This window comes from Ceratotherium simum, chromosome 33 (genome assembly GCF_057802395.1).
Source record: "Ceratotherium simum simum isolate JZ-2026a chromosome 33, ASM5780239v1, whole genome shotgun sequence".
NCBI lineage: Eukaryota > Metazoa > Chordata > Mammalia > Perissodactyla > Rhinocerotidae > Ceratotherium > Ceratotherium simum.
The window spans coordinates 719,099-790,083 of record NC_141932.1 but is presented as its reverse complement, the minus strand read 5'-3'; the positions used below and the strand labels follow the sequence as shown (position 1 = coordinate 790,083).

At 44.0% G+C, this 70,985-nt stretch overlaps 3 protein-coding genes across 5 annotated transcripts; all 3 read left to right on the top strand.

The window, feature by feature from the left end:
* Nucleotides 1–5,539: 5,539 nt before the first annotated feature.
* LOC147912679 (uncharacterized) lies at nt 5,540–15,063 on the top strand. 2 transcript variants are annotated; one of them, XM_014794371.2, is made up of 3 exons: nt 5,540–5,793; nt 8,989–9,115; nt 10,879–15,063. In XM_014794371.2, exons 1-3 carry the CDS (start codon nt 5,761–5,763, stop codon nt 12,864–12,866), a joined length of 2,148 nt encoding a protein of 715 aa, XP_014649857.1. In that variant the 5' UTR covers nt 5,540–5,760; the 3' UTR covers nt 12,867–15,063. The 2 variants fall into 2 exon arrangements, with proteins under 2 accessions (XP_014649857.1, XP_087278103.1); XM_087421977.1 differs by having other exon boundaries at nt 8,986–9,115.
* Nucleotides 15,064–35,721: 20,658 nt separating this feature from the next.
* On the top strand, nt 35,722–48,740 carry LOC101405280 (uncharacterized). Of its 2 annotated transcripts, none has more exons than XM_087421966.1 (3): nt 35,722–35,978; nt 39,327–39,453; nt 44,169–48,740. In XM_087421966.1, the coding sequence occupies exons 1-3, from the start codon at nt 35,946–35,948 to the stop codon at nt 46,472–46,474; spliced, it is 2,466 nt and encodes an 821-aa protein (XP_087278092.1). In that variant the 5' UTR covers nt 35,722–35,945; the 3' UTR covers nt 46,475–48,740. The 2 variants fall into 2 exon arrangements, with proteins under 2 accessions (XP_087278092.1, XP_087278093.1); XM_087421967.1 differs by having other exon boundaries at nt 44,152–48,740.
* A 13,297-nt stretch (nt 48,741–62,037) lies between these two features.
* LOC101394759 (zinc finger protein 587B-like) lies at nt 62,038–70,695 on the top strand. The gene is made up of 3 exons (XM_087422020.1): nt 62,038–62,290; nt 65,788–65,914; nt 67,269–70,695. Exons 1-3 carry the CDS (start codon nt 62,258–62,260, stop codon nt 68,489–68,491), a joined length of 1,383 nt encoding a protein of 460 aa, XP_087278146.1. The 5' UTR covers nt 62,038–62,257; the 3' UTR covers nt 68,492–70,695.
* Nucleotides 70,696–70,985: the final 290 nt, after the last annotated feature.

The window sequence follows — 70,985 nt, the reverse complement described above, 5'->3', positions numbered from 1 at the left end:
GCATTGATGCGCTCCTGGGATCCGACCCCGACCGCCAGTTGCAGAGCGCATACACTTAACTGCTAAGCCACAGGGCCGACCCTACATTTCTTATCTCTAGTAAACTCAATAGCAACATGATTTCCCATAGTGAGAGCTGTTTCTTTTCAACATTAGTCTATATTCCAATAGTAAATGGAGAATCTGCATGTTTTCCTTAAAGATTTAATGTGAAGGTTTAATAGTTTTCACAGGCTACAAGCTTAGTAAGTGCTCAGTGGCTTACCTGGATGGCCTCTGAATGGGATGCCATTACTTTGTTTTTTTGTTTTTTTTTTAATAATTTTATTTATTTACTTATTTTCCCCCAAAGCCCCCGTAGATAGTTGTATGTCATAGTTGCACATCCTTCTAGTTGCTGTATGTGGGACGCGGCCTCAGCATGCCCGGAGAAGCGGTGCTTCGGTGCGCGCCCGGGATCCGAACCCGGGCCACCAGCAGCGGAGCTCGCGCACTTAACCGCTAAGCCACGGGGCCGGCCCAGGATGCTATTACTTTGAAATGTTGAATCGTTTCATTGTTTTCACAAATATTGACTTTGAAATCTGGCCTAACTCAAGATCCTCAAAATTATTGGTTGTTCATTTATTGCGTTTTTCAAAAGCACATATATGATATGAGGATTTATTGTGCCTGTGACGGTGCCACATGTCTGTTAGAACCCAAGCCTTAACTCTAATTTGTCTAAGTTTGAACAAAGCTCCACTTTGAGAATTGGTTTTTGAAACTCTCAGAATCATTTTTCTTTTCTTCAAATATGTTGTAGGTTCTGGCTTTCATAGAGTAACAGGAGTAACATAGAGTCACACCCTGCATAGTGGAGAGCAGATTATGTACGGGGTTAAGGAGGAGGCAGGGAGCCCAGGAGGAGGCCATTGCAATAGTCCAGGTGAGTGTTGATGGATCAGAGTGGTAGCTGTGGAGATGGGAGAAGCGTTTGGATTCTGGGTCCATTTTTTCAGACAGGTCAAGTGGGTTCTTAGATGTTTCAGGGGAGGGAGACAAAGGGAGGAGTCAGGGATGACCCCAGGGTTTTTGGTCCCAGCAGCTGAAGGGATAGAAGCTCTATCAACTCGATGGGGAAGTTGGTTGTAGACAATGTTCACTGGGAACATCAGGAGTTCTGTTTTGGCCCTGTGAAGCATCTGAGATGTTTTAGAGAACTATCAGTGAAGTCATGAAGTGGGCAGCTGGACACACAGGTCTGGAAATCTGGGGAGGGGTTCAGGCTGGAGACATCCACAAGTGGTGACTATTGGGTAGGCCAGGGTGGAGCTCTGGGTGAGTGGGGAGGATGGTCTGGCAAGTGACCAATGCTTTCATGGGGTGAGTGGACATGAGATGGATGCAGAGGCATAGGAGAAATTAAGACAAGATGACACTGAGTCTGGGCTACTGTTATTCACTACTGTATGGAATCAACAGAATTGTGTGGTGAGCTTTGTTGGGGTCTGAGGTGTCTCAGTCTTGTTGGTGGATAAGGTCAGGGGCAAAGGTCATCATCTGTGAGAGTCACTATGCCTGTCATGGGGACCAGTGGGGCTGGGATTTAAATGAAAGTTTGGTGGAGAGTGGTGGGTTGTGGCTGCTGAGCGGACAGCAAGTACAGCACAGAAGTGGAAGAAGGTCATGGGTGTCTCAAACTCACATGTAGTTCTGGGTGGCTAATACTGGAGAAAGGATCAGAGGCAGGCACTGGGGCCTTCAAAGCAGCATTTGGGCTTTCCCTGGCATTAGGATCCATCAGAGGTCTGGGGTTGTGCTGGATCGTGTTTGAATTTGTCAAGCACCCTCTGGAGGCCATGTGCCGTGTCCGTGGCTGAGTCCAGGGAGATGCCTATGTTGTGGGATGGGGAGGTGGTGGTGGCTGTTGGAGGGTGACTCTGGAGTCTGGACACGTGAGAGAGATATGGTCTACCAAATGATGTGCACATCAAGAGGAAGTGTGACCTGATAGCCGCAGGGCCTTGCTACTGGGACCTGAGGTGGAATTGTGAAGTCAGGTTGCCTGTTGTCTGGGAGTCATGATCTTGAGGGCTCCAGAGTTACTGCCTCGTAGGAGGGATTGGGCCCTGCAGTCCAGGTCCACTGCTTAGATGGCATCCATCTGCCCACCTGCCTGTTGTTGCTGAGCACTGAGCAGGGTGTTAATGGGACCACGAGGAGATCCTGGGCATCAGTGGCACCAAGGACTGGCATCTCCTCTGAGATGTGGAGCTCTGGAGGAAGGTGAGTATGGATGTGGTTCCTCAGAGAGGTTGCTCCTCATCTCATCTGTCCCCATGATGACAGGGTGCTATGACATGTGAGGACACGCTTGCGTATTTCTGGGAGGAGTGGGGCTCCTTGATGAGGCTCAGAGACACCTGTACTACGAGGTGATTCTGAAGAACTTGTCACCTATATCCTCACCAGGCAAGGCACTCACACCCGCCCCAGTGACCTGGTCTAGGCTTTGCATTCCTCCTTTCCCCGCCATGCTTTCCCCAGGGGGTGCTCTGTCCTGCTCACATCAGGACCATGGGCACTGCTTCCTTTCCCATTTCCCTGGGTAGGTGCTGTGGTTGACAGGGCTGGTTGTTTGCACCGGCCTCTTCCCTCCCCTGAAGCCCAACCTCTGCTTCCCAGAAGCCCCATAGGGAAAGATTCAGGATCAGAAGTTTACAGTGAGCCTAATGGAGCCAACCTTGCTTGCCTCTCCCTGGCGAGGGACTGTGTCCAGATCCGTGCACCTCTGGACCCCTGGTGTTCTCCCTTCCTTTAGCTGACGTTTCCTCATGCTGGTTTGTGGAAGAAATTACACACATTCTCATGGTCACTACTTGCCTGGACCCTGAGCTGTTTTTCAAGACCTCCTGCATGGTTCTCTTTGCAGCATTTAGACCTCTTTCTTGTCATCTGTTGTGTGCTGAGTTGCTCTGGGCCAGTGCTGGCCACTCACCTGTTTGGTTTTTCCTTCAGTACCTGTGTCCACCATGTCCCATGTAGTTGCTCAAGTAGACCTTAGGGGGAAGAGTCCTTCATGCTTCACAGGATGGACGTGATTCCAGCCATGGCAGGGTGGGCTCAAGGGGGCCTGGCCCTGGTGAGTGGCACCTGGGGTGTGTGTGATGTCAGGGCCATGTTCAGATCATACCAGGAGCCTGTCTTGTTCAACCAGTGTTGTGGCGACACTGCCAGTGGGCACACCCCATTTCTACCTTTCTTCCCCATATTGACACTTTGTCAAGTTGTCAATTCTACTACTTCTCATTTTCTCTGTGACTTCCAGCCCAGGGATAATCTCCACCTCCCCAGACTCCACATCTGACCCGCTTGTCTCACCGCTCCTTCTGCAGGGCTCTCCACCATTGGCCTACCATGTTGTGCCGTGTGGTGTACACATATCCTTAAATTGGCCTTGATCTCCTGCTACTTTGTTGCAATTGGATTTTCCTGGGTTTGACACGTCTCTGGACAGCCGTACATGTCACCAGCACACAAGTTCCTGTGAAAGCCTTTGGTGGAGGAAGGAGTTGTAGACCTGTCTTGTCTCCCTGTGTGACACCCTGTCCTTGTGCCCTTCCCCTGGTGAAGCCTCTACAATTCCTTGACCTTATGGGCCCAGTAACGCACAACCAGACCCCCACTCCCACTTCTTGAAAAGCATCCCATAGACTCACTCCTGGATACAATTCAATGGAGTATTTCACCTGGATATAATTCAATGAGTCAGTGTAGACTCATTCTTTCCAACAACATCAACACATACTTCACGTCACTTCTTTGCTTTCAGGTTGCTGGTACAGAGCAGAGAACAAAGAGGTATCTTCTGAACAGTGTTTCTATAGAAGGACTGGCACAGGTCAGGACTCCCAAGGCATGGCCCTTCATCCAAAAGTCCACCCCTGTGAGATGTACATCCCCATCTTGAAACACATTTTACACTTGGCTGAGCACCATGGAAAACATGGTGGGCAGAAAGTGTTTACAAGAGAGCAGCCTGTACCAAACAATTTTATTTCAGTGCAGACCTTCAGTGTCACCAGGAGCAGCATGTTGGTGAAACACTTCAGAAGCAACATGGACAGGGCCTAATTTGTGAAGAGCTTCAAATTCCATGTGTCCAGGAAGCCCTTTACCTGTGTGGAGGCTGGGAAGGACTTCCTGGCCACCTTGGGATATCTCCATGAGCATGTCACTCATACCACGGAGAGGCCAAACAAAATCACCAAATATGGGGTTGGAAGACAATGTTATTACAACTGGGAGAATGCCAGAAAGCCATCAGCTGCAAACATACACTTTTTCAGGACCAGGGTGTCCATAATGGAGAAAGGTCTTATGAATGTAGTGAATATGGGAAATCTTTTAGCTGTAGCTCCACCCTCAATTATCATTGGAGACTTCACAATGAAGAAAGACCTTAGTTGTGCAGGGAATGTGCAATTTCTTTTTCAATATAGGAAAAGTGGAGCAAAGCCTCTATGAGTAGCTGCCTTCCTGATTTGAATCTCATACATCCAAACATCCAGGGGAGATTCCCTGCAAGTCTACTTTATGTGGGAAGCATGTGTGGCTGTGTTGCACTTTCTACCCTGCCCAGGGCCCTTCCCAGATTTATGTCATTACCAGTTTCTGTTGTTGAAGCCATTTCACCTCTACCACCTGGCAGGTCCACACACTGTGCATCAGTCACCACCCCAATGTGCCTGGGGAAGCTGACCTCCGTTCTCTCAGGTATTGGAGCAAGTTAGGAATAGCCTGAGTCCTTAGGGGATCCACATTCCCTTCTCTCTGACTAGTTGGGGTTGGACCTCCCCCAGTTTTTTCCTAGAGGAAACCTAATGAATTCTACCGGCACCTTGCCAAGAAGGACTACCTTTTCAGGGACATGTTGGTCTCACGTGATACTTTTGATGAGTTTTTTTAGCTCCCAAGTCACTAACCCGAGAACTACCTGCCACACTCTTTTTTGGGTTGTACGATAAGACAAGCTTTACTGTTTAAGTCCACTTTCTCTGGGGGGCTCTGTTCACTTCGTGGGGTGGATTATAAACAGATTGGGGGCTCTGCAAGTATTACAACTTTTGTGGAGTCCCAAACTTTGTGTGCCTCTGAGGGAACAGTATTAGGGTGGAAAATGGCACGTGAGTTTTGGGCAAATCTGCATTGTTGCCCATGGCCTCTTGGGAAAGATCTGTCATCCTAATTCATGGCCTGAATGCCTGGGTGATCAGTTGCAGAAAGCCGTCCCCAGAAATCCGCACACGGCGCCTTTAACAAGAGGTGAGCCCTGGAAAGAGAGCGTCCTTGCCCAGGGAACCTCGCAATGGCTCTTGGACTTTTCTCCTGGAATCCTGTGGGGAACTTTCTTATGTCCGCCCTGGACTGTGGGCACTACATTACCCAGAGTGCTCTGCGACGACAGACGGATTCCTCAACCAATGAAGCTTCAGGAAAAAGGCATCCTGTTTGGGCACAAGGGTGGGGGCGGGACTTCCGACGTCCTCCTCGAGGCGGTCGCTTCGGTACCTGGTTGTTCTGTTCAGGATCCGGGGCGCTGGGTTGGGTCTGACGTGCTGGGACCGAGAAGGCGCGAGAGGAGGCGCTGTCCCCGCGGCGCAGGGCGGGTCTGAGGCTCGGCGACGCCGGGGGAACCCGCGCCAGGGCCGGGACAGGGACCGCCGTGGCCAGGACCCCTGCTCTCCCGCCGCTCGCCCCGCTCCTCCCCAGAGTCCGATGGCGGCGGCCGCGCGGAGGGAGCCGGCTCAGGTCAGTGCTCGTGCTCCGCGCCCTCCCCGCCCTCAGCCCAGCCCAGCCCTAGAGCCCCGAGTGCGGGCGCCGCTCACGGGCCTGCTGCCCAGGCCCCGGTGTCCGGCACGGGGAGGCGCTCGTGGGGCCTGTTTCTGAGAGCTGGGGTGACGGGTGTGGGAGAGGGTCCCAGGCGGAGGGCCCGGCGGGGCAGAGGCGTGGAGGGCGTCTGAGCCGGGAGGAGTCGGGGACCTGGGGTCAGTGTTCTGTCTGTGGGGAACAGAGTGTGAGGCGGAGTTAAACCTGGAATAGCAGGCTGAGGGTTTTACCTCATTGTGAGGACTCTAAAAGCCATGGAGAGTTTTGAGCAGAAAGAGACACGATCTCCATTAGGGTTTTAACACTTTGCCCAAGCCTGTTCAACGGAAGGGCAGAGTGCAGAGGGACGATGTTGATGTTCAGGCGCTGGGAGGTGGAATCTTTATTCAGGGTCACACACCTGTTAAGAGGTGACATTGAGCACTGAGGCCCAGAGGTTAGACAGCCGGCCTGAGGTCGCGGGGCTCCAGGGCCAGGGAAGGGTACGGGGAGGCATGAGCCGTTGAACGTCGCCATGGGCCCATTCCTCCAAGGCCTGCCTCTTCGCGCTAGTTCTCCTAGGTGGAGAAGTACTTACGGAACCCAGACAGGGAAGTGGAGCGTGTTCCAGTACCTCACTGGCCCCGCTCCCCACTCCCATGTTCTCTGGATTGCAGTGTCCTGACACTCATCATGCCATTTCCCCCATCCTTGAGTCTGTGGACTCGGAAGAAACCGCACGCCTAGGGTCCTAAGTCCATGGCAGCGGTTATATGGAGGTGTTCCCACTTCTAGCAACCATTGTAAATAGATGTGGAAGGTTAGGTTCCTAAGAGCTGGTAACAGGATGTGCTAATGCCTAGAGATACAGCTGTGCTCAGGAATGTTCAGGAACCACAGGTCTCCTTTCTTTCAGATACGAATAAATAGCAGGTGGATAGGACTCAGGAGAGGAATGACTGCCGGAGGTGTTGGGTGTGTATTCGGGGGGTAGCTAGAGGTTTGGAGCACAGGAGGGAGGTGTTGCTACCCAGGTTTTAATGGGCTTCATCTGGCTCCAGAGTGGAACTCAGACTCGGCTTCTGAGAGGAAGAAGGATGATCAATATGGAGGTGACTACCATAGTCTAGGTGCAGGTTAATGGACAGGGTCGTGGCTCAGGAAATGTGGTTGTCTTCTGGCTGCATGTGTTTAAAGGGGCACCTAGATTTTCTAATGTGGTTGGTGAGGGAGTGAAACAGGAATTGGTGATGATCCCAGGGCTTTTGGTCTTAGAAGCTCTAGGGATGGAAGCTGCATCAATTGAGATGAGAGAGTTGGCACTTGGCGTAACATTCACTGGGGATATCAGGAGCTTTGTTTTGACTGTGTTATGAGTCTGAGATGTTTCAAACATCACTGCGTGGAGGCATCAAATGAGCAGCTAACGTTACAGGTTGGGGGGTCTGAGGAGAAAGTCAGGTTAGAGACATCCAAAATGTGGTATCTACAGTATGGACCAAGATGAGAAGATGAGTGAGCTGGGGGTCACATTTAGGAAGAGTCAAATTTCAGGTTGTGGTGGCAAAGCTATTAGGGGATGAGGTGTAGAGGATGGGAGGTGAGGGCTGGGTTTCTTTCATGGGACCTGGGTGATGGTATTGGGCTTCATAAATGTAGGTAAGTGGCTGTTGGTTTGGTGTATCAGACCGGATGGTCTGGCAGCTGGCCAAGGCTTCCAAAGGAGGAGTGGACATGAGATGGTTACAGAGACAAGGGATAACAAGGCAAGATGACATTCAGGCCAGAGCTCGTGCTGATTCACTGCTCGATGGACTCACCAAGATTTTGGGAGGACTTTGATGGGGCCTGGGGTGTTTCATTCAGCCTGGTTGATATAGTCTGGGGTAAATTTGGCCATCTCTGAGAATCACTAGCCCTGGGATGGGCGATTACTGGGGCTGGGGTTTGAGTTACGGTTAAGGGGACAGAAAAATTTGGTTGTGCTGAGGCAACAGCAGGTGCATCACAGAAGTAGCAGGGGACTATGGGTATCTGAGATCCACAGGTGGTTCTGTGTGTCTAAGTCTGAGGCAGGAACAGAGCCACTCAGTGAGACCTTCATGGGATGATTTGAGGTGACACTGCTGTTGGGAACCTTAGGATGTCTGTGGGCATACTGGATCCTGTTTGAATTTGCCAAGCATGCTGTGGGTGCTGTCTGCCAAGTTGTGCTATAAGGCCTAAACCTGGTACGATGTGCTTCCTTTACATTTGCTGAAAATGAGACGTCCTGAAGTGGCCTGAGTGCAAGTTACCTCCCCACACTGCTCCCATGCATGATGTCTCCTTGCCTCACAACCCTTTTGACCAAGGGAACCAGGAGCAGTTCCTGTGTATCCCTTTGTAGCAGGTGTCAGTTCCCTACCAGCCTGTGAAGTTATGCAGACAAGCCAATCACATCCTCCTGTGGGAACCAGGGGCATCCCACCCTCTTGATTCTACAAAGCTTGCATCCCACAGCCCCTGTTGTTCACTCTTTTCTGGAGGGCAGCTGCCATGTGGGCCTTTGTGGTGAGTGGTGTCCTGTTCTCAGAGGTGTGAATTTACGTGATTCATAAACTGCTGTTGGTCTCGAGAGTCCATTGTCAGGTGTCATGTGTTTGGCGACCACCGTAACCAAGGGTGGGGTAGGAGGAAGTGATTGGAATACAGTCCAAGTAGCATATGGGGAGGGTAGGGAGATGCCTATGGTGTGGGGCAGTGAGGTGGTGGTGACCATGGGACACGGAGATTGAGGGATGTACAGTCTGAAAAATGATGTGTACTTGGAGAGGGGCATGTCTGAGGGTCCCAGGGCCCTGCACTGATAATTACATGACAGTGACCATACCAGGGGAATTGTTGGTCTGGAGGGGGTGGATCCCCGTATGCTAGGCCACAGCTTAGATACATATTTGTCCACCTGCCTCCTGTTGCTGGTGGTTGTACCCAGAAGTCAGTGGGACCATGCGGGGACGATGACACCAATGGTGCCAGGGCCTTATTTCCCCTCTGACGCTTGGGAGATGAATGGTCATAAGGGTTGATTTGTGGGGGAATGGATTTTGGCTCTCAGAAGCGGACTCTTTGTGGTTTTATCTGTTACCATCATAGCAGGGCAGTGTGACATTTGAAGATGTGGCCATATACTTTTCCTTGAGAGAATGGAGTCTCCTTGATGAGGCTCAGAGACATCTGTACCGTGATGTGATGCTGGAGAACTTGGCACTTACAACCTCTCTGGGTAAGTCCCTCACACCTTTCCCCCTGCCCTGAGGTGGTCTCTGCCCTTTCCTTTTCCCCAGAGATAGGTCTGTCCTCCTCACTCAGGACCATGAGCACTGCTTCCTTCCTCAATTCCCTAGGTAGGTGCTGTGGTTGGTAGGAGTGAGGTGTGTGCAGTGCCCTCTCCTCTCCTTGAGCAGGGCTAACACCTACTTCCCTGCAGCCTCCCATGGAAGGATCCAGGGTCAGGAGTCTTGCATTCAGCCTAATGTATCCCCCATCACTTGCTGTCTTACTGGCTGGGTGACATTGTCCAGATCCATGGCATCTGTGTGCCCCAGGTCTACTTCCTTCCTCTAGCTGACATTTCCTCATGACTGCTGGTTGTAGGTAGTAATTCTCTGATGTGGACCATGGGCTATTCTTGCAAGACCCCCCTCCAGAGTTCTCTGTATAATATTTAGTTCCTTCTGGGCTATGATGTGCTGAGCTGTTTTGGATCAGCACCAGCTGCTCACATGTTGTGTCTCTGCCTTGGTATTTGCATTCTGCAGGTCCCATATTCTTGCTCGTCTTGGGAGTGGGGCAGAGAGTCCTTGGTTGTCCACAGGATGGATATGAATCCAGACTCAGCAAAATGTGCCCAGAGGGAACTGGACACCCCATGCTGGGGGAGGGCATTATATCAGTTCTGTGCTCAAATGATACGAGAAACCTATTCTGTTTGGCTGGTACTTTGGTGCTAATGCTGGTGGCCACATTCTATTTCTGCTTTTTCTCCCCCAGTCTTGACATTGTTGCTTGTCAGTTCTACACTGTGTTACTTCTACTCTTAATCCATCCTGTGGCTCATCCTCACATCTCTGGAACTCCATATCTCATGTATTTTTCTCACTGTTCATCTGCAGCAGTCTCTAGCATTGGTCTGTATATTTTGCATTATGAAATGTGTACCTAGCTGGGCCAGCCCCGTGGCTTAGCGGTTAAGTGCTCGCGCTCCGCTGCTGGCGGCCCGGGTTCGGATCCCGGGCGCACACCGACGCACCGCTTCTCCGGCCATGCTGAGGCCGCGTCCCACATACAGCAACTAGAAGGATGTGCAGCTATGACATACAACTATCTACTCGGGCTTTGGGGGAAAAAATAAATAAATAAATGAAATTATAAAAAAAAAAAAAGAAATGTGTACCTAGCCTTTGTTTTTTTTGGTGAAGAAGATTGGCCATGAGCTAGCATCCATGCCCATCTTCCTCCATTTTATATGTGGGACACCTGCCACAGGACGGCTTGATGAGCAGTGCATAGGTCCATGCCTAGGAACCAAACCTCTGAACCCTGTGCTGCCAAAGTGGAGCACGCGAACTTAACCACTACGCCACTGGGCCGGCCCCTATGTACCCCATTCTTAAATCGTCCCTGACCAACAGCTGCTCTGTTGCAGTTTTATTTTCTTGGGCTTGGAGATAGCTGTCTACATTGCCCTCACATCACCAGTAGACAAGGTCCTGCTGACAGTTCTCTGCAGAGGAATGAATTGTACACCCTATCTCTCCTTGTGACACACCACATGGTTGTGTCCTTCACCTCATGTGGTCTCCCCAATCCTGTGATCTTTATATCCCAGTACTGCTAAACAGCCCTGTGTTCAACCTGAACCCAACTCCCTGTTCCTGTAAATAATCCCATGCACTAGTTCCTGGGCTTGTGAGACACATACTTGTATATGGGCTGCCTCCTGCCACCAAGGTCAACATGCTCTTTACCAACATTTCTTGCTTTCAGGTTGTTGTCATGAAGCAAAGAATGAGGAGACTCGTTTTGAGCAGAGCATTTCTGTACAAAGAGTATCACAGGTCAGGACTCCCAGTGAACATCTGTTTCCCAAGAAGGCACACCCCTGTGAAATGTGTGGCCTGATATTGAGAGATATTTTACACTTGGTTGAGCACCACGAAACACATGACAAGCAGAAACTGCACAGATGTGGTGCATATGGAGAACAATTGTATGTCAGCACAAACCTTCGGCAGCATCAGAAGCAGTGCACTGGGGAGAAACCCCTCAGAAGCCATGTGGACAGAGCCTCATTTGTGAAGAACTGCAAATGCCGTGTGTCAGGGAAGCCATTTATCTTTAGGGTGGTTGGGAAGAACTTCTTGGCTAGCTCTGAATTTCTCCAGCAACAGACCACTGCTGCCAGGGAGCTGTCAAACAGTGGAACCCAGAGCAGAGCAGCCTTTCAGAGAGGAAAAACTCATTGTAACTGGGGAGAATGCATGAACACCTTCAGCTGCAAACACACACTTATTCAGTACCAGAGAGTCCTTACTAGAGAAAGATGTTTTATGTGGAATGAATGTGGGAAATTTTTTAGCAGAAGCTATAGCCTCAATCAACATCAGAGAGTGCGTACTGGAGAAAGAACTTTTGACTCTGAAGAATGTGGAATATTACTTAAAAAGTCTCACCTTGTTGAACACCAGAAAAGTAACAGCAGAGATAGGCCTTATGAGTGTACAGAGTGTGGGAAATCATTTACCCGAAGCTCCAACCTCATTACACATTGGAGAGTTCACACTGGAGAAAGGCCTTATGATTGTGGGGAATGTGGGAAATCTTTTAGCCGAAAGTCCAACCTTATTGTACACCATAGAGTTCACACCAGAGAAAGACCATATGAATGTACAGAATGTGGGAAATCATTTGTCCAAAGCTCTACACTCCTTCAACATCGGAGAATACACACTGGAGAAAGGCCTTATGATTGCAGTGAATGTGGGAAAACTTTTACCCGATTCTTTGCACTCCATCAACATCAGAGAGTTCACACTGGATCAAGGCCTTATGGGTGCATTGAATGTGGAAAATCCTTTGCTGAAAACTCCCGACTTATTAAACACAGGAGAGTTCACACTGGAGAAAGGCCTTATGAATGCAGCGAATGTGACAAAGCATTTTGCCAAAGTTCCTCACTTCTTCGACATCAGAGAGTTCACACTGGAGAAAGGCCTTATGAGTGTGGGGAATGTGGGAAATCCTTTGGGCAGAAGACAACCCTCATTCAGCATTGGAGTGTTCACAGTACAGAAAGACCTTACAAATGTGGGGAATGTGGGAAATCCTTTAGGCGAAAGTCTGAGCTCATTCAACACTGGAGAGTTCACAGTGGAGAAAGGCCATATGAGTGTGGGGATTGTAGGAAATCATTTAGCCAAAAGTCCAATCTCACTATGCACCGGATAGTTCACACCAGAGAAAGGCCATATAAATGTAATCAGTGTGGGAAATCATTTAGCCAAAACTCGACGTTCCAAAAACATCAGAGAATTCACACTGGAGAAAGGCCTTATGAGTGCAGTGAATGTGGGAAAACTTTTAGCCAAAGCTCTGCGCTCTGTCAACATCAAAGACTTCACACTGGATCAAAGCCTTTTGAGTGTATCGAATGTGGGAAATCCTTTGTTGAAAATTCCAGACTCATTAAACACAAGAGAGTTCACACTGGAGAAAGGCCTTACGTGTGCAGTGAATGTGGGAAGTCCTTTGCGGACAACTCCAACTTCATTGTACACAGGCGAATTCACACTGGAGAAAGGCCTTATGAATGCAGCCAGTGTGGGAAAGCATTTAGCCAAAGTTCTTCACTCCTTCAGCATGAGAGAGTTCACTCTGGAGAAAGGCCATATAAGTGCAGCGAGTGTGGGAAATGCTTTGCCAAAAACTCCAGTGTCATTAAACACGAGCATTCACACTTCAGAAAGTCATTATAATGTAGCAAATATTGAAAATCCTTTATGTACAATGCCAGTCTCATGAAACACCATAATGTTCACAGTGGATAATGGCCTTATGAGTATGATGAATGTGGAAAATCCTTTAGCCGAAACTCTAGCCTCATTACATACACACTGGAGAGTTCACACTGGGGAAAGGCCTTATGAGTGCATTGAATGTGAGAAAGCATTCAGTCTGATCTCATTGGATACCACAAAGTTCACATCAGGAAAACGATAATGTGCAGGGAATGTGTCATTTCTTGTTCAGTATAACGACACTGGGGAGATTATGGCACCTTATGAGGGTGCCATCTACCTCTATTAAACTTTGTATACCTGATAAATCACATAAATTCCAGGTATATGGGAGCTGCATTGCACCTTTGATTTGCCCAGGGCCCTTACCAGATTTATGTCACTGCCAGTTCCATAGCAAAAGCCATCTAACATCTATCACTTTTCAGGTGCTCATGGTGTGCCTCATTGACCTTCCCTAATTGTCCAGGGAAGCAAACCCTGATGGTCTCCCATTTGCAGGAGGGATTTGTAAGAAGGCTGAATCCTTATTCCTTTCTGTGATTACTTTCTCTGATGAGTTACGTGACTGGCCTGACCAATTTTTGGCTCAGAGGACTCTGCTAGTGACTTGAAAACATAGTCTGCCCTTTTCAGGAATATTGTTGGTCCCACATGACTCTGTGATGGAATTTCCTGCCCCTCAAGTCTGCAGCCCAGGAGCAGCCTGCCTCCTATTGCTCTGCTTTGTGAAAATGAAGGCCTTATTAAGTCGCCTTTCATCTGGGGGTTCTGTTCACTGTGTGTGGTTGTTTGAAAACAGCTGGGTTCTGCTAAAGGAAGGGGTGAAAAGCTTTGGTTGGGATCCCAATCTTTGTGTGTGTCAGAGGGAACAGTATGATGGCAGAATATGCCTCTCTCCAGTTCTGCCTGAGTTTGCATTGCTGCCCCAGACCTCCAAGAAAAGAGTGTTGGGATTTGTAGACCTATTTGTAGCCTGGATGCTGTGGTATTTTGTGGTTCAGAGGTCAGTCTGTGGAGAGGCAGCGGTGATAACCTTTGGTGCTTCTGAGAGCAACATGAAATTGTTCTCCTGTTCACAGGGGATGTTGTATTGTGCTCAGTGCTGCTGAGGGAAGTCTGTTCCCAGGTCCTGCAGTGGAGCCATATGCCCTGATGTCTAGGATTCTGCAGAGTGGCATCACAGGTTATGGGGTTGTATGGACAGGGGAATCATACTTGTTATAGAAACACTGGATTTAAAGGGAGGGGAAGAGACTGCCCCAAATTGATTGGGATGTGCCACTTTTAAAGGGGCATCAAGAAGGTTCCAGTCACTGTGGCTGTGAAGGATGAGCAGGCTTAAAAATTCTCATGGCCTCCAGAACTATGTTTCTTGTGTAGCTGAGGTCACTGTGAAAGGAAAACATGTAAATGTTTTGTGGATTCCTGTAGCCTGTCTGGGCTGTTCACCTGAAGGCTATTGCTGTGCAGGAACATGAGGCTACAGAGGCCAGCTCTGTGGCCTTTGTGCCCCAGCCTGCATTCCTCTTGAATCCTGTGGGAAGTGGCTCATAGCTCTCCAGTATTTGCTACCACTGAGGCAGGGCATCCCTCCAGGGCATGAGGAAAGAGTTGGTGGAGTCAGTATTGGTTTATCAGCCTGACATTCCAAAATTCTAGGAAATCCAGATTTTTATGTTGAACCATATTTTTAGTCCTCTAATAAGGTGTAAACGACATGCAGTAAGCTGCTTATGTTTAACCTGTGCAATGTGATAAGTTTTGACATTCACGTAAACCCATAAAACCACCAATAATCATGATGATGAAGCTTTCTAGCTCTTTTACCTTGGGCCTTTTGATAATGTCTGTCTTTCTCCTCTAGCTGCCCTCCAGGTAACCATTGATTTACATTCCTTTACAGTTGGCTTGTGTTTTCTAGAAATTTATATGATTCTTTTCATAAAGTATTGTTTTTTTTCCCCTGGGTAGCCCCGTGTGGTTTCTTCATTTTGAGATTCATCAGTGGTGCTCATATGAGTAGTTCTTCCTTTTTATATTGTGGGAAGTTTGATGTTTTGTGGATGTACCACTGTTTACTGTTTATTCTTCTGTTTGCATATTTGAGTTGTTTTCAGTGTTGCAAATAAAACCACTGAGATGTTTGAAACCAGTTCTTCATATACATGTTTTATTGATCTTTTGTTAATTTCTTGGGGTGCAATGCCTGAGTCACAGGGTAGGTGAGTAGGTAACTTTTTAAGAAATGCCAGACTGTGACCTAACATGGTTGCCCCCTTTTGTCTTCCTGCCAACAGTAAATGAGACTTCCATTTCTTTGCCAATAGTGGGTATGGTTGATTTAAAAAATTGTGAGCTTTTTAATCAATGTGTAACCATATCACAGTGTGGTTTTAGTTGCATTTTCCTGGTATTTCCTGATGTTGAACATTTTTTCACTTATTTGTCACTTGTATCTTTTCTTTGGCAAAATGTCTGTTCATATATATATAGTTTGTTTTTTAAAGTGAATTTTGGCTATTTCCCTTTTCACTAACAAAGAAGAAGTGAAACAACGAAGTCTTAGGTCTTTCATTCCTTCTTTAGTGATGTGACTTCGTTGCTGTAAGGAATAATTGTTTTTGAATTTGGGAATATTTGCTGAATGTTTTTTGTGCTGTATACAATGCAGTGGCCATGTAGAGTATATACTTTTCTGTTTAATCTGCTTTGTGAATCCATTTTTGATCACTTTCTTAAGTCTAGATATTCAACAATACCATGTATCGAGCCATGATTTATAGTGTTTTCCAATTTCCCTAGTGTAAAAACTGCCACCATGGCCAATTTAAAACTGCCCACATGATGTCATTGTACATGGAGTTGGAATAGTTGCTAGTAGCATACCATTATATTTTATTCTGGCATACTGATACTGTAGCTGCAAACAACCTTTAGAACATAGAAAATAATAAGATGTGGAATCATAAGAAAGGGTGCTTACACCCTGAAACTAAAATTTTCCTCCTGCCTTTTTAAATAATCTCTCTCAAAATATAAAATTACAGACATAGTGACATATTTATATACAGAAATGGAAAAGATTGTGTTATGAAACCATAAGAACTCTTCCCAAATTTTCCATCATTATTTACCATATCATGACCATTCTTTTTTTTTTTTTTGGTGAGGAAGATCAGCCCTGAGCTAATATCCGTCACCAATCCTCCTCTTTTTGCTGAGGAAGATTGGCCGTGGGCTAGCATCGGTGCCCATCTTCTTCTACTTTATATGGGACACCACCACAGCATGGCTTGACAAGCGGTGTGTCTGTGCCGCCCGGGATCTGAACCCCAGGCATCCGCAGGGGATCATGCACACTTAACCGCTATAACGCTGGGCCGGCACCCGTGACTATTCTTGTTTCATCGATCCTTGTGTACATGAGTGTGGATTAATTTTCTCATAATTTCAAACATTATAGCATTTAATGCATAACCTCTTCAGAATGCATTTTTGAAATGGAAGATCTAGTTTGTAATCCCCGTAACTGTTACACAAAATTACAATATTTTAAAATGTGATAAGTATGTTATCAATGGGCAGTTTTATCAGTTGAAAAATATGTTTGCTTCTTAGATCAATTGCATGCAGGATCCTAAGTGTATCATTATGGCTTTCAATAGTTATGTCTCATAGATCTCTTAACTTACAGGTTCCACTTACCTTTTTTTTTTTTTTTTTTTTTTTTGTTGAAGTTGTAAGGCATTTGTACATTAGAATTTGACACATTCTGAGGTTGGTTTATTGAATCTGATACTGTTTAACTGATCACCCTTCCCCCATAATCCTGTACACTAGATATTGATGAGATGAGAATTGAGGTTTCTTTTGCATACAGGTGTGTGGTTGTGACTGTTGGGGGGGGGTGGAGAACCAAAATATCCCAGCCCAGAAATCCTCTACACGAACAGAGTGGAGACAAAAAACACATTATTAAATAAACATTAAGCCAGAATTTCATGGGCATCACAGGCAATCTGCTACTAAATTGCAAGGACAGAAAATATCTTATCTCTGTATATAGCTAAGCAGTTACAACACATTACATACATGTGATCAAGGTAAACAATAACTAGTCCTCAAGTAAGAGAATTTGACAGCACTATTTGTCATGCAGCGTCTAAATTGGAGCAAGTTGAGCTCTGAGTTAGGTTCTTACCCTCAGACAGGACCTGGGAGATAACAGAGCTATCTATATTTGCATTTCAAGAAATCACTCTCAGGATGTTTGCGTTTTAAAGAAATGGCTCCCAAGTTTTTTCAAAAGACATTCCTGAGTCATAAAACTGGAGGAAAAAAAAGCCCTGCTGATAAAAGGCCTGTGTAGTCTTCAATGGGAAATATTTTAACCTGAGAGAGTATTTACAGGTTCCTAAGATAAACACTCTGAGACAAGGGAGGAGAAGGAAAACTGTTTCTCCGTTTTCAAAAGGTAGAATTAAATCTATTTTTCATGTGTTTGATGTTACAAATAATTTGTATGTGACATGCCTGGAAACAAAAGGTGATTCTGTTCTGCTGCCACCCGTTGGCACAACCTGGAAACAAACATTCTGGGTATCAGGTGTGTTTGGTATGCAGTGATGAAACTGCAGCACAGTAGAGAAGAGAAAGTCCATTTCACAACAAAAAAGGAATTCCGAGTTGCACATCATTTGAAGGTGACTCCAGTAGGGGACCTCAAACAGGATTCTCAGAGATCTTTCAGAAGTACATGAACTTTGGAAGCATTCAGGTGACCCTGGAGCTGCAGACAAGTGGATGACAATGGATAATGGATAGCTTCTGCCCAAGACGTTCAAGCAAGGCCCCTATCTAATTGTTTTGTTTTTTACCTGCCTGCTTAAAATCATTCCTCTTTTCATAATGACCCTTTTACTGGTTTTTTCCCTCTTATTGTGTTGGGTCAGGATATACACATTCTAACACAATTATTAGATTATCCCAAACAGTGGCTATGGCCATCTGTCTTACTGACAGCTGAATATGTCATCCATCACCAGGCCCCCATGATAAAAATATCTTGGCAATTCTGGTTTCTTCACATGAGACCATAGAAAATTGCAGCTGGTGGCATTCCAGTTATACCGTCATGGACACTTGCCATCAAACCAATCTATCTGACTGCTTGTGTCCCTCTCACAGAAAAAGAACCAATTGTTTCAGTCTTTTGATCAGATCCTAGATGATTTTAAATTTGAATTCATCAACTTTCCAGGGCAACCGGCCAAATACTACCTGGAAGAGACTAATAGAGATACAAATATGTAACCCAGCTAACGTAAGGCCTTATTTCTGAACACATGTCATGAACAACTCCTTTGTTCTCAGATGTGTATATGCCTGTAAAGGATAATTCTTTTGGAATTAGGAGGACACAGGCCTCACGCATCTCATACACATTGGGAATTGTATTCCAAGACTCATCTGTACAAAGAGATCCTAATTCTAGAAATCACCAAGGTTGGAAATTTCTGACTTAGATGTGAGCTCCAAATTGATGCCATTTTTTATTATTCAAGCACACAGCGAGGGAGAACTACTGACTCTGTTTATTTGAACAATTTGATCAGTGTTCCCATCAGTGAAAATTATACAAACAGAAACGAATGTAAGAAAGCTATCACTTTTGGGTTAGTTACTAGCTTTTTTTAAAGAAGAAGTTATTAGTGACACTACCTCTGCCCTAGATGGAATACAGATTAGTCTAAACTCTTAGCAGAAGTAATGATGGGCAATCTCATTGTGTAGATTTTTTTTGGGCTAGTCATGGGAGCATATGTGCCATTCCTAATACTTCTTGTTGCACTTGAATAAATGAAACAGGCAAGGTGGGACAGGCTCTATGTTGCCTTGAGGGAACAGCTGTTTGGCTCTCTAAGGATGATCCTCATGGTCTATGGGATTTGTTCTCTTGGCATGGGTTGGGCTGTTGGGGTTCTTGGTTTCAAAGCATCTTACTGGAACTGTTTGTTTTTGTCATAGTGGTCATGGTGCTGGTCTGTTACATTTTTTTTGCAGCCTTAAATACTTCTATGCAGTGGCTCTCTCATTAGGTGATTGTCATGATGATACAGTAACTAAAAGGTCATGATGGTCTTGCAGTGCAGTTGACAATGACCAGACAATCTCTGACCAATGAAGAGCTGAATCTCTAGTTTTCCCTGATTGATCAACCTCTGACAAGCGAGAGAATGACTTAAGGGTGGGGAGAGGGGGACTGAGAGAAAACATAAATAGATAATGGCCCAACTATATATAAAAATAGAATTCTAGAGGACTTGTTCAAGATGGCAATGTAGAAGGCTCCTGAACTCACATCCTCTGACACATCAAATCTACAATTGCACTCGGAACAAATCCCCCTGAGAGAAATCCAGAAACTAGCAGAGAAACTCCTATACATCAGGCAAATAAGAAAAAAACCCACATCAAAATTGGGTAAGAGAGGCTGAGACACAATCTCACCATAAATCCCACCCCTGACACAGTGACACACAATTGGGAGGGAACTCACAGCTCCTGGCTTCTCCCTGAGGAGTGAAGGGTTTGGCACCGCATCTGGCACCTCAACTTTTAAGACTTGCACCTTAGAGACAGGCCTCCAAATCATCTAGCTTAAGAAGCCAATGAGACCTGAAGCCATGAGACCCACAAAACTATAGCCTTTAAGTCCAGGATTCCAACTGCAGGTGTAACCTCGGGCCTTCCAGGACCAGTTCAACTGACCCCATCTCTATGAACAGAGTGACTAAGCATTCCCTTTCAGAAAATCTGCAAACTCACGTAGCCAGGGCATGCACAAAGAAGAAATCGTGACCTGAAATGACCTCGGAACCAAAGATCCTTCCCACAGAGCCCAAGGACGGGGACACAACTGGGACTTGAAAGTCGAACTCTTATCAGAAGTGAGGAGTCCTTCATTCAAAAAGATCTGGTCTTAAAATTCCTTCTCCACCACATCAAAAATGTTTAGAACCCTATCATAAAAGTTTAGAACCTTACCATAAATGTTTGAAGCCCACCAATCAAAACCTGTCACACGAGCATTTCTGTGTGCCACCCTGCTCTCCCTAACCTCTTAAATTTTGCCCCAAATCCTGAATCAGGGAGACAGATCTGAGGGCACACACCCCTTGTTCTCCCTGCAGATTGATCTCGTAGAATAAAGCTGTTCTCTTTTCCCAAAGGCTGATGCCATAATTAATTGGCTTGTTTATGCACATCAGGCAAGTGAACCCCAATTTTGTGTAGTAACACAGGCTCACAAGCGAGTATGGTTTGTCAGCATGTCCCATCTGGGTTGCCAAAGTGTAGGGGTGAAAAAATAATTTTTCCTTTACCCTTGCTAGGTTCTTGGCTGAGACCCCACTGTCACAAAAAGACAGATTAACAGGAGAAAAACAAGTTTAGTAACATGTATGCCTTCTGTATACATTGGAGATACACGGGAAAACAGTATAACTCACTGAAATGGCCCAAGCTGCCTTAACTACCACCTTCAGCTAAAGACAAAAGAAGATGTTGGGGGGGACAGTTATGCAGGGTTATCAGGAAAAGTACGTTACACAAAGATATGGTTGTTACACAGATTTAAATCCATGCCTTCTCCATTGATGCGTTTCCTCTTCCTGGTCCATGCTTACAAATGGAGATTTTCCTTGTAAATGTAAATGTCCGTTACAAAAAAGTAACTTCCACTTTTTTTTTGGTGGGAAAGATTGGCCCTGAGCTAACATCTGTTGCCAATCTTCCTCTTTTTTTGCTTGAGGAAGATTGTCCCTGAGTTAACATCTATGCCAGTCTTCCTCTATTTTGTATGTGGGAGACTGCCATAGCATGGCTTGATGAGCAGTGTGTAGGTCCATGCCCAGGATCCAAACCCACAAACCCCAGGCTGCTGAAGTGGAGTGCGTGAACTTAACCACTACACCACTGGGCTGGCTCCAGGATAACTTCCACTTGATTTTCAAAACTTCTCCTGTGTTTGCTCTTTCTTCAAAATAATTGGCTCAAAATAGCCCTTATGCCAAAGAGGCATATTTTGGGGTGTCATATTCTCCCCTACACTCAGGTGCCACAGGTGGGGCATCAACCTCTGGAGTGAGAAGTGGAGACTCAGCCTCTGGAGCTAGTGGTGAGGACACCATTTCTGGAGGAGGAAGCTGGGATTCAGTGTCTGGAGGTGCATATGTGCACCTGACCTATGACGTGAGACTGAGGGTCTCCACCTCTGGGGCAGGGAGTCTGGGGGATTGGCGTGAGAAGTCAGGTCACTCCCAGACCCGAGAAGGCCTCAGAGCCAGATTTCCACTCCCTTCAGTGGCCCTGGGCTCTGATCTCTGTTGCCTCCACCCTCTGCTCTCAGGCCTCCACTTTCCTGTGTGAGCTTAGAAAGTGCCCACAGGAACCTGGGAGGATGCCACTTCACCTGCTGTGCTTTCTTGTCCCAAGAATCACAGCCCTGGGATGTCTGTTGTCCAAGGCCTGAAAGCATTGGTTCCATGTACTTTCTGCAGTTTCATGATCGTTTGTGTCGGGAGCGTGAAGCAGACCCTGTTATTCCATCATAGCCAGAATCTGCAGCACACTTGACAGAAATAGCTGTTCTAAAAATTTCAAAACTTAACTCTCAACATGGTGGAATTTTACACTTTGGCAAATTGGAGCTAAGTTTTGGTTTCCAACACAAGGGGAAGCAAAATATAAAGTTCCAGACAAAACCCCTAAATTTTATGTAAGTTGATTTGTAGTTTTATAGCATTTTCAGAATTATGCCAGTTGCATCCAGTAACATCTCTTTTGACACTGTCTATTCATTTATTTACTGCTGATGTACAGTCCACTAAATGACAGTGTAAGTGAAACTAGTGTTGAGGTAGCAATGACCAATTGAGAGTGTTCAGATAAAAGGAGTGAATGGAACCACTACCCTTTCTACAGGTGGTGTTTAACATTTATTAACTAGGTATAACCAGATAAGGATCTAGAATCATCAAGGATATTTGGAGGTACTAATTGATTGATCAAAGGTCATATCCGTCCTCAGCAACAATGAGTATGTGACATCGTATGGCTCATATGCATGTATTTAAATCTTTTGGCATAAAAGCTGCTGGAAGTTTCTCACTGTAAATACCACATATATTGAGGGACCTAGGATGGAAGAGGCCACCCAGACCAATTCATGGTTATAAGCCTGCAAGTGTGCACACACATTGACACACACAAATTCACATAATATGTACATTTTTAAAAAACATACCTGGTGCACCAAGGAATATTTTTAGGCTCTTGATTGGCAAGATTTTATTTTATTTTATTTGTTTTATTTTATTTTATTTATTTTATTTTAATTTATTTTATTTTATTATTTTATTGTATTTATTTTATTTAGTGAGGAAGATCAGCCCTGAGCTAACATCCATGCTAATCCTCCTCTTTTTGCTGAGGAAGACCGGCTCTGAGCTAACATCTGTTGTTGACTGGCAAGATTTTAAAGCTCATCATTTTATTTTGCCTGCAGTTAAAAAGTTTTTCCATTCCTATGTAATGGAGTTTCATTCAAGGGGCCATCTAGATATATTTCTGAATAATTATGTAAAAACTTTGAGGCTGTAAAAACCTAACACATTGAATTCAGGCCCTGCACATTACCAGTTAACTAGAGGAAAAGAGATTCTCGCTGTAAATAGGCAGCCCTTACCATGAGAAACAGCATTGCTATTGAGTTTATTGGAGGTAAGAAATTTGATTTATTTAGGCATGATTGTTATTCATAGCAGCCACGTTAACTGAACAAATTGGTTTAAAACGCTATTTACATTTTATTGACAATTTAGTGTAGATACATTTCTTGACAATTTAGTTGCATGGTTTATGTTTAAATATATTTGATGGTATTTAACACTGATGAGTTTTAAAATGTAAAAATTCAAAAGTAATTTTCAAATCTAAGTTTGGTTCTCAGTTGTCATAGAAGGAAAGAATTTTACATTTAGTGATAGATTTTTCTTCTCAGTATGTATTATGTTAATGAAGTTAGTGCTGATGAAAGGCAAATGATGTACTCAAGCCTTCGCCTACTTTCTCTGCTCTTCTCACCAATCTCCCCATCACACACTATACTACAAATGCTTCCATCTTTCTTCAGTTCTTCAAATTCCACATGTGCCCTCTCAACTCAAAATATTCCCGGTCTTTTTTCGCTCCAATGGAAACATCTTTTTCCCCCTATGCTTTGTAAATGAAAGAAACAGTTTAAGTGTCAGCATAAAATTGAAATCAGAAGTGGTTTTCTGCCCTAAACTACCAATCCCTCAACATTCTCTATATTGTATTATCATAAAATTCCCTGGATAGCTCTAGTGATTAACATGTAATTTCAGAAAATTATTTTTGAATAATTATGAGTAAGGCTCATGAGTCGTCTACACTATAAGCAAGATGAAGCAGATTTACTAGCGTCGTTATTTCGTTTTGAATCAAAATATCCTGGAAGACTAAATGGCATAAAATATGAGCCTACAAACATGTAAAGTTGATTAAATAAATGGTGGGATGTTCTAGAGAGAACTTATAGCCCAGAAACTACATTTGGAACCTTTGTTTTCCTTGCCTAGCAGGCAAAGCAGAACTGAGAGGCACGGATGCTGCTGCCAAAGAACACAAAGGGATGAATGTCGAGGAGTCTGAAGACACCAGTGCAGAAGTGTTCATCAGACCGTAGCCTGGGTTCATAATCTGGGTTATCCAGAAAGAAAACAGAAGAGAGAGAAGAAAAAGAGACAAACATATTCACCAGGATGAGATTGGCTTTTGTCTCACCAGGATGAAAATGGTGCTCTGGGCCTTGGTCTCATGAGAAAGTCTGGGGGAAAGCCTGTTGCTGTGAATGTAGTGGACTCGCTGCTTGTGCCTGTGCAGGACAAGGACATGGAGCCACTTGGCCAACAATGAGGCCAGAGCAGATAATGTCAATGAAAGACAACATGAATACCTGTAGTGAGACAATAAATATTTCTGGAATATCCGATGAACGGTACCATAAATTTTTCAATAGTTTTTGTTCATTCTTGGTCCATTTGCCTTAATAGCAGTCAAATTATTTAACGGGAGACGCAGGGTTCAGCAGAGTAAACAGCAGAAGCCAATGGCATGTTCGGGACGTCATTCTGAGCTCCATCCACCTCTAAGTACTCTGGCAAAGCTTAAGATTTGTAAAGCCACTCAGAAGGCAGTAATAATGAGAAAAACCCTTCTGCCCCTTCTATGAAAATAAAGACAATATCCAACATCATTCCAGAAAATATTTCCATCCAAAAGCTGCCATTGGCTGAGAAATCTGTAGAAAGAAGCTTGAAGGAGTTTAAAGATAAGCTGGTTGAAAATCAAGTCTGTTGATAGCACCTTCTGTCCAGTGAGCAAAGTAAAATTATAAAGATAAATGAGTAGGAGAATCCCAGCTCCAGTATGGTTGAGGAAGATAATATCCAAATTTAAGTTAGTAGAAACCATTTTATCAATTTAGAGGATTTTGGGGGGTTTGATTTTTATTGAATCAGAAAAATATGAAAACTTTAAAATAAAATTGGCTTATTATCCTTACACTCAGAAATAATTTTTCACATAACCCACTTTTCCAACTCAATATAAACATTGACATCAGGTCTTCCATACATACAAATTTATTTTTTTGGAGTGCTTTTATAATAACAAAGATTGGAACCAATCTTGATGTCTGTCAATGGAAGATTGAATAAATCATAGTGATGGAGCATTAGACATCTGTGGAGGTGATGAGGAAGTTCTCTTGACTGTTACAGCTCCAGAACATACTGTTAGGTGAAAGAGAAGAAGAAGAAGGAAAAGTAGGAGGATGAGAAGGTATCACAATATATGTGCAGAAACTGTATTTTTCTAAGAATGGAAGGAAAATTTATGTTTCTGTTGAGTATCATTATGGGTGGATTGGCTGATACTACAAGAATCTAGTGAATATATTGAGGTTAACATGACAAAAAAGAGATAAGGAGATATTATGTATTTTTGGAATGTCCTGTAAAAAAAGTAGCAGTGACCCCATATGAATAATTCTACCCAAATACCAAATCAAATTCTGATCCCACCCATTGATTAAGTATCTGTTTAAAGGAATGATGGGGCATTGAGGATTATGTTAAATTACGTAATGAGGCAGTAAGCCAAATTAATATATGTTACAATTCTATAAGATATATGAACACTTTCATAAAATATAGTATGTTAAGGTAAAAGGGACAGGATATCTATAGAACATCATAAAATCTAGAAAATATATAATTGTGATACAACAGTCATAAAAATGTTTGAATGCTGATTCCAACAAACGACTCTGAATATTTAATCAACACATCAAAATTAGAATACTGACTTTGTATTTGATGATTTTAGGCAATTATTATTTAGTTTACATGTGATAAAGATACTGTATGTTAAATAAAATATCCTTGTATGAACGTTGACTGAGGTGTTTAGAAGCACAATTATATGGCTTCTTGAATTTTTCTTAACATGAGTTGGTTTTGGAGAGAAATTGGGTGGGTTTATGCATGAAATGAGTTTGGCTGTGGGTGGGTCCTGTGAAACTGTGATGGATTCACATCATTCATTTTATTAAGCCTTTCTCTTTTGTAGATGTGTGAAAATTTAAAGTTAATATTAAAAATGTCATTTCAATAATTAAATATTGAAAAACAAATATTTTTTCCTCTATTTGCTAAAACTTTATCCTTTTATTTTCTAAGGTACCATTCTTCCTTATATTGCATTGCTTAGCCTTCAATTTTCAGAGAGTATTACATTGAAGTCTCTTTGTAGTGCTCTGTTTCTCATCAGTTTTCCTAAGCCAGAGTCAGCAATTTAAATGTCTTCCACATTGGGAAAGGTAAGTGAAAGGAGTAGAGTTAGCCTTGTGGGTAGAGTTGCAAACTGGAGAAGACAAGACCCAACTAAGTGGGCTGTTGTTTTACAGCTCTGATCAAGTTTTTACTTTGTTAAGTGGGTCATCAAATCCAGAGTATTTTTTTTAACTATATTTTATTTATTTTCCCCCAAAGCCCCAGTAGACAGTTGTATGTCATAGTTGCACATCCTTCTAGTTGCTGTATGTGGGACGTGGCCTCAGCATGGCTGGAGAAGCGGTGCATCGGTGCACGCCCGGGATCCGAACCCGGGCCACCAGTAGCACAGCGCACGCGCTTAACTGCTAAGCCACGGGGCCGGCCCTATTATTTTTTTAATTAGACTTTATTTTATTTATTTATTTATTTTGAGGAAGATTGGCCCTGAGCCAACATCTGTTGCCCGTCTTCCTCCTTTTTCGTTTTTCTCTCCAAAGCCCCAGGAGATAGTTGTATGTCATAGTTGTACATCCTTCTAGTTGCTCTATGTGGGACGCCGCCTCAGCATGGCTTGATGAGCAGTGCATAGGTCCACAATCTGAACCAGCAAATCCTGGGCCTCCAAAGTGCAGCCCGTGAACTTAACTGCTACGCCACCAGGCAAGCCCCCAATTAGACTTTACTTTTTAGAGCATTTTTAGGTTCACAGTAAAATGGAGTGGCAGGCACAGAGATTGCCCACGTACTCCCTTACTCCACATAAACACAGCCTCCCCCACTATCAACATCCTGCAGCAGGTGGTACATTTGCTACAATTGATGAATCTGCATTGATTCATCGTTATCACCCAAGGTCGACAATTGTCATTAGGGTTCATCCTTGCTGGTGTACATTCTGTGGGTTTGGCAACTGTATACTGACATGTATCCAGCATTACAGAGTAGTTTCATTGCCCTAAAAATCTGTGCTCTGCCTATTTAGCCCTCTCTGTCCCCCAACCCCTCCAAACACTGAAACTTTTACTGTCTCCATAGTTTGGCCTTTTTCCAACATGTCATATTGTTGGAAGCATGCAGTGTGTAGCCTTTTCAGATTGGCTTCTTTCACTTAGTAATATGCACTCGGGTTTCCTCCATGTCTTCTCGCGACTTGATAGCTCATTTCTTTTTAGCACTGAATAATATCCCATTGTCTGGATGGGCCACAGTTTATCCATTCACCTGCTGAAGGACGTTGTAGTTGCCTCCAAGTTTTGGAAATTATGAATAAAGTTGCTGTAAACATCCATCTGCAGGTTTTTGCGTGGACTTTTTTTTTTTTTGTGAGGAAGATCAGCCTTGAGCTAACATCCATTGCCAATCTTCCTCTTTTGCTGAGGAAGATTAGCCCTGAGGTAACATCTGTGCCCATCCTCCACTATTTTGTATATGGGACGCGGCCATCGCATGGCTTGATGAGCGGTGCATAGGTCCATGCCTGGGATCCCAACCTGTGAACCCTGGGCCACCCAAATGGAGCACACGAACTTAACCACTATGCCACCGGGCCGGCCCCTTGTGTGGACATATTTTCAGTTGCTTTGGGTAAATACCAAGAAGCACGATTGCTGGATCGTATGATAAGGATATGATTAGTTTTGTAAGAAACCACCAAACAGTCTTCCAAAGTGGCTGTACCATTTTGCATTCTCACAAGCAATGAATGAGAGTTTCTGTTGCCCCGTATCTTCACCAGCATTTGGTGTTGTCAGAGTTCTGGATTTTGGCCATTTCCAATAGTTATGTAGTGATATCTCATTGTCACTTTAACTTGAAATTCCTAATAACAAGTGATGTTGAGCATCTTTTCATATGCTTGTTTGCCACCTGCATATCTTCTTTGGTGAGGTGTCTGTTCATGGTTATGTAACACACACACTCAGTTTTATTAGCCACATTTAAGTTAACAGCAATTTTTGTGTGTGTGTGTGTGTGTGAGGAAGATCAGCCCTGAGCTAACATCCATGCTAATCCCCCTTTTTTTGCTGAGGAAGACCGGCTCTGCGCTAACATCTATTGCCAATCCTCCTTTTTTCCCCCAAACCCCCAATAGATAGTTGTATGTCATTGTTGCACATCCTTCTAGTTGCTGTATGTGGGATGTGGCCTCAGCATGGCGGAAGAAGCGGTGCGTCGGTGCGCGCCCGGGATCCGAACCCGGGCCACCAGTAGTGGAGTGCGGACACTTAACCGCTAAGCCACAGGGCGGCCCAACAGCAATTTTTTAAACCACCTAAATTTTAGATGCTCCCAGAGTATTCAAGTTAGAATTCATCATGGCATCATTAATAGTCAAGTTATTAAATAACAATGATTAATTGGGATTAGAGTTTAGGGGACATCAGACTTTTGATAAAGCACAGACTAGTTATAAATATATGCTAACAAATAAAAAATATTTCTGGAAGGGTACACAGTCATTTATAACAGAATGTAACTTCTGTATGATAGAGGATGGGGAGTGGAATAGAAGAATGAGGAAATAGCATTTATTGTCTCTATGCAGGTGTCAGGGAAAGAGGAGGAATCCCTCTCTGCCCTTTCCCTTAAGGTTCTTGTGGCTGGCCAAATAATTAACAAGACAGGTTAGCAGGAGAAAATAATACCAAGTTTAATAACATGTATGCATGGGAGAAACTCAGAAATGAGCAACTCGTCCCTCTATCTAAGCTGCTTGCTTAAGTATTGCAGCTAAAGGCGAGGAACGTGTTGGGCGTGGGTAGTGGTCTGGGACTGTAGAGGCCAGGAAGACAATTCTTTTCAGGGTCGTCTATAGATAATGTGGTCAGTGAGAGACAGAGTTTTTGATAAAAGAGGCTTGGTGCCTTTCCTGTTGTAACCTCTATCCTACATTATCTTTACAGCCATCATGATAATAACTCCTTCCTGAAACAGATCTTTTGTTTTAAATTCTCTAGGCAGTTTGGGAGGGGAAACTCAAATATTCTTCCTGAATTCTCTGAGTCCTTATTGTCTTCAGCTCGAAATAATCCGCATACCAGAGTGGTGCCTCCTGGGGTAGTTTGCCCTGAGCACCATCACAGGTAAATCCACTCAAAATTTTCTAAACAAAAAGAGTAGGTTTTATAATACATATTAAAAAAATAATCAGGAAAACATTAATAAACCAAAACAAAAAGTGTATGTGCATGAAATTAATCAATACATACAAATAATAGAAAGATAAAAGGGAATTATAATAAAGGGAAGTTACAGAAATGGATTTAAATAATAATCAGATGCATCAGTTAAATGGGAGGGAGAACCACAAAGTTTGGGTAAATAATGGAGATCACAAGAGATCTCTGAAGCCTGGACGGTGGTGGTTACACGTCTCACCCCTGTTAAGAACTGCAGTCACTCGTGAAAAAACTCACTCCTGTCTTTTGTCCCAGCAGTTTCTGCGGAAGGACACAGACACATCTTATTTTCAAGAGAAGTGACGGGAAAATTCCCAACCCACAGCTCTGTGGCTTGAAGTTTGGAGGTCAGATCAGACCGTGTTATCTGCTGCAAGAGTGAGTGGGCAGGAGCTTTAGAGATCCAGCAGATCCGGAGCAGCTGCTGACGCCCAGGGGCTATCAAAGCACTTAATATGGATCAGGGAAACACTTAGACCTCAAGGCCTTTGCACACCCACATGACTCCTGCTCTCTAAGCCTGGCAGTCTTTCACTCATTCTTTCTTTTATCAAATGAAGTGTTTATTTTTCTAAATGAGAGGTAACTTCTTTGCACTGATCCCAGAAATCTGCTATAGACATAAAATTACTGGTGAAATAAAGTTCACCTTTCTCCCCAAGACCAAGAGGAAAGAAGATGGAGGTATACAATTTTGTACTGATCACAGAAAGTTTTCAGAGACTATTCGTCAGGCTCTCCACAGTAACAGAACCAAAATATAGATGGGGGAGAGAGAGAGAGAAATTTTATTATTTGTGAGTTTATCTTTTTCTCGATGATAATATTGGCTTAATACAGGCGTGTGCAGGCCTGAGAGGGAGACATTTTAAGGAATTGGCTCACAAAATTGTGGAGGTTGGCAAGTCCAAAATCTGCAGGGCAAACTGGCAGGCTGGATACCAGGGAATAGCAGATTCTGAAGCAGCAGGAGTCTGAAGACAGTCTAGAGGCAGAATTCCCTCCCATAGATGTCTGTGTCATAATCGCCTCTTTTCATAGAGACACCAGTCATATTGAATTAGGGCCCACCCTAATGAACTCATTTTAACTTAGTTACCTCTTTAAAGACCCTCTCTCTAAATACAGGTTTATTCATAGGTACTGGAGATTAGGACTTAAACATTAATTTTGGGGAACCCAATTCAGCCCATAACACTTGATACTCTGGCATCCCCAAATTCATGTTCTTCTCACAAAGTACTTTCACCCCATCCCAGTAGCCCCCAAAGTCTTAACCCATTGGATCATATGTCATATGCCCATTCTCTTTTTAGCAAGTAGTCACACAGCCACACCCTGATGTTCTCTCCAGAACAAGCTTTCTCAACTTTTACTGCATGGATAGGCTGAGAATTTTTCTGATCTTCAAGTTCTTGTTCCTTTTTGCTGAACAATTCCTGCTTCAATCTCCCTCTCTCCTCTTGCATTTACTATGAAAAGCAAGGGGAAACCAGGCCATGCCTTTAACAACTTGCTTAAAAATCTCACTTAAATATTCAAGTTCCGGCCTGCTGGGTGGTGCAGCAGTTGAGTGCGCGTACTCCGCTGGGACGGCCCAGGATTCGCAGGTGAAGCCCCGGGGTGCAGCGACGCACCGCTTGTCAAGCCATGCTGTGGCAGCATCCCATATAAAGTGGAGGAAGATGGGCACGGATGTTAGCCCAGGGCCAGTCTTCCTCAGCAAAAAGAGGAGGATTGGCAACAGATGTTAGCTCAGGGCTGATCTTCCTCACACACACACAAAAAATCCAACTTCATCACTAACAGGTTCCACTGTCCACAAAACATTACAACGCAATTTGGCCAACTTCTTTGCCACTTTTTAACAAGGATTGCCTTTCTTCCGGTTCCTAAGAACATGTTCCCCATTTCTGTTTCAGACCTCACCAGAAGCAGCTTTAATATTCATGTTTCTACCACTATTCTGTTTATAATGATGTGTGTATCTCTCTAAGATGATAGAAGCTTTCTCTACTACTCTCCTCTTTTCTTTCTGAGCCCTCAGCAGAATCACCTTTAACTTCCACATTTCTACCAGCAGTCTCTTCAGGGCAGTCAAGGCTTTTTCTAACACGCACCTCAAAATGCTTCCAGCTCTACCTGTTACCCAGTTCCAAAGCCACTCGAACCTTTGTAGCTATTTGTTATAGTAGCACCTCTTCTCCAGGTACCAACATCTGTATCAGTCAGGGTTCTTCAGAGAAACAGAACAAACTGGATGTGTGTGTGTGTCTGTCTGTCTGTGTCTGTCTGAAGACTGTTGAGGCAGAATTCCCTCTGTCCTTGTCTGTGCCTTTATCATCTTAAAGTACATTGCATATTTTATTTATTTGTTTTGTCTGATGTTTTTCTTTCTGGATGATGATATTGGCTTAATAGAGACAGGTTCTTTGTCAGATATTTTTCTTCCTGATGCTTCTCACACACAAGAGTAATACTTGACACACATTAGATGCTTAATAGGTGTCTATTGCAGCAGCGAATAGCAGTATACCCACTTTGTCCACATTTTTAAAACCTGTAAGTCTTGGCCGGCCCCGTGGCTTAGTGGTTAAGTGCGCACGCTCTGCTGCTGGCGGCCGGGGTTCGGATCCCGGGCGCTCACTGACGCACCGCTTCTCCGGCCATGCTGAGGCTGCGTCCCACGTACAGGAACTAGAAGGATGTGCAGCTATGACATACAATTATCTACTGGGGCTTTGGGGGAAAAATAAATAAATAAAATTATAAAAAAAAATAAAAAATGAAATCTGTAAGTCTTTTCTATTTCTTTCTTTTCTTCTTCTTCCAGGCTGCAATGGTGCACAGATATCAAAAATGAAAAATAATAGCATTTTGTAGGTAAAACACTTGCGTTGGCCAGAAGCACAGCCCATTAAGACCATCCTTTGTCTTAGCTGTCTTCTCTCACTTCGTAGACCTTGCCTTGCCTGTCATTTTTACCTGGTCTTTTCCAGGCATTTCAGATAGATCATGGCCTGGCTGTTTCTCTCTCTCTTCCTCCTCTCTCTCCCTCTCAATAAATTACGTAATCACTACTAATAGTTCTCAATGATATGCTTATTTTAGAAATGTCTCTCTGAGATCATCTCAAGGCCCAATGCACACAGTGCCACTGCATTTACATGTGAAATAGTAACCCCTTCCCAGCAAGAGATGATCTCGTGTTGTCCCAAACCTTTACCTAGGGGGTAAAATGCCCCCTTTGACATATGCAAAGATGTGAATTTGGAATTTTTTGGCTTATAGTGGTATTTATGTCATGACATTGGGTGAGATCACCAATAAAATGTGTATAGATTGTGAAAAGAGAGATGACTAATGATTAAGCCCTCAGGAATTCCATTACTAAGTGGATGGGAGAAAATGAAGAATCAGCAAATTTAAGTTAAGAATACAAAAATCATCAATGGTGTCAAGAGCTGCTGAGAGGAATTTTAACCAAAATCTTAGACGTCACTGTTATGTGTAGAAGTTTGCTCATGACATTGGATTTGTGAAGATAAAACTACAAATAGAATGAATGAAGAATTGCACAGGAGTTGAAATAACCGAAAAAGAGAGAGAAAAAATGCTCTTAAACATTGAGTTGTAAAGAGTGTGAATGAGAAATGGTAGAAGCAGGAAATGTCCTGGATGGAAGGGTGAAGCATAATTGTTTCAAGGTGTCCAACATTTATAAAGTTACTTTTAAGAGATTCAAAGAGACTGAATAGCAATGATAAGAAGATTATCTGTCAAGAGATTTGATAAAACAGCTTGTCTTTGCCAACTCCTTAGGGCTTCTCTCTAAAGAGTTCCTTAAGACAATGGCAGCTTTGGAAGGAAATGTTTTCTAGATGATGTTGGATATAAACTTGTCCTTTATTTTCACAGAATGGCCAGAAGGATTTATGTCAACACTACCTGCTCTCAAGTGGCTTCCAGGCCATTGAGTTTTGCCCCAGTATTTTGAGGAGGCTGATAGAGCTCTGAATGATGTCCCCAAAGTGCGTTGGATTCTGCTGTTTCCTATGCTGGATACTGCAACTCCTCCTAATACCTTTATTGCTATGAATGAACTGGACTAAGAAAGAGGAAAAAAAACTACTGAGAAAGATTCATGGATACTGTTTTTCAGACATTCCAGAAAGATGTATTGTCTCACTACATGCATTCATGTTATTCTTCATTGACATCATGTGTTCTGGCCTCATGGTCAGTGAGGTGGCTCCATGTCCTTGTCCTGCACAGGCACAAGTAGAGAATCCACCACATTCACAATAGCCTTTCCCCTAGACTTTCCCATGAGACCAAAGCAGCATTCTTATCCTAGTGAAACAAAAGCCACCTTCACTGTTCTCATCCTGGTGAATATGTTTGTCTCCTTTTACTCTCTCTTTCTCTTCTGTTTCATCTTTTTGGATAACCGTGATTATGAACCCACACCACAGTCTGACAAACACCTTTGTACTGGTGTCTTCAGGCTCCCCAGCATTCATCCCTTCGTGCTCCTTGGCAGTGACTTCCATGCCTCTCAGTTCTGCTTTGCCTGCTAGGTAAGGAAAGTAAAGTTTCCAACTGTAGTCTCTGGACTATAAGTTCTCTCTAGAACATCTCACCGCTTATTTAATCAACTTTATGTATTTGTAGGCTTACATTTTGTGTTGTTTAATTTTCCTGGATATTTTGATTCAAAATTTAATAACAATGATAATAACTGTGCTTCATATTGCTTATAGTGTATAAAAACATGAATGCTACTCATAATTATTCTAAAATTGTATAATGTTATTCATTAGAGGTTCAGGGAATTTTATGATAATATAGGGAATGTTCAGGATTTAGGAGTTTAGGGTATGAAACTACTTCTGATTAGAAATTTATGCTGACATTTAAAAGATTCATTTGAATTTACAAAGCATAGTGGGGGAAAAAAAGATGTTTCAATTGCACAGAAAAAGACCTGGGAATACTCTGAGTTGGAAAGGCACACATGCAATGTAAAGAACTGAAGGAAGATCAATGTGTTTGTAGTACAGTGTGTGACGGGGAGAGTGGTGAGAAAAGAAGCAGAGAAAGTAGTGATGGCTTTTGCTGCCAGGTATCCGAGGACACCTTAACTATCGGAATGATCAGACCTTTTCGTAGGGGAGTTGATGGATTTGTGAGGCATTAATCAGGTGGGACAAATAATCAGTATTGTTGATGAGAAAAGTGTAGTATTCAATTCAAATAAATTTATTTTATTAAACTATACATTTTAGCCTTTTTTAATATTTGTTTTAATTGAAAGCTTCTGTTTGTTTTAAATAGTTCTTAGAAGTAATGCACTTACAGTATTTAGTGGGTAGTTTTTAGAAATTATGTTTTTATAAAAGTCACTTTTAGAAATTATTATGAGCCATTGGCACCTGGAAGATACTTTCAAATAGTTAAATGCTCTTTTCCTCTTTATTACCCAACTTTAGTAACTCATTTGCCTTTCATTACCACTAACCTTTATTAACATAGTACTTATATGTTGAAGCCCTAACCCCCAAGTGACTATATTTGGAGATAGGGCATTTATAGAGGTAATTAAGGTTAAATGAGGTGATAAAGGTAAGGCCCTACTCCATTAGGACTGGTTTCCTTAGGAGGAGAGGAATAGACACCAGGAGTGAGCCCACAGGGAGAAAAGGCCATATGCAAGCCAAGGAGAGAGGCCTCAGGAGAAACCAAACCTGTTGACACCTTCACCTCAGACTTCCAGCATCCAGAACTGTGAGAAAGTAAATTTCTGTTATTGAAGCCACCCAGTCGATAATATTTTGTTATGGCAATCCTAGCAGAGTAACACACATTTGATTTGTTCTCCTCACCAAAGAGATAAATAAATAAGCTCGACATCCAAAAACTAAAGTTAGGAGACACACTTTTTACAATTCCAAAAAGGCTACAAAACTGAGAAGTTAGCTTCTATAAAATTTAGGGGACTTAGTATGGAGTTTCCTATTTTGCTTCCACTTCTGTTGATTCTGTTGACTTTTGCTTCCACTTCGCAAAATCACTGATGATACAGGCAAGGGAGAAGTTTTCTGCGGGAACCAGAAGCAGAGCTCCAGCTTGTGCATCTGCCTCAAGGGGCCTAACATCCCTCTTTTCCCTTCCCCTCATGGCCCCCCATAGAGTTTTTTCCCTTCTTCCTGACCAAACATACCCTAACTCACAAAACTGGATAACGCTTCAGTATATATGCATTTGAAGAGCAATAACATAACGTTTCCAGCTATGTGTGGACTCATTTTATGTCTGACTGATTCTATGGAATGACATGGCCATTAAGATCAGAGGATTTGGGATCATCTCAAACACTACTTTTATCCTGTGGGAACAGACTGAACTTCACAGAGTCTGAAATTACACCTCTTCGCCGCCTTTAAAAAGGAGCAAAGCCCCTCCCTCCTTTAAGGTAGGAGCAATACCTTCCAGCATTTCTCAAGGGACCCCGCTACCAATGCTCTGGTTGAACAACGTGAACGCTGCTTCCGGGGTCTAGAGCTGTGGAAACTACATTACCCAGAAGATTCTGCGCTGAGGCGCTGCAGTCACGAGCCAATGACGGATCAGGAAAAGGGTTTCCGTGCGTGCGCATCGCGTCGGGGCGGGACTTCCGGCCTCCCCCTCAAGGCGGTCACTTTATCCGCTCTTGGGTCCTTTCTCCGGGTTGGAGGCTGAGGAGCGCTGGGTCGAGCTGAGGTGACGGGACCGAGAAGGCGGGAGAGGAGGCGCTCTGCCTGCTGCACAGGGCGGGTCTGAGTCTCGGCGACGCCGTCCGGGGGACCTGCGCCAGGGCCGGGACAGGGACCGCAGTGCCCGGGTCCACTCCTCTCCCGCCGCTCCCGGCCCCGCTCTGCCCCCGGAGTCCGATGGCGGCGGCCGCACGGAGGGAGCCGGCTCAGGTCAGTGCTCGTGCTCCGCGCCCGCCCAGCCCAGCCCTAGAGCCCCGAGTGCGGGCGCCGCTCACGGGCCTGCAGCCCAGGCCCCGGTGTCCGGGACGGGGAGGCGCTCGTGGGGCCTGTTTCTGAGAGCCGGGGTGACGGGTGTGGGAGAGGGTCCCAGGGGAGGGCCCGCGGGGGAGAGGCGTGGAGGGCGACTGAGCCGGGAGGAGTCGGGGACCTGGGGTCCGTGTTCTGTCTGCAGTGAAAAGAGGGTGAGGAGGAGTGTCGCCTGGGCTGGGGGCTGAGGGGCGGTTCCTTCAATCCGAGGGCCCTGGGAGCCGTGGAGGGTTGTGAACAGAGAGGGACGCGGTGTGTGTTAGGGTTTAAAGAATTTTCCAAAAGTAGCTCAGCGAGAGAACAGACTGGAATGGGGGTGATGAAGACAGTGAGGCACAGGGGGTTGAGTCCTCGTCCAAGGTCACAGAGCTGGTAAGAGGCAGCTGTGAGGACTGAGGCACAGAGGTTGGTAAGTGAACCCGAGATGACCAAGTTCCAGGGCTGGGCACATGCAACCCAGCCATGTGAAGGGGAAGAAGACTTATCCTCTACCCACTCTCAGTCCTTTTTGGCTGGGGTACAAATTAAATTGAAATGAGACAGAAGAACAGGAGAAAATCAAACAAAGCTTTATAACGTGTATACATGGGAGAGACTCGGAAAAACTGGGTAACTCAACAAAATGGTGGAGGTTCTCATCCTAAATACTATCTTCAGCTAAAGACAAAGGAGGACGTTGGGGTTGGAGGGAGTCAGCTCTTGGAGATTACCAGAAACATAGTAAACAAGAGTAAGGTTAATATGCAGATTTAAGGCCTGGCCTTCAGCACTGATAAGTTTCTAGAGATGAGGTCATCTCCCCTTCTTCCCAGTACAGAGAGGGAGATGCCTTTCCAAATGGAGATTTCCCTTACAAATGTAAGTGTTTGGTAAACAGAACTTTGATAAAAGTGGGCTTAGCAAGTACCCTCCCAGTCTGTCCATACCCAGAGTTATCTATGGTGATGGCCTGTCCTGGGGACAGGCCTTCTATCTTAAATCCTTTTAGGCAGTTAGTGGTGTGTGTGTGTGTCAAAGTTTCTTTCAGAGTCTTCTGAGCCTTTACTGTCTTCAGCTGGAAATAATCTGCATACCAGAGTGGCACATCTTGGGGCGGCCTGCCCTGAACCCCATCACATGGTTGCCTGCTTCTTCCCAGAGGTTCTGATGATAGAAAAAGCATTTTTCTACACAGGGAAGGGGAGGGTGTCCCAGCTCCTCACTGTCCCTGACACCACCTGTGTGGTGTCTGGGATTGTGGTGTCTTGAAACTTTCATGCTGTTTCCCAGCTGTTGAGTCTGATGCCTTCAAGATACTCCAAGTCCAGAGTCCTGAGTGCAGGCCAAGGGTTACGTGGAGGTGTTCCTGCTTCTGGCAACCAGTGTAAACAGATGTGGAAGGTTTTCCCAGGAACAAATACCAGCATGTGGAAATACTTGGAGACGTGACTGAGCTGGAGACAGGGCACAGCCAGCCCCCATTCTTTCTGTTAAGAACAAAGAGCAGGGGCTCAAGAAAAGGCCTGTAATGTGGCTGCCTGAGAAGTTGGGCATCTGTTAGGGATGTAATGGAAGGTTTGGATAAGAGGAAGGAGTTGGTCTTACCCAAGTTTAACAGGCTCCATCTGGCTGCATAGTGCAGACTAGACTATGGGGTTTGGGAGGAGGCAGGGAGCCCAGGAGGAGGCAACTGCTATAATCCAGATGAGTGTTGATGGACCAGATTGGTGGCCATGGAGGTGGGAGAAAAGGTTGGATTCTAGGTATATTTTTTACAAAGTGTCAAGTAAATCTTTGGAAGTTGTATGTGAGAGAGAGAAAAGGAGTCAGAGATGACCCCAGGGTTTTTGTCCTAGCAGCTGAAGGAATGGAAGCTCCACCAACTGGGATGGGGAAGTTGTTGGTAGGTTTATTCTCCTTGGGAATATCAGAAGTTTTGTTTTGGCGCTATTAAGAGTCTGAGATGTTTCAGAGAACAGTGAGTGGAGGCATCACTTGTGCAGCTGGACACAGGTCTGGAAATCTAGGGAAGGGTTCAGGATGGAGACATCCCAAGGTGATGGCTATTGTGTGGACCAGGTTGGAGCTGTGGATGACATTGCAGAGGGGAATGCAGGTTTTGGTGGCAGTGCTATTAGTGGGTTATAAAGACTAGGGTGGGCGCCAAGGAGTGGTTCTCTCCCTTGACACCTGATTGGGATTGCTGGCCCTCAAACACAAATGAGGGAGAGATGTGAAAGTGGCAACTGTATGGGAGAGAGGTCGATCTGGCAGGTGGCCAAGGCTTCCCTGGGATGAGTGGACTTGAGATGGCTGTGGAGGCAGAGGAGTAATTGAGAGAAGATGACACTGAATGCAGGTCTCCTCCTAATTCACTACTGTGTGGATTCACCAGAATTGTGTGGTGAGCTTCGATGGGATCTGGGGTGTTTCAGTCTTGCTGGTGGATAAGATCTGGGGCAAATGTGGTCATTTGTCAGAGTCACTATGCCTGGTATGGAGACCAATGGGGCTGAGCTTCTATATAGAAGGTTGAGTGGAGAGTGGAAGGTTGTGGTTTCTGAGGGGAGAGCAAGTGCAGCACAGAAGTGGAAGAGGGTCATGGGGGTCTGCAATTCACATGTGATTCTGAAGCAAAGATCAGAGGCACGTGGAGAGGCCTTCACTGCAGCATTTGCGGCTTTCCCTACTTGTGAGATCCGTCAGAGGACTGGGGTTGTACTAAATCGTATTTGAAATTTGTCCAGCACTTTCTGGATGTCACTTTCCAAGTCCATGGGTGAGTCCAGGGAGATGCGTTTGGTGTGGGGCAGGGAGGTGGCAGAGCTGTGGGGGTGCAGTGGTGGGATCTGAAGATGTGAGGGAGGTGGAGTCCACAGAATGATGTGCACATTGAGAGGAAGTGTGAGCTGATGGCCCCCGGGCCCTGGTGTTCGGGACTGAATGGTGAAGCAGGAGCCCATGTTTGGATGTGTCTTAGAGGTACAGTCTGGGAGACCCCAGGGAACTTGCTTGGCAGGAGGGATGGGGCCCTGCAGGTCAGGCCCAGAGCTTAGAAGGTGTTTATCTGCCCCCCTACCTGTTACTGCTGAGGGCTGAACACAGTGATTAATGTGACGATGAGGAGAGATTGGGTGTCAGTGGCACCAGGGCCTGGTATCTGCTCTGAGGTGGGGAGCTCTGGAGGAGGAGGAGGGTGGAGTAGATGTGTGAGGTGATGGACTGTGGGTTCTCAGAGAATGTTCATAGTATCATCTGTCCCCTTCATGGCAGAGTGGTGTGACCTTTGAGGACGTGGCTGTGTACTTCTCCTGGGAGGAATGGAGGCTCCTTGATGAAGCTCAGAGATGCCTGTACCTCGATGTGATGCTGGAGAACTTCACACTCATATCCTCACTGGGTAAGGCCCTCTCCCTCCCCAGTGACCTGGATTAGGCTCTGCATTTCCCCTGACTCCTTTTCCCCAGGGGGTGCTCTGACCTTCTCACATGTGAACTGTGGCCACTGCTTGCCTCCGCAGCTTTCTGGGTCCTTGCTGTGTTGCTAGGGCTGGGGCGTTTGCACTGCCCTTTTCTCTCCCCTGCAGCCCCAATACCCTCTGTACTGAACCCTCACAGGGAAGGATTCCAGGTCAGTAGTCTTGCAGTGAGGCTAATGGATGGCACCTTGCTTGCCCTCTTCCTGGCCAGGTGAACGTGTCCAGCTCCATGGCACTTCTGTGTGTGGGACAGGGTTTGCTCCCTTCCTTTAGCTGACATTTCCTAGGACCTGCCTGTGCCAGGAATTGCAGGACTTGTCATGGTCACTACTTAGCTGGGCCATGGGCTACTTTTCATGTCCCTCTTGCCTGGTTCTTTTTGTAGTGTTTAGATCTCTTTTCTTTTTTCCAGCTTTATTGAGGTATAATTGACAAACAATATTGTATATATTTAAAGTGTACACTGTCATGATTTGATATACATATACATTGTGAAATGATTACTACCATTAAGTTAATTAATGCATCTGTCACCTTGCATATTTACCTTTTTTGTATCTGTGAGAACACTTAAGATCTACTCTCTTAGGAAATTTCAAGTATACAATGCAGCATCATTAACTATAGTTACCATGCTGTACATTAGATCCTTAGAACTTATAACTGACCAACAGCTCCCCATTTCCCCTAGCTCCTGGCATTGTACTCTTTGTTTCTGTGGGTTTGACTCTTTTTTTTTTTTTAATTCCACATATAAGTGATACCATACAGTATTTCTTTGTTTGGCTTATTTCACTTTGCATTATGCCCTCCAGGTTTATCCATGTTGTCACAAATGCATGATTTCCTTTTTTATGGCTGAATAACACTCTGTTGTGTGTGTGTGTTTATGTATACATACATAGATGCACAGGCTTTATTTGTGCATTCACCCATATACAGACACTTAGGTTGTTTCCACACCTTGGCTATTGTGAATAATGCTGCAATAAGCATGAAAGTGCAAATATCTCCTTGAGATACTGATTTCGTTTCCTTTGGATATATACACAGAATTGGATTGTTGGACCATATGGTAGTTCTATTTTTAATTTTTTGAGGAACTTCCATACTGTTTTCCATACTGGCTGTACCAATTTACATTCCTACCAACAGCATACAACAAGTGTACAAGTGTTGCATCCTTGCCAACACTTGTTATCTCTTGTCTTTTTGATAATAGCCATCCTAACAGGTGAGAGGTGGTATCGCATTGTGGTTTTGATTTGCATTTCCCTGATAATAGTGATGTTGAGCACCTTTTCATGTACCTTTTGACTATTTGTATGTCTTTGGATAAATGTTTGCCCATTTTTAATTGGATTATTTGGTTTTTTGTTGTTGAGTTGTATGAATTCTTTATATATTCTGGATATTAACCCCTTATCAGATATATCTTTTACAGATATTTTTTCCTATTCCTTAGGTAGCCTTTTGTTTCCTTTGCTGTGCAGAAGCTTTTTGGTTTGATATAGTCCCACTTGTTTATTTTTGCTTTCATTGCTTGTGCTGTTAGTGTCACATCCAAAAAATCATTGCCAGCACCAATGTCAAAGAGCTTTTTCCCTATATTTTCTTCTAAAAGTTTCATAAGTTCAGGTCTTATATTTACGTTTTTAATCCAATTCAAGTTAATTTTTGGGAACGGTGTAAGACAGGAGTTCAGTTGCATTTTTTTTTTTTTTTAGTGTGGATAGCCAGCTTTCCTATCACCATTTATTGAAGAGACTATCTTTTCCCCATTGTATGTTCTTAGTGCCCTTATCAAAGATTACTTGACCATATATGCATGGGTTTATTTCTGGGTTCTCTATTCTCTTCCATTGGTCTGTCTGTTTTTATGTGAATGCCATACTGTTTTGATTACTGTGGCTTTATAATATTTTGAAATCAGGAAGTGTGATGCGTCCAGCTTTGTTCTTTCTCAAGATTGCTTTCGCTATTTGGATTTTTTTGTGGTTCCATATGAATTTCAGGATTGTTTTTTCTCTTTCTGTGAAAAATGTCATTGGAATTTTGATACGGGTTGGATTGAATCTATAGATCGCTCTGGGTAAAATGGACATTTTAACAATATTAATTCTCCCATTCCAAGAACACAGGATACATTTCCATTTGTTTGTGTCTTCTTCAATTTCTTTCTTCAATGTCTTGTAATTTTCAGAATATAGATCTTTCGTCTCCAAGGTTAAATTTATTCCTGAGTATTTTATTCTTTTTGATGCCATTTTAGGTGAAATTTTCTTAATTTTTTTCAGATAGTTTTTCATTAGCATATATAAATGCACCTGAGGTTTGTATATTGATTTTTTTATCTTGCAACTTTACTGACCTTATTTATTAGCTCTAACAGTGTTTTGGTGGAGTTTTAGAGTTTTCTGTATGTAAGATTATGTCATCTGCAAACGAACGGTTTTACTTCTTCCTTTCTGATGTGGATGCCTTTTATTTCTTTTTCTTCCCTAATTACTCTGGCTAGGACTTCTAGTACTATATGTTAAATAAAGTGGAGAGAGTGGGCTTCCTTGTCTTGTCCTGATGTTAGAGGAAAAGCTTTTAGCTTTTGATCGTTGAGTGTGATTTTAGCTGTGAGCCCATCAGATATGTTGAGGTACATTCCTTGTATATCTAATTTGTTGAGGGTTTTTATCATGAAAAGATATTGAATTTGTCGAACACTTTTTCTGCATCTTTTGATATGATTGTATGGTTTTTCCCATCATTCCATTAATGTGGTGTATCACATTTATTGATTTGCAAATGTTGAACCATCCTTGCATTCCAGGCATAAATCCTACTTGATCATGGTGTGTGATCCTTTTAATGTGCTCTTGGATTTGGTTTGCAAGTATTTTATTGAAGATCTTTGCATCTATGTTTGTCATGGATATTGGCCTGTAATTTTCTTCTCTTGTATTGTCCTTAAATGGCTTTGATATCAGAGTAATGCTGGCCTCATGAAATGAGTTTGGAAGTATTCCCTCTTCAATTTTTGGAAGACTTTGTGTGTGTGTGTGTGTGTGTGAGGAAGATCAGCCCTGAGCTAACATCCAATGCCAATCCTCCTCTTTTTGCTGAGGAAGATTGGCCCTGGGCTAATATCCGTGCCCATCTTCCTCTACTTTGTATGGGACATCGCCACAGCATGGCTTGACAGGCCATGCGTCGGTGCATGCCTGGGACCAAACCTACGAACCCCAGGCCGCTGCAGTGGAGCACGCTCACTTAACCGCTGTGCCACCAGGCCAGCCCCTGGAAGACTTTGAGAAGGATAAATAATTCTTGAAATATTTGCTAGAATCCCCAGTGCTTCTGACTGGTCCTGAGCTTTTCTTTTTTGGGAGATTATTGATTCAATCTCCTTACCAGTTACAGGTCTATTCAGATTTTCTATTTCTTTATGATTTAGTTTTGGTAAGTTGTATGTTTTCTAGGAATTTATCCATTTCTTCTAGGTTATCCAACTTGTTGTCATCTAATTGTTCATAGTAGTCTCTTCTGATTGACTGTATTCCTGCACTATCAGTTGTGATATCTCCTCTTTCATTTCTGATTTTTTTTGTCTTCTCTTTTTTTCTTAGTCTAGCTAAAGGTTTGTCAATTTGTTTATCTTTTCAAGAAACCAACTGTTAGTTTCATTGATCTTTTCTATTGTTTTTCTAGTCTCCATTTCATTTATTCCTGCTCTGATCTTTATTTGCTTCCTTCCACTAACTTTGACCTTAGTTTGTTCTGTTTCTTGTGCCTAGAGTTATAAAGTTAGATTGTTTGAGATCTTTCTGTTTTCTTCATCTGGGCATTTATCACTATAAAATTCCCTTTTATAACCGCCTTTGCTCTTCCCATTAGTTTTGGTATGTTGTTTCCATTTTCATTTGTCTGAATATATTTTTTATTTCTTCTTTGACTCATTGTTCAGAAGTGTGGTGTTTAAATTCCACATATTTGTGAATTTTTCAGCTTTCCTCCTGTTAATGATTTCTAGTTTCATACCATTGTGGTTGGAAAAGATACTTGATTTGATTTCCGTCTTCTTAAATTTGTTAAGACTTGTTTTGTGACCTAACATAGATGATCTATCCTGAAAAATGTTCTATGTGCACTTGAGAAGAATATGTATTCTGCTGCAATTGGATGGCACCTTCTGTATGTCTGTTTAGGTCCCTTTGGTCTTAAGTGCAGTTCAAGATTGACATTCTCTTATTGATTTTCTGTCTGGGTGATCTGTCCATTGTTGAAAGTAAGGTATTGAAGTCTACTTCTGTTTGAAGTCTACTTCTGTATGAAGCCTACTACTCTTGCATTGCTGAATGTTTCTGCCTTCAGATCTGTTAGTATTTGCTTAATATATTCAGGTGCTCCAATATTGGGTGCATATATACTTATATTTGTTATATCCTCTTGATGAATTGACTGCTTTATCATTGTACAATGACCTTCTTCGGCTCTTGTAACAATTTTTTTACTTAAAGTTTATTTTGTCTGACATAAGTATAGTTACCTCTGCTCTTTTTTGGGATTTACTTGCATGTTTGTAGTTGTGTTGCCTCCTTCCAATAATGTTAACATATACTTCACCAGGGTTTCTTTGCATTCAGGTTGCTGGAGTGGAGCAGAGGATGTGGGAGCATCTTTTGAACAGAGCATTTCTGTAGGAGTCACACAGGCCAAGACTCCCAAGGCAGCTCCATCTTCACAAAAGACCCACCCCTCTGGTCCAGTCTTGAGAGACATTTTCCACTTGGTTGAGCAGCAGGGAATACAATACAGCCTGAAATCGTTCAGGTGTGGGCCATGCGTGAAACGATTTTATTTCAGTGCAGACTTTCAACAGCACCAGGAGCAGCACATGGGAGAGAAATCCTTCAGAAGCAGTGTGGACAGGGCCTCCTTTGTGAAGAGCTGCAGATTCCATGTGTCAGAGAAGCCCTTTATGTGGGGGGAAGTTGAGAAGGACTCCCTGGCCTTGTCAGGACATCTCCAGCAACGAGCCACTCACACCAGGGAGAAGCCAAGCAAAATCTCCAAGTGTGGGGTGACTTTCAAAAGCAGAAAAAGTCATTACACCTGCGGAGAATGCAAGAAAGCCTTCAGCCCAAAACACACACTTGTTCAGGACCAGGGTGTCCATACTGAAAGCCAATGTTTTGTGTGCCCTGAATGTGGGAAAGCATTCAGGTATAAATCTTCATCTGTTGTTCACCAGGGAGTCCACAGCGGAAAAAGTCTTCAGTTGTGTGGGGAATGTGGCAAATCTTTTAGGCAAACCTCAACCCTCAGTCAGCATCGAAGAATTCATACTGGGGCAAGGCAGTACAAGTGCAGCAAGTGTCGGAAATCCTTTAGCCAAAAATTTGTTCTCATTTATCCTCAGAGAAGTCACAGTGAGGAAAATTATGTGTGCAGTGAATGTGCACAATCTTGTAGCCATAGCTCCATCCTTATTCAACAACAGACGGTTCACACTGGAGAAATGAGTTATGAGTGCACTGAATGTGGGAAGTCCTTTAGAAAAAAATCTGACCTTGTTGAACACTGGAGGGTTCACAAAGGAGAAAGGCCTTATGAATGTAGTGAATGTGGAAAATCTTTTACTTCTACCTCTGCCTTTCGTTATCATCAGAGAGTTCACACTGGAGAAAAGCCTTATAAATGTAGTGAATGTGGGAAATCTTTTACTTCTAGCTCTGGCCTTCGTTATCATCAGAGAATTCACACAGGTGAAAGACCATATGAATGTGGTGATTGTGGGAAATCTTTTACCCAAATAAATCATCTCATTATACACCAAAGAGTTCACACAGGAGAAAGGCCTTATGAATGCAGTGAATGTGGGAAATCCTTTAGCCACAAATCTTACCTCTCTCAACACCAGAGAGTTCACACTGGAGAGAGGCCTTATGAATGTTGTGAATGTGGAAAGTCTTTTACCTCTGGCTCTGCACTCTGTTACCATCAGAGAGTTCACACTGGAGAAAAACCTTATGAGTGCAGTGAATGTGGGAAATCTTTTACTAATAGACCGATACTGATTCGACACCGTAGAGTTCACACTGGAGAAAGGCCTTATGAGTGCAGTGAATGTGGGAAATCCTTTACCCAAAGAAATCATCTCAATATACACCAGAGAGTTCACACAGGGGAAAGGCCTTATGAATGTAGTGATTGTGGGAAATCTTTTGCCTCCGGCTCTGGTCTTCGTTATCATCAGAAAGTTCACATTGGAGATAGGCCTTACGAATGCAGTGAATGTGAGAAGTCTTTTCCCTCTAGCTCTGCCCTCCGTTGTCATCAGAGAGTTCACACAGGAGAAAAGCCTTTTGACTGTAGTGAATGTGGGAAATCTTTTAGGGATAGTTCTCAGTTGAATCAACACCAGAGAGTTCACACTGCAGAAAAGCCTTATGAATGTAGTGATTGTGGGAGATCCTTTAGCCAGAATTCGTACCTCTCTAAACACCGGAGAGTTCACACTGGAGAAAGGCCTTATGAGTGTAGCATATGTGGGAAATCTTTCACTTCCATCTCTGCCCTTGGTTATCATCAGAGAGTTCACACTGGAGAAAGGCCTTATAAGTGCAGTGAATGTGGGAAATCTTTTACCAATAGCTCAATTCTTATTCGACATCGTAGAATTCACACAGGAGAAAGGCCCCATGGGTGTAGTGAATGTGGGAAATCCTTTACCCAAAGAATTCACCTCATTATTCACAGGAGAGTTCACACAGGAGAAAGGCCTTATGAGTGCAGTGAATGTGGGAAATCTTTTACTTCTCGTTCCACGCTCCATTATCATCAGAGAGTTCATACAGGAGAAAGACCTTATGACTGCAGTGAATGTGGGAAATCTTTTAGCCGAAAATCTAATCTCTCTCAGCATCGGAGAGTTCACACTGGAGAATAGCCTTAGATGTGTAGGAGATGTACAATTTTCTTGTTTGGTGTAATGACAGTGGAGGAAACTGTGAGGTGCCGTTTGTCTGAATTGAATGTCATATATTCAAACACCAATAGCAGGGAGATTCCCTGTAAGTTTCATTATATGGGAAGCCTGTGTGGCTTGTTGCACTTTCTAACTTGCCCAGGGCTCTTGCCAGATTAATGTTACTGCTAGTTTCCATGGCGAAAGGGAGTTTACCTCTACCACCTTGTAGGTCCCCACAGTGTGTATCAGTCACTACCTCAGTGTGCTCAGGGAAGCTGACCTCTGTTCCTTCATCTGTTGGAGGAAATTAGGAGTAACAAGTTCTTAGAGGGTCCACATTTCCATCTCCCTGAGTAATTTGGGCATGGGCCTAGCCCAATGTTAGCCTAGAGAACATCATATGAGTTCAGATGGCAGCTTGCAAAGAAGGACTGCCGTTTTCAGCAATATGGTCTCCCAAGATAATTGTGACAAATTTTTCCAGCTTCCAAGTCACCAGCTCGAGAATTACTAGGCCCACATCACTTTGGCTTGTACAATAATGAAGGCCTTACTGTTTAAGTCCTCTTTAATCTTTGATGTTCTATTTACTGTGGGGGGTAGTTTATAAACAGATTTGGGCTCACAAGCTTGAAGGGATGAACAACTTTTATGGGAGTCTCAAATTTTCTGTGCCTCAGGGTGGCAGAAATTAGCTCACCAGTTTTTGCCAAATAGGCATTGCTGCCCACAGCCTCCTAGGAAAGACTGCAGAACTTGCAGGTTTTCATTTGAAGCCTGGATTCCATGAGTTTTAGGAGACTCAGAGATCACCTTGAGGAGGCAGCAGGTGTGACAACCTCAAGTGCTTCTGGGAATAGCGTGGATTTTTTTCCCTTTATCGCCCTTGCAGGCAATATCACAGGGGATGTCAGCACTGTTGAGAGGAATCTCTCCCCCAGGTCATGGAAAGAAGCATGTACCCTCATGTCCACTGTTCAGTGGGTGATGGTCACTGGTTGTTAAGACCCCTGGGTCCAGGGGAAACGAGAATTGGTAGAGAAACACTGGCATAATAGGGAGTGGAGGAGACTGCAGCCAACTAGGTGGAATGTGCCTCTTTTAAAAGTGCGTCCAGAAATGTTGCTGTGACTGACTGTACAGGATCGGTTTGTACACAAATGTTAGGACCTCCAGGCATGTCTATCTTGTGTAGCTGAAGTCATCGTCATTGAAAATAATCAAAAGATTTTGTGGATTTCTGTAGCCTATCAGTGATGTTCACTTCAAGGCCTTTTTCTGCATAGGCAGGAAAACAAAGATAGAGAAAATGGGGATCCATAGTCCACAAATGTAATCTCTTGTGATTCAGGCAGCATTCCTGTTGACTTGGGTGGAAAGTCCGTTGATCACTGTGTTTGCTGTCACTGAGGGAAGGCTGACCCCGAGAGGGAATGAGAAGGTTCAGTGAATAAAGGGTTGTGAAACCTATTTTACAAAAAGAGTTGGGACATGTAGATTTTTTATCTTGATCCATTTTTAAGAACTTTATTAAGGTATAATTTACATGTAATAAACTGTACATATTTAAAGTGTAGTATATGATAAGTTTTGACAGGTATGAAAGTGAAACCACCACCATAGTCATGATACTGACAATATCTGTCGTGGTATATTTACCTCATCATGTTATTTTTTTTTATTTCATATTTTTTTGGTGAGGATTAGCCCTGAGCTAACATCCATTGCCAATCCTCTTTTTGTTGAGGAAGATTGGCCCTGGGCTAACATCCGTGCCCATCTTCCTCTACTTTATATGGGACGCCGCCACAGCATGGCTTGACAAGCAGTGCGTCAGTCCATGCCAGGATCTGAACCTGTGAACCCCGGGCTACCAGAAGCGGAGCGTGCAAACTTAACCACTGTGCCACTGGGCTGGCCCTTACCTCATCTTCTTTTATAATCTCTCTTTCCCTGCCTTTCACAGCTCTCCAAGTAACCCTTGATTTACTTTCCATTATAATAGCTAAATTTACATTTTCTATAATTTATATGATGCAAATCAAAGCGTTTGCTTTTTTTTCTTTTATGTTGCATAAATACTTGGAGATTCATCAATGATATGTGAGTAGCTCATCCTTTTTTTCCAGGGTGGGGGCTGAGAACTATCTTTGAATATACCACTATTAGTTTATCCATTTATTTGTTTATGGACATTTAAGGTATCTGTAATTTTTTATTAATGAAAATAAAGCTGGTACAAACATTTGTGTATAATTCCTTAATGGATATGTTTCATTTATCTTTGACCAATAAGTCAGAATGCAAAGTCTGAGTCGTAGGTTAGGTGAATGTTTAAGTTAAAGAAACTAGCAAATTGTGATCTAAATATACCTTTTTGCATTCTTCCCTGCAGTGTATGAAGGTTCCATTTCCTCCACATCCTAGTTAATACTTGGCTTGGTCAATTGTTCTTTTTCCTTTTTTGGGGGAGGGGGGCAGGGAGGAAGATTTGCCTGAGCTTACATCTGAGCCAGTCTTCCTCTATTTTGTATGTGGGTCACCACTACAGCATGGCCACTGATGAGTGGTGTAGGTCTGCACCCAGGATCTGAACCTGGGTTGCTGAAGTGGAGCACACCAAACTTAACCACTAGGCCACAGGGCTGGCCCCAGTTATTCTTAATTTTAACCCTTTTAATAAATTTGTTGTGCTATGTCACTTTTTTTTGTTTGTTTTTTTTATGAGGAAGATCAGCCCTGAGCTAACATCCATGCCAATCCTTTTTTCTGTTTTTTTTTTGGTTTTTTTTTGCTGAGGGAGACTGGCCCTGGGCTAACATCTGTGCCCATCTTCCTCTACTTTATATGGGACACCACTACAGCATGGCCTGACAAGTGGTGCATTGGTGCATGCCCGGGATCTAAACCCGGGCCGCTAGCAGCGGAGCGCACACACTTAACCACCACGCCATGGGGCAGGGCCCTCACTGTTGTTTTAATTGCATTTCCCTAAGGATTTCTGATGAACATTTTTTCAGATGTGTATTTGCTACTCTATATCTTTGGTAAAATGTGTGTATCTTCTGCCTATTCTATGAATTTTGGCTATTTTCCTTTTCTTTAACAAAAGGACAGTGAAACAACAAAGATGTGTGTTGGAATTTCACTCATTTTGTGACTTTTTTGCTTTATGGAATAATTGTGGTTTTTTTTCTTAAGATTTTATTTATTTATTTATTTATTTTCCCCCCAAAGCCCCAGCAGATAGTTACATGTCGTAGTTGCACATCCCTCCAGCTGCTGCATGCGGGACGCGGCCCCAGCATGGCCGGAGAAGCGGTGCGTCGGTGCGCGCCCGGGATCCGAACCCGGGCCACCAGCAGCGGAGCGCACGCACCCAACCGCCAAGCCACGGGGCCGGCCCTGGAATAATTGTTTTTAATACTGGAAGAATGTGTTCTAATTTTTTTTCAGTTTTTTAATGCTATGAACAATGTAATGGACACATACACCATACACTTTTAATTTTAATCTTCATTACTACATATTCTCCATCATTTTCTAAATTCTAGACATTTAATAATACAATAAAGCCTTTCTTTGTAGTGTTTCCTGGTCTATCGTCATGGGGGTTGGTGGGTTGGAGCAGGGCTTTTGGGGGGGCTGGGTGGCATCAGAATGGACAGGTCTTTTTTTTTTCTGTGAGGAAGATCAGCTCTGAGCTAACATCCATGCCAATCCTCCTCTTTTTGCTGAGGAAGACTGGACCTGGGCTAACATCCGTGCCCATCTTTCTCTACTTTATATGGGACGCTGCCACAGCATACCCTGACAAGCGGTGCGTCAGTGCATGCCCGGGACCCGAACCCAGGCTGCCAGCAGCGGAGCGCATGTACTTAACCGCTATGCCATGGGGCCGGCCCTGACAGGTTGTATTTTGAGTTCCAAAGCCTGGCAAGGAGGGAGATAGGGCAATGATCAGACTCCCCCAAACCATGGGTCTGAATCCTGGATCCCCAGATATCGCCAGGATTCACAGGCAAATGGTCTGCCTCTCTCTCTGGGTCTCAGTTTCCTCCTATGTAAAATGGGTATAAGGTGTGCTCTGCCCCTGAGGTATTGGAGGAGGTCAAGAGCTCAAGCGTCCATTTGCTGTGCAGCAGCTGCACCCATGGCCTCCCTAGGCCTGGGTGACTCCAGCCTGTGCCTGCAGTGACATTCCTGGGCCAGGCACACCTTGCTGCCCCCAACACCCGTCAGGCTCCTCTGCCCCAGGTGCATTTGAGAAACATGGGGCTTCTCAAAACCCACTCACCCACCTGCAGGGTGACGCGGGCTGCGTGGCACTGAGGTCTTACTGTGGGTTTTCCACCCGGGAATCTGGTGACTCAGTAGAGCTCCCTGAGCCTCAGTTCACTGACAGTGACAAGGTGATGATGGTGCTTATTTTGGCCTCTATGAGGATCCATAAAAATAAAACACACTGGAGTACTTACTGGTGCCAGGATTCCAGAGTTTGCTTTATGAGCATTTTGTCTTTAATTCTCACAACCTGAGACAGTGGGAACTATTATGATATTGCTGGGGAAATCCAAGATCAGAAAGATGAAGTGGGTTCCTCAAGGTCACACAACAGACAAGTGCCAGAGTCAAGAGGCTGGATTCAAACCTGCGAGTCCGGCTCTAGAGCTGGGAACATTTATAGTCATGCATCACTTAACAACGGGGCTATGTTCTGAGAAACACATCACTAGGTGATTTCATCATTATGCGAACATCATAGAGTGTACTTACACAAACCTAGATGGTCTAGCCTACTACACACCAAGGCTCTATGGTATAGCCTATTGGCCTTACGCTACAAACCTGTACAGCATGTTACTGTACTGAACACTGTAGGCAATTGTAACACAATGGTAAGTATTTGTGTGTCTAAACATGGAAAAGGTACAGTAAAAATACAGTATAAAAGATAAAAAATGGTAGATCTGTATCAGGCATGTACAACTAATGGAGATTGCAGGACTGGAAGTTGCTCTGGGTGAGTCAATGAGTGAGTGGCGAGTGCATGTGAAGGCCTAGGATGTTGCTGTACACTACTGTAGATCTTATAAACACTATACACTTAGGCTACACTAAATTTGTAGAAAAATATATTTTCCTTTCTTCAATAATAAAGTAAACTTAGCTTACTGTAACTTTTACTTTATAGACTTAATTTTTTTAACTTTTTGATTCTTGTAATAACACTTAGCTTAAAACAAACACATTGTACAGCTGTACAAAAAGATTTTCTTGGGCAAGCCCTGGTAGCCTAGTGGTTACGTTCAGTGTGCTCTGCTTTGGTGGCCCAGGTTCAGTTCCTGGGCGCAGACCTACACCACTCTGTTAGTGGCCATGCTGTGCTGGCAGCCCACATTCTAAAAAATAAAGGAAGATTGGCATGTATGTTAGCTCAGGGTGAATCTTCCTCAGCAAAAAAAAAAAAAAAAAAAAAAAATTCTTTCTTTATATACTTATTCTACAAGCTTTTTTCTATTTTTAAAATTCTTAAATGTTTTTTAAACTTTTTTGTTAAAAACTAAGACACACACACATTAGCCTTGGCCTACACAAGGTCAGGATCATCAATATCACTTGCTCCACATCTTGACCCACTGGAAGGTCTTTAGGGGCAATAAAACACACATGGAGCTGTCATCTGCTATGATAACAATGCCTTTTTCTGGAATACCTCCTGAAGGACCTGTCTGAGGCTCTGGTTGAGGAGCTGTCATTCTTTTCAGAAATATGTCCACAGTGGTTTGCTTGGTTCTGTTTGTTTTTGTTTTTGTTTTTTTTTTATCATAGATTTGCTTGTAAGCAGATAATGCACCATGCACATTCCTTTCTATTAATGAAAACTTTTCAATGTTGGGGTCCATGTGTTCCAACTTTTTAAGGTACTTGTTGAGACCTGCAAAAGCTTCTGCTAAATGCTTCACTGTGAATGTTCTTGGGCTTTTTCTTCTGCAGTTTCCTTTTCTTTGCCTCTTCTTCAGGTCTGTGTTCCTGTTCACATTCCAACACCACCTCGTCAATTTCTCAAGAACCACCTCTAGAAGCTGCTCAATGTCATTCTCATCCACACCCACATTAAAGTTGTTTGTGATGTCAGCCAGAGCCTTGTTGATTTTTGCAACCTCCTCATCCTTGGAAATCCTTTGAAGTCATGAATGAACCTCTTGAGTGTCTTCTTTCAGATGCTGTTCGTACACTCGTTGGTGACATCACACCAAACCCAAGGAAGGTTCTTGATGGAGTCATAGATGTAATCCTTCCAGAATTGCATCAGTGTCTTCTCAGTGTCCTCCTCAGTTGCAGCAGTGGCCTGGGCTAAGGGTCCTCCTCGGGTAGTAGGCCTTAAAAGAAGCTGTAACTCCTTGGTACATTGGTTGGATCAAAGAGGTGGCATTTGGAGGGAGAAACACCACTTTGATATTGGGATGAAAATCACCAGTAAAAGGAGAGTGTCTGAGATCATCATCCACAATAAGCAAAATCTTGAAAGGTATGTCATTCTCCAAACAGTACTTCTCCGTTTCGCTGGCATAACCACTCAGGAGGCCATCTTGGAAGAGGAGCTGGGTCAGCCGTGACTTCTTATTGCTCTTGTCATACGCTGGCAGCGTGTGCTTATTGATAGGCTTGAAGGCCTTGGGGTTCTCACTGTACAGAGAGTTTCATTTGAAGCCTGCAACATTGCCCCCACGCATGACTGTTATCCTGTCCTTAGAAGTCTTGAGACCTGGCATTGAGTTGGCTTTCTTATGGGTTAAATTCCTTTCAGGCATCCATTTCCAGAATAGGGAGCTTTCATCCATATTGAATATTTGCTCTGGCGTGTAATTTTCCTCCACAATCAGCTCATCTAGAGTTTCCAAAAGTTCTTCAGCTGCCTTCACATCAGTACTCACAGACTCACCACTCACTTTCACATTATGTAGTGAATAATGATTCTGGAATCATTTAAACCACCCAGAGGTAGCCATAAAGTCAACATCGTAGTTGAGTCCAGCCTTTACTTTCAACATTGCAAACAAAATTTTGCTTTGGCTGAGATCGCCATGGTGCTGAGAGAGGTATGCTTCTGTGTCTGATCTTCAGTCCAGGTCATTAGAAGTTTCTCCATGTCTGACATAGGCCCTTCTTGAATTTTTGTTAGTCTCCTTGCCTTCAATGAAGGAGATCCCTTAAAGGCTTCCGTCACTTTGCTCTTATTCTTCAATATCATAACTATGGTGGAATGGGACATGCCTGACTGGTGAGCAATAACCATCACTGGTTTTCCATTGTCATAGTCCTTACTTTTAATTTGGCTTCCAGTTCAGTCATTCAATGTGGCCCCTTACTGTCAACATTAGCAGTGGGTTTTGTATGCTTAGGGGCTATGATGAACAAAACAACATGAGATTAAATCAAGCACAAGAGAAAATGATGTAATCAAAAGATGCAGTAAACATGAGATGTATGAGGCCGCTGCTGGTGTAACACAGCATGCTGTATTACAGTATGTAATATATATGTATTACATAAAAACTTTTTTTATAAGTAAAAAGAGTACTCTCTAAAATATCCATATGCAGTATAATATAGTAAATACATTAGGCAGTAACATAGTCGTTTATTATCCTTATCAAGTATTATGTACTGTATGTAGTTGTATGTGCTATACTTTTATATGACTCAGTAAGTTCACACCAGCATCACCGCAAACACATGAGTAATGCGTGCACTATGATGCTGTGACAGCTCTGATGTCACTAGGTGATAGGAATTTTTCAGCCCCATTATGATCTTATGGGACCACTGTCATATATGCGGTTCGTCGTTGACCAAAGCGTTGTTGACCAGTTAAGCAGCTGCATGACCGTAATCCCTTTACCTCAGAACGTGAGGCCCTCAGCCTGGGGCAGGCACACAGTGAGGGCCAGGGAGGCTCAGCTGCTGCTGCTGTTATTGTCATTATTGGAATTATCATCATGACTGTTTCCCTTCTTCCTCTGACACCCCAGAGCACTTACTGTCTGCCCCCACAGTGCTCACAGGATCACCATTGTCTGTCATCTCCAGTGGCTTCCCCCAGGGGAGGCTTTCTCTCAGTCACAATTGCGTTATGTCCAGAGGTTTTGTCTGCCTCCCATTTGAACCCAAAACTGAGCTCGACCCTTGGTGATTCAGGGCTGGGTCTTTCTGCACCTGCACCAGTGACTGAGTGACAGGCTCTGATCCCATCCAACAACCCAAAGATCAATATGATGCCTCAGTTTGACTTGTTCACATGTTTGTGATCTTTACCCTAGAGGGGTGGAGACAGCTGGACACAGCCCAGAGGACCCTGTACCAGGAGGTGATGGTAGACACCTTCAGGCTCCGGGTCTCACTGGGTAAGGCTCACCTCCATGTAGCGGACCGCTTGTCTCCTTGATTCTGTCCTCTCTGTCCAGGACGGGCTTGTTGAGATCAACCCTGAGCTAACATCTGATGCCAATCCTCCTCTTTTTTTGCTGAGGAAGATTGGCCCTGAGCTAACATCTGTGCCCATCTTCCTCTACTTTATATGGGATGCTGCCACAGCATGGCTTAGACAAGCGGTGCGTTGGTGCACACCGGGGATCCGAACCTGTCAACTCCGGGCCGCCGAAGGGGAGTGCGCACACTTAACCGCTGCGCCACCAGGCCGGCCCCTGAGAGCACACTTTCAAGTAATAGATTATCCCAGAAATAGTTTGATTCATTTTCAAATGTACTGGGAGATTTTTTATTAACCTCTTCTTGCCCTAATTGATTAATTAATCGTTTTTATATGTTCTTTAAACCAATCTGATTTATGGTGCTGAAATGCAAAATTACTAATGCTATTAGGGTATGTTATTCTCCATACCAGATATTCTGTTCTCCTAGTTAAGTTTTTGGTTCATTAAGAGTCATTTTTTTCTTCCAAAATCTTAATGGAAGTTTTTTGTTGTTCTTAGTACCAGGGAGTCGATTCCAACTCCTAGAAACCCTGTGTGCCGCAGAGAAGAACACCGCCCAGTGTTTTTTGCGCCATCTCTCATCTTCCAGCACTACATCAGACAATGCTCCACTGCTATTCATAGGGTTTTCATGGCCACTTTCTTCAGAAGTGGGTGGCCAAGTCTTTCTTCCTAGTCTGTCAGCTCCACTGATACCTGTCCACCATGGGTGACCCTGCTGGTATTTGAAACACTGGTGGCATAGCTTTCAGCATCACAGCAACACGCAGCCACCACAGTATGACAGGTGGTGTGGTTCCCTGATGGGGAAAGAACCTGGGCCCTAAACCCAGCCGTGGCAGTGAGAATGCCAAACTAAGCCACTAGACCACCAGGGCTGGCTAGTTAGAAGTTTTACTTTTTTAAAAATTAAATTATTTATTTAAAATAACATAAACCGTGGGAACTACTTGGAAAAACAAAAAGCATTTTTTATTTTTGGTGAGGAAGATTGGCTCTGAGCTAACGTCTGTTGCCATTCTTCCTCTTTTTGCTGAGGAAGGTTAGCCTCGAGCTAACATCTGTGCTCATCCTCCTCCATTTTGTATGTGGGACACCACCACACATGGCTTGATGAGTGGTACGTAGGTCTGCACCTGGGATTCGAACCTGCAAACCCTAGACCACCGAAGCTCACGAACTTAACCACAACACCACCAAGCCAGCCCACGAAAAGCATTCTTATTTCAATGAATCTTAATTTAAATGCACTGGAAAGCTTCCTAATTTTAGGCTCTTAAAACATCCAGTTTAGTCAAATGTGGTTGATAAAAGTTTAAGTGATTAAGTAATGAATATTTTGTAACTCTATAATTTTGAAATATTTTACCATGCACAAATTCACAAATTCAAATTCCATTTTGGAAAGCAACCTAAAGTCACCAGAAAGAAAGGTGCACAGTCCTGTGGTAAAAAGAGACTCACTTAATAGGCTCTGGGCACATCTTGGTGAGAGGTGAGACCTTCCCAGGCTGGGACCACCTGCCCAGGGACTGAGACATTGGCAGCAGCCATTACTATGACATAGTACAGGTGTGCTGACACAGACACTAGCAGATGCTATTGGAATTCTTCCCCCCGGCCTGTTAGGGCAGGGGGTCTGCCCCACCCACTAGAGCACTGATTTAATCCAGCTCAGCCAGGGCAGGCACCTTGCCCTAGGGACTGGCCCCATCCAATAGCAAGCCCTTGAGCAACTTGTGGGCCTGCGTAGGCCGGGTGTGGGGCCTCTGCAGTGGGGCGAGTAGGTCTGCCTCAGCGGGTTGGGGGTGTGCACCAGGCAGGACTGTGTTGATGGGGTGTGTTGGCCTACAGATGGTGGGGCTTATCAACTGCAGCAGACTTGTGCTTCTCAAACAGCCACATAGGGGATTGGCTCCACCTTCCAAGGCCTGAAACAACTGTGCATGCCTGGGGCCAGCCCCACCCAGCTGCACTCCTGAGATGGCTGACAACAGCTTTGCAGGCTGGAGGGCTACAGCAATTGTAAGTCCCTGAGCCTAGCAACCAGCCATGCTGGGGGCCTACTCAACTTAACACATAAAATGCAATAAGAATATGCTATTAGACCTTGTAGCCAACTGTGCTGGGGCTCCCCATGCCAGATAAAGTGATTCAAGGGACCACAGTAGCTGCACACAGCTGAGCATTACAACCAACCGGCCAGAGGGACAGCCTAGCCTCCCCATGCACCTGCAGTAAGAGCAACCCTGCCACAACAGAAGGACACATGTAGCCCACATAGGGGACACTCCTGGAACATTTGGAACTGGTGATGAAAGGGAAGCACACTGCCGGACCTCATAAGTCATCTCTTACATAAGGCCACCTCTCCAAGATCAGGAGACGTAGCTGATCTACCTAATACGTGGATACAAGCACAGAGAAAGAGGCAAAATGAGGGGACAAAAAAATATGTTCCAAATAAAGGAACAGGACAAATCCTCAGAAAAAGAACTAAATGAAACAGATATAAACACTCTACCTGATAAAGAGTACAAACTAATAGTCAGAAGGATGCTCACTGATCTTGGGAGAAGAATGGATGATCTCAGTGAGAACTTCAACAAAGAACTGCAAAATATAAAAAAGAACCAATCAGAAATGAAGAATATGATAATGGAAATGATAAATTTACTAGAGGGACTCAATAGCAGAGCAAACAATACAGAAGAACGGATCAGTGAGCTGGACGAAAGACTAGAGGAAATCACCCAAGCTGAACAGATAAAAGAAAAAAGAATGAGGGGGCCGGCCCCATGGCATAGTGGTCAAGTGCGCATGTTCCGCTGCTGGCAGCCGGGGTTCGGATCCCGGGCGCACAGCCACGCACCGCTTGTCAGGCCATGCTGTGGCGGTGTCCCACATAAAGTGGAGGAACATGGGCACGCATGTTAGCCCAGGGCCAGTCTTCCTCAGCAAAAAGAGGAGGATTGGCAGATGTTAGCTCAGGGCTGATCTTCCTCACAAAAAATAAATAAAAATGAGAAAAGAATGAGGACAGTCTAAGGGACCTCTGGGACAACATCAAGTGCACTAACATCTGTATTATATGTGCCCTAGAAGGGAAAGAGAAAGACAAAGGGACAGAGAATCTATTTGAAGAAATAATAGCTAAAAACTTTCCTAACCTAAGGAAGGAAACAGACATCTAGGTAGAGGAAGCACAGAGAGCAAGATAAACCCAAAGAGGCCCACACCAAGACACATCATAATTAAAATGTCAAGAGTTAAAGAGAGAATCCTAAAAGCTGCAAGAGAAAGGCAACAAACTACATACAAAGGAAACCCCAGGAGGCTATCAGCTGACTTCTCAGCAGAAATCTTAACAGGCTAGAAGAGAGTGGCACAATGTATTTAAAATGCTAAAAGGAAAAAAATCTACAGGCACGAATACTCTACCCAACAAGGTTATCATTCACAAAGGAAGGAAAGAGAAAGAATTTTCCAGACAAGCAAAAGCTAAAGGAGTTTATCACCAAGAAACCAGCCTTACAAGAAATGCTAAAGGGACTTAAAGTGGAAAAGACCACAAACAGGAATAAGAGTGTTATCAGAAAAAAAAAAAAAAACAATAAAATCACTGGTAAAGGCAAATATACAGTAAAGGTAGCAGATCAACTACCTATGAATTTAATATGAAGGTCAAAAGACAAAAGTACTAACATTGTCTATTTCCATGATAAGAGGGTAATGGATACACATGCACAAAAAAGAGGTTAAATATGATATGATATATTTTAAAATTCTTGATCCACTTTAAATAACTCTGAATGGTTGATGGTAAATTTTAAAATCAAAATGAAATTTTGGCAAGTTAATGTATTGAATAGTGAAATATATAACCCATAGATTGAATAGTTTTCTCAAAAATTGCCTGATTTAGAATTTTGCCCAATATTTTATGGCTTATCTCAATTTGACTTGTATGGATACCAAAAATATTATAGATAATTATTTTTTATGTTTTACATTTTAAGTCATTTTCTTGATTATTTAAATTGGTTGTCATTTTTATTGTATTTTACTTATATTTTTATTTACAAAAATCTATTAAAAATATATTTTGTGGCTTTAAACTTGGGCCTTGCTTTGTAGTGACCTGCACACCCCAATTTATTAAAAAAGAAAATAAACCTCTTTGTAAAAAAATAATCTAGGATACTTGTTTTCATGTGTAGGCTTGATTATTTTTCCATTTGACAAGTGGTATAAATTGAGATTTTTTTCCATCTCAATTTGCAACTATTTTAATATTTTATTGCATTATTTATTTCTCTTCCAACTGATGATCAAGTTTCATATATATATGCTCCTATACACGTGTTCAGTAGGTGCATGTCAGGAGGGTGTGTTTCCAGGCCCTCTACTGTGTACTAGTCACCCAATAACAGTTTTCTCTACCAGAATAAGTTCTCAATAAACTTACTTTTATTATCCTTTTAAATAAATTTTAAATAATAAGCTCTGAAACATTAACATTTTGTTTGAAATAAATAAATTACCTTTTTGTAGTTATTTTTATTTATATTTAGTCTTTCTATGTAGAAACTTGCTTTATATCTGTTTTTATTTAGAAGTGATTTTTATAATTTCGGGTAAGTTTTTAGATTTTTTTCAACTCTTCTCTTACATTTCTTAGTTTCGATGTTTTTCAAATTTTTGTTTATATTTCAGTAAGATTTGCTTTAAATTTTTAAATAGGAGAAAGCTTCTTACAGGATTACTATTGATTTTTAATCTTTATTGCATGTATGCATACCCATAATTTCTCGTTAATTATAATATTTCATTTGATTTTTCAAAGATCCTCAGCTATACATCTTAATTTTTGTTACTGGATCACAAGTGGGTTCGCTCACCCGTCCTGCAGCAAGCCAATCTCTGACACCGGGTGTAGTGGAAGAAAGCAGGAATTTTACTGCAAAGCGCTGAGCAAGGAGAACAGGAAACTAAACTGTAATCCCAACTCCTGCAAAAGCTACAAGCAAGGGTTTTTATTTGGGGTTTTAGGTAGGGGAGGGAAGCATGTGGCCTTGGGGGCTGAAGTTTTAAGAGTTCTCTGCGCAGGCGCAACTGTCTTTCATATTCCTCCACGGGTCCCATGTGCGACTTGGGGTTGGGGGTGGTTCTATGTGTTGCATGCGGTGGATTTTTAGTCTGTGACTTGTAAAGTTTATGATTGGTCATTTTAGCTTTTCAGTGCACCTAGGCGATGTTTGCGGGGCGGAGGCTGTCAGCAAGCTGCTTTCTTATTAGCAGTCTTCCTGCTCTTCTGCAAAACAAGCTCAGAAACTTTGGTTACTTTGTTTCTCCAGTCAACCTTCTGGGTACAGGCACTGATTTCACTCTAATCCAGGGAAAGTTTTAACTCCTTCGTTCTTGGTTTCACTTTCAGGATAAATATGTACTTCTTCATTTACTCTGAATGTAATTCATAAGTATGTTCCTTATCTTATAGCACTGAAAATGCCAGACATATTGATGTGGGGCCACTGAGTCTTGAGTTGATAAAGAATTTTCAGACACGTGCCGCTCGTTCCTTTGTGGACTTTTATTTTGTGTTCAGCATGGGGACAGAACCCATGTGCAGTAAAGAGCTGTCTGTGCCCGGCCATTGTCTGTGGTTTTAGCTATTTTTATTACTCTAAAGAAATGGCAAAGGAAAAAGTATTAGGTGACGTGGTCAAGCGAGTTGATGGGTTCTGGTTTGTCTCAAAGATTAGGGCATGAGGGCGGATAAATGACATGTGCCCTTGCATTCCAAGGTACGGTATGCCTCAAGGAACCCGTAGGCAGGGGATTCAAGTCATTGATTACCTCCTAAGGTAAACTCCTTTGCTCCTAGCCAGAGGTGATTAAGTAGGGGCATGCGATACGGAGTGGAAACATTGTAAAACGAGTCATAAGCAAGGTTTCAACCACATCAATATCATCTCACCTATAAATCTTTCAAATATGTCTGTAAAGTACAAGTTCTCTTTCATTATGATAATTACAATATCATTTTCACACTAACAAAAATACCAATAACTTAGATTCAGAATTCAATTTTCCTGCTTTTTCAAAAATTTATTTTTCATAATCGATATGTTTAAATAATAAATATACTCCTATTTTATGTTTATATTTTGTATTTTAGTTCTATGTCAAAGGTTTGTCCTACATTCTTGTGTTATATTTGTCATGTATTTGATGGTGTAGCTAGGTCATTTGTCTGGTATAATTTCCCACCTTCTCTAATGTATCTTCATGTCTTGGATGTTCTTAACGTGTTCCCCATTGCTTCCAATAAATGTATAATTAGAGCCAGAGGCATTGATGAAATCCAGATTGACTCTGGCCACAGTGCTCCACAGGCACGGGGGACACTTGTGTTTGCATCATGGACAGATGCTCTCAGAAGTCTGAGTGTCTCCGTTTTGTGATGTTAACTTTGCACAGTGGGTCCAACTGTTAATAGGTTTTGACGTCCAATATCGTTTTTTTCCCCCACTGTACATTTATCTATTGTGCCACCTGCATTGAAATTATTTGGTTGAAGTAATTGGTTGATGACCATTGGTTAAATCCATTATTTTATGGGCCATTGAGACGTGTCTGTATTCTACCTAATTTTATCAGGGCTTCTGCATTTATTACCTAGAAATGATCTATAAAGAAATATTTTCCTAATTTTCTATTTGTTTATCCTGAAGTGCAGTCTGTACATCAAAGGGAGGAAAATGCTCGACACCTTCGCTTTCTTTATCATTTTCCAAACGGTCTCGGACAGAGAAGCGCCATTTCCCAATGACCCTCGCGGTGGATCTTGGCCTTTTCTCCTGGAGTCAGGTGATGAACGCCCCTATCGCTGCCTTGGACTGTGGGCACTACATTACCCAGAATGCTCTGCGACGACAGCCGGTGTGGCTGAGCCAATGAAGGCTCAGAGAAAAGGCATTTCCGTTTGAGAACAGTGGTCGGGCGGGACTTCCGGCCTCCTCCTCCAGGCGGTCATTTTGGCCGCTCTCTGGTGGGTGTCCGTCAGGCCCCGGAGCGCTGGGTCGGGGCTGAGGTGACGAACCGAGAAGGCGCGAGAGGAGGCGCTGTGCCCGCTGCACAGAGCGGGTGTGAGGCTCGGCGACGCCGCCCGGGGGACCCGCGCCAGGGCCGGGACAGGGACCGCCGTGCCCGGAGCCCCTCCTCTCCCGCCGCTTCCGGCCCCGCTCCGCCCTGGAGTCCGATGGCTGCGGCCGCGCGGACGGAGCCGGCTCAGGTCAGTGCTCGTGCTCCGCGCCCTCCCCGTCCTCAGCCCAGCCCAGCCCTAGAGCCCCGAGTGCGGGCGCCGCTCACGGGCCTGCAGCCCAGGCCCCGGTGTCCGGGACGGGGAGGCGCTCGTGGGGCCTGTTTCTGAGACCCGGGTTACGGGAGTGGGAGAGGGTCCCAGGGGAGGGCCCGCGGGGGAGAGGCGTGGAGGGCGACTGAGCCGGGGCCCTGAGGTCCGTGTTCTGTCTGCAGTGAACAGAGTGTGAGGCCCAGTTAAACCTGGAATAGCAGGCTGAGGGTTGTACCTCATTGTGAGGACTCTAAAAGCCATGGAGAGTTTTGAGCAGAAAGAGATACGATCTCCGTTAGGGTTTTAACACTTTGCCGAAGCCTGTTCAACGGAAGGGTAGAGTGCAGACGGATGGTGTTGATATTGAGGCGCTGGGACGTGGAATCTTTATTCAGGGTCACACACCTGTTAAGAGGTGACATGGAGCACTGAGGCCCAGAGGTTAGACAGCCGGCCTGAGGTCACGGGGCTCCAGGACCAAGGAAGGGTACAGGGAGGCATGAGCCGTTGAACCCCACCATGGCCTCATTCCTCCAAGGCGTGCCTCTTCGCGCTAGTTTTCCTGGGTGGAGTAGTGCTTAGGAACCCACACAGGGAAGTGGAGGGTGTTCCGGTGCCTCACCTATCCAGACGGCCACTTTGGTGTTCTATGGATTGTGGTTCCCCGGCACTCTTTTGTGTGTGTGTGTGTGAGGAAGATTGGCTTGAGGTAACATCTATTGCCAGTGTTCCTCTTTTTGTTTGAGGAAGATTGTCCTTGAGCTAATATCTGTGCCAGTCTTTCTCTATTTTGTATATAGGACGCCACCACAGCATGGCTTGATGAGCTCTGTTTAGGTCCGTGCCTGGGATCCTAACTGCAAACCCTGGGACACGGAAGCAGAGTGTGGGAACTTAACCACTATGCCACCAGGCCGGCCTCTCCTGAGACTCTTAATGCTACTCCTCCAGTCCTTGAGTCTGGGGACTCTGGAGAAACCTCAAGTCCCCGGGGTAAGGCCTTCTCATGCTTTAGATACAGGTGTTCCCATTACTGGCAACCAATATAAACAGGTGCGGAGGGTTCTTCCAGGAACTAGTTCTCAGAGTTCCAAATGCTTGGAGGTAAAACTGACCTGTGAGTGTTCGAGAGACCTCAAGTCTCCTTTCTTTTAGATGAGAACAAAAAGCAAAGGATAGGAGTCAGGATTGGAATGGTTGCCTGAAAAGGTTGATGTCTGTTCTAGGGGTGATGAGGTGTTTGGATCAGAGGAGGGAGGTGATCTTACCAAGGTCTTAACAGGCTTCATCTGGCTGTAGAGTGGAGAACAGACTGGGGTTGAGGGAGAAGGAAGGGAAGATCAGGAAAGAGGCTCCTGCCATAGTCCAGGTGAGGGTTAATGGACCAGAGTGGTGGCTTAGGAAAAGTCCTTGGATTCTGGATGGTATTTTTAAAAAGAGCAACAAGATTTTCTAACGTGGATAGTGAGGGACTGAAACACAGGATTCAGAGATCGCCCCAGGGTTTTCAGACTTAGCAGCTATAGAGATGGAAGCTCCATCATCTGGAATGAGAAAGACTGTAGTAGGAGTAATATTCACTGCTGGGGCGGGGGATGGTATCAGGAGCTTTGTTTTGGCCCTGTTAAGAGTCTCAGGTGTTTCAGAGATCACTGAGTGGAGGCATGAGGGGGCAGCTGAACACATAGGTCTGGAAATGTGGGGAGGGGTTCAGCTTGGAGACATCCAAAATATGTTGGCTACTGTGTGGACCCTGATGAATAAGTTGTGGTGACATTTAGGAGGGGCAATCTTCAGGTTATGGTGTAAAGCTAGTAGGGGGCCAGGAAAAGGAGGGTGGGGGCTGTGAACTGGATCTCTTTCTTGGGTAACTAGGTGATAGTATTGGGCTTCACAAACACAAGTGAGGAAGGTAAGTGGCCTTGAAGGGAGGATGTGTTGGGGACAGGATAGTCTGTCAGGTGACCAAGGCTTCCAAGGGAAAAATGGACATGAGGTGGATGCGGATGCCTAGAGATCACTGAAGCAAGATGATACTCAGGCTGGAGCTGGTCCTTATTCACCTCTCTATGGACTCTCTAGGATTTTTTGATGACTTTGATGTGTTCTGGCATGTTTCCTTCAGCCTGGAGGATAAGATCATGGGCAAATATTGTCATCTGTGAGCATCAGTATGCCTGGGATGGGCCACCAATGGGCTGGGCTTTGAATGAGGGTTAGGCGGACAGAGGAAGGTTATGACTGCTGCGAGGACAACAACTGCAGCACAGAAGTGCAAGAGGGCCATGGGAATCAGAGATCCACATATGGTTCTGTGTGGCTAAGTTTGAGGCAAGGAATGGAGCCAGGAGGGAAGTCTTCCTAGAAGGTTTTGGCACTGCCACCACTAATGGCAGCCATGGGAGGTTCACGGTAGTATTGGATCCCGTATGAATTTACCAAGCATACTCTGGATGCTCTCTGTTCGTATGTCATGTAAGGCGTAAAATTAAGTCCCAGTATTATATGCTGCCTTGACATGTGTTGAAACCAGGAGGCTCTCAAATGGCCTGAGCACAAGTTCCCCACCTCACTCTGCTCCTGCAGATAATGTCTCCTAACCAAACAACTGTTATAAAGGGGACCAGGTACAGTTCCTCCTTATCCCTTTGTAGTGGGTTTCAGTTCCCTGTCAGCCCTTTGGATTTATTCAGAAAAGGAAATTACATCCTCCCGTGGGAACCAGAGTGCACTCTACCCTCTTGACACTACAAAGCTTGCATCCCACAGCTCCTGGTTGTCCACTGTTGTCCAGAGTGTAACCCCCTGTAGCCCTGTGTGGTGTCCTCCTATCCTTGGGTGTGAATATATCTGATTAATGAGATGCTGCTGACCACATCTGTCCAATATCAGTTGTGTGTTTGGCCATCCCCATAATCCTAGGCAGGAATCCCACCCTCATCAGAGGAGTGAAAGTGAAAAGGAGGTGATCAAAATTCTTTAACATGTTGGGACACCAGGGAGATGCTTATGGAGTGAGACAGTGAGGTGGCGGTGGCCATGGGCATGTGGCTGTGGTGTCTGGAAATATGAGAGATGTGCAGTCTAAAGAGTGATGTGTACATGGAGATGGAGCATATCTGATAGCCGCGGGGCCCTGTATTGGGACTTACATGACCTTGTAAGGGGAACTGTCTGGCATGAGGGGTTGGAAACCTCTGTGCCAGGCCCACAGTTTAGACATCTATTTGTCCAGCTGCCTCTTGTTGCTGATGTCTGGACACAGTATTCAGTGCGCCCATAAGGAGACAACAGCAGCAATGGCACCAGGGCCTACTTACTCCTCTGAGTTGGGGAGACTGGGAGGAAGATGGTCATAGGATAGATATATGGGGGAATGGATTGTAGGGCCTCAGGAGTGGGGAAGTTTGTGGTTTCATCTGTCCCAATCATGACAGGTTGGTGTGACCTTTGAAGATGTGGCTGTGTACTTTTCCTGGGAGGAATGGGGTCTCCTTGATGAGGCTCAGAGACGCCTGTACCGAGATGTGATGCTGGAGAACTTGGCACTTATAACCTTCCTGGGTAAGGCCCTTACACCCACCCCTGTGCCCTGAGCTAGGCTCTGCCTTTCCCCTTTATCCACTGGCAAGTCTGCCCTTCTCATATCAGGACCATGGGCACTGCTTCCTTCCCCAGTTCCTTGGGTAAGTGCTGTGGTTGGTTGGGCTGAGGTGTGAGTAGTGTCCTCTCTTCTCCTTGAGCATCTCTGACCCCTGCAACATCTAGCCTCGAAGGGATGAATCCAGAGTCAGGAATCTTGCAGTGACGGATCCCACCTTATTTGCCCTCTCCCTAACCAGGTGAATTTTCCAGAACCAAGGCACGTGTGTACCCCAGGTTCTATTTCCTTCCTCTAGCTGACATTTCCTCATTCCTGTTTGTGCCAGAAATTGCCATCAGTGACACAGTTACTACTTATGTGGACCATGGGCTATTCTTGCAAGACACTCCTCTAAAGTTCTCTTTGTAATATTTAGTTTTCTTTCCTGTGGTCTCTCATGTGCTGAGTTATTTTTGGCCAGTGCTGGCTGCTAGTCTGTCCTGTCTTTCCCTTAGTACTTGCATCATCTGGGTTCCATGTAGTTGCTCATCAAGGGGGTGGGGTGGAGAGGTTCACAGGATAGAAAGGAATCCAACTGCAGCAAGATGACCTCAAGCATAGTCTGGCCCTGAGAAGTGGTGCCTAGGGGAGGACGTGACATCAGGGCTGTGTACAAGTCATACCAGAAACCAGTTCTATTCACTTGTCTTTTGGTGCCAATCACAGTGGCAGCCACACCTCATTTCTGCCTCTCCTTCCCCATTCTTCACACTTAGCCACGTTGTCAACTCTACTACTTGTCACTTCTGCTCTTATTTCCAGCTCAGGGATAATCCTCACTCACCTCTGTGGACTCCACGTTTCAACGCTTTTTCACACTGGTCCATCTATGGGGTTGTCCAATGTTGGCCTCTGCATTTTGTGTCCTGGGGTGTGTACATTCTTAATCCTTGATCACCACCTGCTCTGTTGCATTTGGATTTTCCTGGGCCTGGACACAACCTTCTACATAGCACTTGTGTGTCATCAGTGGACAAAGTCCTGCTGAAAGTTGTTTGCAGAAGAATGAGGAATGAGAGACCCTGCCTCTGCTCCTTGTGTCACACCCTGTGGTTGTGTTCTTCACCTTGTGAAGCCTCCCTCATTCTGTGATCTTTAGAGGCCCAGTTCTTTTAAACAGCCCCATCCTTAACCTGAACCCAACCAGCTTATCCTGCAAACAATCCCATGAACTGATTCTTGGGTTTGTCAGACACACATTTGTAATGGGGCTGTCTCCTCGCACATCCTCGCACAAAGTCAGCATGCACTTCACCAGCATTTCTCTGCTTTCAGGTTGTTGGCATGGAGCAGAGGATGAAGAGACACTTTCTGAGCAGAGTATTTCTGTTCAAGGAGGGTCACAGATCAGGACTGTCAAGACAGATCTGTCTCCCCAGAAGGCCAACCCCTGTGAGATGTGTGGCTTGATCTTGAGTGACATTTTTCACTTGTCTGAGTACCAGGGAACACATTGTGGGCAGAAACTATACATGTGTGGGGCATGTGAGAAGCCATTCTATTACAGAGTAAACCTTCATCGGCACCAAAAGCAGCACATTGGAGAGAACCCATTGAGAAGCGATGTGAGGAGAGCCTTGTTTGTGGACAGCTGCAAAATCTGTATGTCAAGGAAGCCCTTTACCTTTGGGGAAGTTGGGAAGGACTTCCTGGACAGCCCAGGATTTCTTCACCAACAGGCCACTCACACTGGGGAGAAATCAAACAGTGGAACCAAGTATGGGGCTGCCTTTCTAAGGGAAAAAAATCATTATAACTGGGGAGACTGCACAAAAACTTTCAACCACAAACGCACACTTGTTCAGCACCAGAGAGTCCTCACTAGAGAAAGACGTTACATGTGCAGTGAATGTGGAAAATCATTTAGCAAAAGCTCCCACCTGATTAGACATCAGAATGTTCACACTGGAGAAAGGCCTTTTGAGTGCAGTGAATGTGGGAAATCTTTTAGCCAAAGCTCAAATCTCATTCAACATCGGAGAGTTCACACTGGAGAAAGGCCTTATGAGTGCAGTGAATGTGGGAAATCCTTTATCCAAAGCTCACATCTCATTCAACATTGGAGAGTTCACACTGGAGAAAAGTCTTATGAGTGTAATGAATGTGGGAAATCTTTTAGCAAAAGCTACAGCCTCAGTCGCCATCAGAGTGTTCACACTGGAAAAAGGCCTTATGAATGTAGTGAATGTGGGAAATCATTTTCCCAAAACTCTGTGTTCCTTCAACATCAGAGGGTTCACGCTGGAGAAAGTCCTTATGAGTGCAGTGAATGTAGGAAATCTTTTCGCCAACGCTCTGCACTCCTTCAACATCAGAGAGTTCACACGGGAGAAAGGCCTTATGAGTGCAGTGAATGTGGGAAATCATTTGGATATATCTCCAATCTCATTACACATCGGAGAGTTCACACTGGAGAAAGGCCTTATGAGTGTGGGGAATGTGGGAAATCATTTAGCCAAAGCTCTACCCTCATCACACATCAGAAAATTCACACTTGAAAAAGGCCTTATAACTTTGGGAATGTATGCAATTCTTTACCTACAGCTCCAGCCTCTTACAAACACCAGACTGTTTACATTGGATCAAGGCCTTATGAGTGCAGTCAATGTGGGAAATCCCTTACTCAAAACTTCAGCCTTAATAAGGAGAGTTCACAGTGGATCAAGGCCTTAGGAATGCAATGAATGTGAGAAAGCCATCAGCCTAAGGCCTTTACTCTGCATAACACAAATTTCACATGGGAAAAAAACAACTTACATGTGCAGGGATATACAATTTCTTTGTTCAGTATATCAGCACTTGAGATCCCTCGTGATGGTGCTGTCTGCCTGAATTGAACCTCATACATCCAAACATCTGCAAAAATTCCAGGTATGTGGGAGCTGCATTGCACATTTTATAACCTGCCCAGGGCCCTTCTCAGATTTATGTCACTGCCAGTTTTGTAGGAGAAGCTATTTCACCTCTACTAGCTGGCAGGTGCCCACAGTGTGCATCATTGACTACCTCAACATGTTCAGGGAAGGAAACCTCTATGTTCTCCCATTCACAGGAGGGATTGGTGAGAAACCTGAGCACTCTTTTCCTTTTTCCTCTCTTTCTCTTGATGAGGTAGGCCATGGACCAGACCCATTTTTGACCCAGAGGACTCTGCTGGTGACTTGAAAACATGGATTGCCTTTTTCAGGGATATTATTAGTCTCACGTGACTCTGATGGAATTTCCTGCCCTTCAACTCTCCAGCCCAGGAGCAGCCTGCCTCCCATTGCTCTGCTTTGTGCAAAAATGAAGGCCTTATTATTTAAGCCATCATCTTTAATTTTGAGAGTTCTATTTATTGTGTGTGGTGGTTTGAAAACAACTGGGTTCTGCTAACAGAAAGGAGAGAACAGCTTTGGTTGGGATCCCAAACTTGGTGTGTCTCAGAGGGGACAGTATGATGGCAGGATATACCTCTCTCTCCAGTTTTGGCCTCATTTGTGTTGTTGCCCAAGGCCTCCAAGGAAAGACTACAGGACTTTATGCTCCTAATTTGTAGCCTGAATGCCATGATATTTTCTGGGTTCAGAAGTCAACCTGAGGAGGGGGTAGTTGTTGGTTGTTGTGACAGCCTGTGGTGCTTCTGAGAACAACATGAACTTGTCTTGTTCACAGGGGATATTGCATCGTGCTCAGTACTGAGGGAAATCTTCTCCCACGTCCTGCAAATGAGCCATGTGCCTTGAGGTGCAAAATTCTGTAGGATAGCATCACTGGTTTTAAGATTACAAGGAAAATTATAATTGTTACAGAAACATTGGATTAATAGTGGGAGGAAGAGACTGTAACAGACAGGATGAAATCCGCCTCTTTTAAGGGGCATCAAGTGTTAGTCACTGTGGCTGTGAAGGATGAGCATGTACAGAAAAGCTCAGATCTCCTGAACTGTGAATCTCGTATAGCAGAGGACATTGTGAGAGAAAATAATCTAAAGGTTTTGTGGATTCCTGTAGCCTCTCTGGGCTGTCTTCAAGGCCACTTCTGTGCAAACAGAAAAATGAAGATAGAAGGGAGATCTCTTCATCAAGTGATGTGGACTTTGTGCCCCAGGCCAGCATTCCTCTTGAATCACCTGGAAATAGCCTTCATTGCTCACTTACATTTTTGACCACTGAAGCAAAGTGCCCATCCCAGGGCACTTTGAGAGAGATGGTGGTGTCACTATAGGGAATCTTCCAAGTAGCAAATTCAGATGTCTATTTTGAATCATATTTTTTAAGCTTTAATAAAGTATAAATGACATGCAATAAAATGCACATATTTAAAACTTAGTTTGTTTTGACATTTATGAAACCATCATCACATTCATGATAATAAGCCTATCACCCCCATATTTACCTTATGTCCTTTAATGATGTCACTCTCTGCTCCCCAGTCAACCATTGGTTTACTTTTCTTTACAAGAGATTAGTTTGCATTGTCTAGAATTTTATATCATTGAAATCCTAAAGTGTTTACTCTTTTTTTCCCCCTGGGAGCCCTCACACAGCATGTTTGAGATTTGTCAACAATGCTTATATGAGTAGCTCATTCTTATATTGCTGAGAAGTATGATGTTCAGTGGATATACCACTATTTGTTTATTCTTTCATCTTTATGCATATTTGAGTTGTTTCCAGTTTTTGACTCTTGCAAATAAAACTGCTACAGTTATTTGAATATAGTTTTTCATATGGATGTTTCATTTTTCTTGTGTTAATATTTTGGGGTGCAATGCCTGAGTTACAGGGTTAGTGAATATAAAATTTTTTAAGGAACTCCAAACTATGATCTGAACTGGGTGTTCCCTTTTGTCTTCCTACCAGCAGTATGAGAGTTCCAGTTCTTCCATATCCTTGCCAGTAGTGGGTATGGTTAGTCTCTGTAAACTTTGATCCTTCTTTTAATAAATGTTTAGCAGTATCTCGCTGTAGTTTTAGTTGCATTTCTCCAATGTTTCATGATGTTGAGTAT

Bases quoted from the DNA above. Each gene is read 5' to 3' on its own strand.
- LOC147912679 (XM_087421977.1), top strand. From the start codon at position 5,761: ATGGCGGCGGCCGCGCGGAGGGAGCCGGCTCAG. The intron at 5,794-8,985 runs GTCAGTGCTCGT...TTACCATCATAG, and splicing joins CGCGGAGGGAGCCGGCTCAG to CAGGGCAGTGTGACATTTGA. The intron at 9,116-10,878 runs GTAAGTCCCTCA...TCTTGCTTTCAG, and splicing joins GGCACTTACAACCTCTCTGG to GTTGTTGTCATGAAGCAAAG.
- LOC101405280 (XM_087421966.1), top strand. From the start codon at position 35,946: ATGGCGGCGGCCGCACGGAGGGAGCCGGCTCAG. The intron at 35,979-39,326 runs GTCAGTGCTCGT...CCTTCATGGCAG, and splicing joins CACGGAGGGAGCCGGCTCAG to AGTGGTGTGACCTTTGAGGA. The intron at 39,454-44,168 runs GTAAGGCCCTCT...CTTTGCATTCAG, and splicing joins CACACTCATATCCTCACTGG to GTTGCTGGAGTGGAGCAGAG.
- LOC101394759 (XM_087422020.1), top strand. From the start codon at position 62,258: ATGGCTGCGGCCGCGCGGACGGAGCCGGCTCAG. The intron at 62,291-65,787 runs GTCAGTGCTCGT...CAATCATGACAG, and splicing joins CGCGGACGGAGCCGGCTCAG to GTTGGTGTGACCTTTGAAGA. The intron at 65,915-67,268 runs GTAAGGCCCTTA...CTCTGCTTTCAG, and splicing joins GGCACTTATAACCTTCCTGG to GTTGTTGGCATGGAGCAGAG.